This window comes from Pelodiscus sinensis, chromosome 3, assembly GCF_049634645.1.
Source record: "Pelodiscus sinensis isolate JC-2024 chromosome 3, ASM4963464v1, whole genome shotgun sequence".
Lineage (NCBI taxonomy): Eukaryota > Metazoa > Chordata > Testudines > Trionychidae > Pelodiscus > Pelodiscus sinensis.
Window position 1 is genome coordinate 185,685,413 of NC_134713.1, and position 72,089 is coordinate 185,757,501.

The 72,089-nt window shown below is 43.9% G+C and overlaps 1 protein-coding gene across 4 annotated transcripts; it reads left to right on the forward strand.

Annotated features, from left to right (window-relative positions):
• Window positions 1–22,874: 22,874 nt before the first annotated feature.
• On the forward strand, window positions 22,875–29,270 carry TMEM17 (transmembrane protein 17). 4 transcript variants are annotated; one of them, XM_006114069.4, is made up of 5 exons: window positions 22,875–23,047; window positions 25,452–25,555; window positions 25,944–26,057; window positions 26,589–26,655; window positions 28,715–28,928. In XM_006114069.4, exons 1-5 carry the CDS (start codon window positions 22,939–22,941, stop codon window positions 28,777–28,779), a joined length of 459 nt encoding a protein of 152 aa, XP_006114131.1. In that variant the 5' UTR covers window positions 22,875–22,938; the 3' UTR covers window positions 28,780–28,928. The 4 variants fall into 4 exon arrangements, with proteins under 4 accessions (XP_006114131.1, XP_006114132.1, XP_006114127.2 ...); XM_006114070.4 differs by lacking the exon at window positions 28,715–28,928 and adding an exon at window positions 28,571–28,708; XM_006114065.4 differs by lacking the exon at window positions 26,589–26,655 and having other exon boundaries at window positions 22,881–23,047; window positions 28,571–29,270.
• Window positions 29,271–72,089: the final 42,819 nt, after the last annotated feature.

Below are 72,089 nucleotides of genomic sequence, written 5' to 3' on the forward strand. Positions count from 1 at the left end.
TCTCAGGTTCTGCTGCATTTGCCTACCCCAAGACTGAAGGAGCAGCTGAAATGTGTTGGGAATCCATCAAAGACTATCCATCAAAGTTTTGACATGAAGATACACGTTCTCAGCCTAAGTTTCCCAACCTTGCTTTTCTGAATACATGCTTTGGATGAGAATACAGGGAAGCCAGTTTAATCCCCCTGCAGTTTGTATTAAAACAGATTTCTGTGCAATGGGACTCACTAGGTGCTTGTCACTGAACAAGATTTTCACCAGCACACACTTCACAGGAAACAAATTTAACCCTGTGGGAAGGCAGTAATTAATGAGGACTTGATACAATGAAGTGCTTAGGCAAACGCACAACATTAAGTGTGTCAGTTGTGTAATTGGCTTCATTAGGACTCCTTTTGCTTATGTTTTTTTTGTTGAACCAAGGCCTTAATGAATATCCATTATTTTAAAGTCCTAAACTGTAACGTAACTGTTTCATACTATTGATAAGCAACTACAGAATCCCTAAATACATAAATGATACTCATACCATATATCTCCATGGGTTTCACAGAGGTGAGCACATTAATTTTACAGCTGGACAAGCTAATGGCACAAAGCCGCTGCTCAGCCTGCAGCACACACTCCAACACCCAATACAATGCCACCAGTGTGAAAACACTGCTTTGTGTGTTCCGTTCCATTCATTCAGTATGAATAGCTGACTACAAATTAAAGATTCTGTGTGGAATCCTGGTTCCATTGAAGTCAGTTGCAAAACTCCCATTTATTTCAGTGGGTCCAGGATTTAACCCTCTTTCTTTTAAATGAACTAAAATATTCTGTTAGAGAAATTCCAGGCAGTATAAAGTAAAAATCGTAAATGAAAACTATAATAATTTGAAGCTCCACGTCAAGGGATGAGTGATTGAGCACCCCAAAATATCCTTCCACCCAATGCAAATCCAGTCCAGGTGTTCCTAATACAATGGAACATAAACTTTGGCAGATACAGTAAAAAATGGAAATTAAGAGGAAAATAGGGAGAACAAATTGCCAAACAAAAATAATTTAAAAAAATATTTGAAGAAGGTCAGAAAAAGAAACGCCTATGGAGAGTCAGTGGGCGTGCTACATTCCTGGAGAGGTGAGGGAGCAATCAAAAATAAGAAGATTGCAGCCAAGCTAAATGATTTCTTTGCAATCAGTTTTCACCATAGAGGGTGATGGAGCTTAGGATGGAGAAGAAGCATTACCTATTTTGGAAATAACTACTTGCAAGGTGGCACTGTCAGAGATACAGATATTAAAAAAAAAACACCCTAAAAGAAAAGGTGATAGAAAAAATGCAAGACATTTCATTGCACTGAATCAGCAGGGACTAGGTGACAGCTAATTCTGAAGGAGCCAAATAACAAAATAGCTGAGCTACTAAACCAAATATGCAATTTATCATTAAACAGCTTTACTGGAGAGAGATCAAAATTACACCCATCTTTTTAAAAGGAGTCAATGCAGGGTGATTCCAAGATGTATAAAGTAGCAAGCCTAGGAAAAGAGGTTGAGAAAAATCAAGTCTTGGACACGTCAGACTAAACATTACTTATAACTGGTAGCAAAGTAAATCCAAAGTAACTATTAAAATCAGTAAAGTTATTCTGCATTTATACTGGAGAAAATCTGTCTAGGATCTGGATCCTACTAGCCAAATGCTAGTGATTAGTCATTATTCAATACTCCCATTGAGTCCAATTAAGGGAACTTTGGCTAAGGAAGAACAAGGGTATTTGACCCCTTGCTGAACAGCGTGGGTTTTGAAAGCCATAAATTAGGACTTTCACATAATTCTAAGAGGTTAAAAAAAGTTTGAGTAATGAATGTTTCTAAAAAAAGTTAAAATAGAGAATGAAAAACAATGTCACTACCTAAATTGATAATACAGTCTAATGAAAAATCTGCTCAGTTATGGTCTTCTCTTCTGCTATGTCAAAAAGATAGGATATTCGTATTGAAGTTAAGTGCAACAAAAATGACCGGGGGAGTGGTCTTTAACTCTAAGGCTACGTCTAGACTGGCATGATTTTCCAGAAATGCTTTTAACGGAAAAGTTTTCCGTTAAAAGCATTTTCGGAACAGAGCATCTAGATTGGCATGGACGCTTTTCCACAAAAGCACTTTTTGCGGAAAAGCGTCCGTGCCAATCTAGACGCACTTTTCTGCAAAAAAGCCCCGATCACCATTTTTGCGATCGGGGCTTTTTTGCAGAAAACAAATGTGGGTTGTCTACACTGGCCGTTTTGCGCAAAGGGATTTTTGCCCGAACGGGAGCAGCATAGTATTTTCTGCAAAAACACTGACAATCTTACATGAGATCGTCAATGCTTTTGCGGAAATTCAAGCGGCCAGTGTAGACAGCTGGCAAGTTTTTCCGGAAAAGCGGCTTATTTTCTGGAAAAACTGGCCAGTCTAGACACAGCCTAAGATAAAGGCCTCTACCTAGTTACCTAAAAGATCAGCTCAAAGCAAACAATCAATGATGAACATGGTTGTGAAAAACTTATTTTGACACATATGATTACATACTTCAATGCATTAAATGCCAAATTCTGATCCTGACTGAAGCTAAAAGTCAACTCCCACTGACTTCAGTGAGACAGGAATTTGATCCTAAATGAGCAGTTATTCTCCACTGTATTTTTGTGCTTCTTAGACTCAACTTTGAGGATATATTTTGCTTTATATTTTTTACACTTTGAAAAACTTTCCATTAGACTCTTTGAAAGGAAGTGTGATGAAGAGTTTGCTCCCACACTAGCCTGGAAAGAATTAACGTGGCCTAGGAGGGGTTAAGCAACCTGATGAGCCACCCCAGGCAGAGTTAGGTTTGATAGGAGAGCACTGATTGAGAATGGATACCAGCTGGACAGAAGCAGGTGGGACTAGTGTGAAGGCAGGATGTTTGCAGCAGAAAGAGAGTATTAAAAAGACATGCACATGCTCTAAGAAACAGAGGGACTGACAAAGAAACACCCTTGAGTACACAGAAATTCAAAAGCTTAATGAAGAAAATTTTAAAAGAAGAATGGCAAAAAAACATTAGCTGAAAGAAAAATGAGGTAGAAGATGTTTTCTGTATTGTGCCTTTGATCTGAGGATTGCAACATAATTCAGAGCCTCGATAGGGCTAATGAAGTGCTTTTGCTTAGAGTACTAACTGACCACCATGGCTTAAACAAAATTATTGTTCAAATAAATAAAGACAGACTTTAAGTTGGAAGGAACAATTGGTTGCATTGTATGGTAAGGGCTTTGGGAGAGAAAGGGAAAAGCTTTTGAGAAATGTAAATGTCTTAAGTTAAAAATACATTATGTTATTTAGTAAAAACCTTGGGGAAACAGAGTACAGTATTATTAAAAAGGCCCTGTTACGTTCAGGGGTGCTGATAGCCTTCACAGGCCCCTGGGCAAAATGCAGGGAGCTGGCTCTGCGCTCCCGGAAGAGGCATAGCCCCAGGTGGAAGGGTCAGGGCCAGGGGCAACCAGCCCCCTGCCAGGCCTTACAGCCTCCCAGAGCATGTGGCATGGCACTCCAGCAGAAATTTAAAGGGCCCCGCTCTAGTCACTACCACACCAACAGCAGTGGCAGTTGAGAGCCTCAGGTGGCTTTGAATTGCTGAGCCCCAGAGCAACTGCTCCTTTTGCTCTGCCCCCCCCCCCTCCCGTCGGTGGGTCTGGTTATGTTACCAGAGAGACACAGGGCAGAGTGAAACAAAAGACAGGACTAGGCAGCACTTTAAATACTAACAAATTTAAGTAGGAATGACAGTTCTGAGGTTTCCCTTAACACCAGACTATTCATGTTTAAATTTGACACTTTACGAATGGGCCTTAACAGAGATGCCAACTACCTTACCCATTACAAAGATAGCTTCCCCAATTATCACCTCTAATATCATTATCTCATAGACACTAACCCCCCACCCACTCTCTGTTCTAAAATCTGATTGGTCAATTTTATATGTGTTCACTTTTTTTATTGTATCCCTTTGGTACGTATGGTCGTGCCAATTTTCTTCTACAATTTGATCTGAGGAAGTGGGTCTGGCCCACGAAAGCTCATCACTTAATAAACCATCTTGTTAGTCTTTAAAGTGCTGCACAGTCCTGTCTTTTGTTTCAGCAAGACTAGACTAACACAGCTACATCTCTATTGCAGGGCAGAGTGAGAGGGTATAAGTGGCTAAGCTCTGAGGAATTATAGTTCACAACTATAGACTATTAAATCAAGTCTGCTTCACCATAAAACAATAGAAAAATAAAGAGGGTGGCTGCAGAGTAGAAGCCTGAAGTCAGTCTCTGGTGAGACTTTGACACACTTTAAAGCAGAGATGGGGAATGTAAGGCCTGGGGGCCGTATGCAGCCCCCAGTTTGCCTGGATTTGGCCCCTGAAGCTCAGGGCTACCCCCTAGCACTGGGGGAGCTGGCGCTGGCACTCCATCCTCCTCCCATACCTCTGTGCATGGCTGGAGCACACAAAATCATCTAGCCTAGGCCGCCCCACTAAACTCTGGTGTGTGAGGGGAATGCAGGGAGTGTCTTTCTCTTCAGCCAGGAGCCACATCAGTGAGAGTTTGTTTGGGGTTTTTTTTTTTCTTCCTCACTTTGTGCAGCCCCCAACTGATTTGGGTCAGCTGCCCCCTGCCCAAAAAAATGTTCCCCACTCCTTCTTTAAAGGGAAAACTATAGTGAGCCTGGCTGTAGGGCCAAGCCACAGAGGGAGGATCCCACTCCACAAAAGGAGCACTGCAACTCCTGAAACATGACAGCACAAGTGAGACACAGAAGGAGGCATCAGAGTAGGTGTAAATATTCCTCAGACACAATCACAAGGAGGGCACAGAGAAGGCACCATAGACGTGCATATTCCCTGGTACAGCAGGAGAAGACATCCTGACATGACGTAGAAGATTGAAGTCTTTCCCTATAGTAGTAGACTGAGAAATGCTACAAACTATCAGCACTAAATGCTATTTAAGGATCTGATTTTCCCTCCGTTAAATAAACCGCAGAAAATGGGATTGAATTTGTAACAAAGCAGTTTTGAATTCTAATCACATTCTGGAATGAGAGAAAAGCACTTCTGTTTTACCCTTAAACAGTGCTTCTGTGGGTGCACTACACAACAAAACTACGTCAGTATTGCAAGATTCAGGGCCACATCCTAAACTGGTATAAATTGGCACTGTTTTATTACAGTTTGGTGCAGCTCCATTGATTGTATCAACTAAAGATATGGCCTACAACAGTTTTTTCCTACTGCCTTCCCTATCTTACCATCCTTCCTGTTTCGACAGCCTGCCAGCATGGAGCGGAGATCAAACAGGAAAGCAATGTGAATTTCCTATGTGTACACAGACCTTGGAAGATTATTTTGGATTCAATTTTATTGTTGCAATGAGCAGCATCAAAAATTACAACAAATATAATGATATGTACAATGGGGAGTAAGCAAATTAATTACAAGCAACTTATTAGCAGCAGAAGATCTGCCAAGTGTACTGCCTTTTCCTATAGACTATGGACTTTGCGACCTTTTTACAGATATACTGGGGAAAAAATGGCCAAGCTACTGTTTTTTCTCATTCCAAGCTCAGTGACATGAGAATAGTAATAGAGATGTAGCCATGTTAGTCTGGTCTTGCTGAAACAAAAGACAGGACTATGCAGGACTTTAAAGACTAACAAGATGGTTTATTAGGTGATGAGTTTTCGTGGGCCAGACCCACTTCCTCAGATCAAATAGTGGAAGAAAATTGGCATGACCATATGTACCAAAGGGATACAATCAAAAAAAGTGTTCACTTTTTTTCGTGGGTCTGGCCCATGAAAGCTCCTCACCTAATAAACCATCTTGTTAGTCTTTAAAGTGCTTCATAGTCCTGTCTTTTGCTTCAGTGAAATGAGAGAGTGATTTGTGTGCTGAGCTTTTTAATAGCAAAGTTACTGAATAGTCAACTGCTTATTTCTCTGTCTTCTCTCAATTTACATAATCAGAATCCAGATTCTTCACTCTCTCACAGAACAACTATTTCCTCGTTTGTTTTAATGCCCACATCTCTCAGATTTTCCTGTTTAATGCCTTCCTAGAAAATATCAAGCTTGGATAATTTCTTGAGTTTACTGGGAATTTCTCAGCTTGCTCCTTAGGACCAGAGACCTAACTCTGCACAAAACAAAAACACTGCAATACATTTGTGGATCCTTAACTTTCCAGTGTATAACCTTACGGTGTTATCAGTTCTTCAAACTATCTCAGCAGAGAGAATTGAATGTGGCTTGACCGTGTTGGTAGTAAGTGATAACTGAGAGCTAGATCTTAAAAACACTCCCACTGGTAAACAGTACTCAGGTGAGAAAATTCTATTGAAATCACTGGGACTGCACACACAAAAAAGCATTTGCAGGACACGGCTTCAAGTTACCCTACCCATCATTCTTTCAGGACTCCTTCCCATAAATGAAAGGAACAACTGGCAGGAATACGACATTGAAGTTTATTTATAAAAATAACCCTGCATTTTCAGATTCATGATGTTAGGCACTTAGGCATGATATTTTGGCTTCCTAATTTCAGACACCTACAAGGAGTCAGACTGTGAGAAGGCACTGATGCTCGGTACTTCCTGAAAATCTGGCCTCTGGCAAGCATGACGAGTTGGGTACCTAAAAATGAAGGCATCCAAAAATCATGAATCCCTTTTGAAAATTTACACTTATAACTTGTATGTGCAATAAGATACATGTGCAGGTGCCCAGACTGCAGATGCCTATCAGTTTGCATTTCCAAATTCATGCATGTAGCTATTTTTAAAATCAGGGTCCAAAGGCAAGTACACAACTGTGTTTTAAATGGTTATTTCCTGATCAGTGCGCTCAGTTTGTTGATTTCTTGGAAAGTTTACTTGAAAAACAAAAAACAAACACACACACCCCCAAAACCCAATAGGGAATACAAGGGATATGTGCCTAAGATATATACAAGGGATATAAATGACCAAAAGGAGATATTCCCCAACTTCTTCCTCTTCCCCTCATCCTTACACGGGTTTTCTTAGCAATGCTTGAAGTTGAGATTCTGGTCCTACTATCAAATGGTCCCACTATCAAATGGTACTGATCATTGATTTCAATGAGAGCTAAATCAATCCCTATATGCTGAGCTCTGATAATCTGTTCTCTATATACTCCAATGAATTAGTGTATCTAAAATCTGTTATGTATTTAGCCCTGATTCAGCAGTTCTTAAGTGAAGAACATGCTTAACTCTGGACATCAAAACTGGATGTCTTTCTAAGAAATATGCTCCAATTCCATTGTGCGTTACAAAACTACATGAAGAAATTAATGGGTGAAATTCATGGCTTGTGCTAGATAAGAGGTCAAGGTCCCTCTTGCACTTAAAATCTAATGATGTGCTTAGCCCATCCATCTTCAGCAAAGTGTTCAATGATGTACTGAATTGATTAAGCTGAGAATAGAAAGCATTTTTACTCTTCTGCTGTTCATTTCGATTGCAAATAAATTAGCCATGAGAAGTTAAATTCTTCTGCCTATTCCAGTAGAAACAGTAGGTGATGAATATGTTTCTTCAGTAATGTGACATTCCAAAATTAAGTTTACCCTGGCACCTTTCCTCTTAAAACGTATACTGTATAAATAGCGACAAAATATTGGTCTAACAGGAGTTCTCTTAGCAGAGAGAGTATTACAAAAGCAATGGAAATACCACAAGATAACCAACTCATTTGATCCAACAACTATAGTGGTTATGACAGATTGGTTCTATCTGTCATTATGAGGCCCTAATGTGGAGTGGGATTTTAAGATTACAGCAAGATGTGGAGAGTGCGGGATTAAATAATCCAAACTAGTTGAGCTGTGACAAGGAGGAAAAAGTGTCTTTAAGATAGGTGCTGTGTCTGAAGGCCACTTTACTTTGTGCCACATGCCAGTGGCTCCCAGGAGCTGTTCCAGCAGATGAGGATCAGCAGGATGCAGGAAAACTCCAGCTACCCCCTTTTCACCAGCCATGGTCACTGCAAAAATGCTGTAAGGAGGCAGCATAGGAACCATCTCAGCAGCTACCCCAGGATTTCCCTATGCAGAGGCAAATGTCAAGTGTTTCTCAAGCAGCTTGATGCCTTCATATAAGTGAATTCGCCTGCTTACAACAAAAGAAAACATGGCTCAGAGTGTCCACGATGCTATGTACAAATAAGGTGTGTACGCTGATGCATTTAGGAAAGCCGAAGGTATTTAAAAGAGAAAGAGCAAGAAACAAAGAGAAAAGAAATCTTACGCTCTAAATTTGAAAGGGAATGATCATTAAATAAATTATTTGAGATAGACTCCAGCCTTAAAAGGATTTTCCTTTCACTCCTTCTGAATACCTCTCTGTGCATGGCAGTGGGTTTTCTCCTATCCCTGCACTAGCACATACTGTTCCTGAGAGAAAAATACATTACTACTAGAACACTGGCCATGATTTCATAACATGTATTTATGAAGTTAATCATACTCAGGTCTCTCCAGGCCTCCATTAATCAGAGAATGGCAAGTTTCTAATTATCCTAACAGGACAGAAATATCAATCATGGATTCTAGTGCACTGCAGTAGGTTGCCATGTTTAATAGCCACGGAAAGAATAAATGACATAGACCTTTAAGCATGATCAGTGAAGGCTGCTCAGTATTGGAACCGGCAATTTACAAAGGGTACTGAAACTTTTCTAATGTATTAATCCCCTTATAATTCCCTCCCCCCCTTTTTCAGCCCACTAGAGAGTCTGTTTTTTAGAAGAGGTGGAAGTCTTAGAACTGTAGGGTCAGAGCCTTATCTGGTATAAAATTACCTGGTTCCATTAAAATCCATTTATACTACATGAGGATTTATCCCATGTGATTTAAAAACAAACAAACCAGAACTACCAAATCCACTGCATTGCTAGTATCTACTCTCCCTTTTCATTGCCTCTGAATGGTCAGGGATGTGTGGCATATATTTGACCCAAATCAAGAAAGTACCTAACACCTATGCAGACAACTTCTCTTTTACACCATTGCATTTTCAATGGAATTGCAACAGTTGAATGAAGCGAGTCTGACCCAAAGTGACTGAACTCAAATTAAAGTCAATGTACAATGCTGCTTCAATAGAGCCTTCAACTTTCCCAATGGCTTAGGGATGAAAGGTCAGAGCCATACTAAGCATCCCTTGATACAATTTTTTAATGGGCTCAGGTACTTGTCCCTGGATCTAATAACTGAGAAATCCCTCTTTCGCACTACCTTTCATGGTGGCATGGGTTGAATTCTCCAAGAATTCAGTGTGTTTTTAATGAGAGATCCATACTAGTTTACTAGTTTAAGACCCAATACACGGCTATGATCTACAGCTGCAGCTGTGTGGTTAGTAGTTCAAAAAGGCAGGCGAGATCCTGTTGATAAACTCACTGGGGGAGAGGGTTTATTTTCAGAGGCCTGCAAGAATATGCAGTGCTCTAGGTTAGGTGTTTAATCTTACCTCCATAGCCATAGGATGGAACAAAAGGGAGTGCAGACTCCAATACACTAGGTCCAGAAAATGGTCACTGTTTTTAAGCTCCATGTTCCCAGTTGAAGTGCACTTGTTCTCTTGACTTTCCCCACAATTGTCTATGGTAGCTTATGGCAGCCATCAGCACCACCTGGAGGGTGCCACACGTCCTCCAGCAAGCCCTCAGTGCTGTCTGGAGTGATTTAAAGGGCCCAGGACTGCTGCTGGGAGCTCTGGGCCCTTTTCTATTGCTGGGACCTGGGACAGTTACCCTTTCTGCTTCCCTGCCCATCAGCATGATCATGTGACAGCAGCATCAAATACCATAGTAGAGATCAAGGCCTCACAATGGACCAGCAGGAAATCCAGGCTTCAATTCCCTGCCACAGACTTCCCATGTGACCTTGAATAAGTCACTTAGCCTCTCTGAATTTCATGGTCTGCAACATGAGGACATGAGCACTCCCCTACCTCACAGGGACACTGTGCTGATAAATTATGAAGTGCTTCTAGATCTCTTGCTAGAGCTAGGTATTATGGTCCTACACACAGTGAACATATGTACTTAAGTCCATCGCCCAAGTAACTTATCATTTAAAATGAGAGAGATTGGACTAATATTCTTTGGGGAACTTAATGAGGTGTTCAGATCTTATTCTTGCTCCTTGCTGGGAATGTTGACCAAGTTTCCTTTGTATGGACACAAGGTACAATACAAGAAGGAGAAAAAGCCAAAAACAAAGAGCCAAATCCTCATTACACATGTGCAGTCCCCTTGATTTCAGTGGCATGTAACTGAGTGCAGAATTTAGCTTATCATGTTTAAATTACAAGATTTTTAAACTAGCTTTCTACTGGCATGACTCAGCCACAGACAGTGCATCTTATGAGATTGTTAGACATTCTCAAAAATCTTTACTGTAACATAAGGAGGAAGGGTAGGTCCAAGAATGAACAATAGTTAAAGAAAGCTCACTCAGTATAGACTAGTCAGCAAACAAGACACCTAACTTCATGAAGACAAAGCTTTACATAATAGAAAGAGTTTGCTATTGGTTAAGAACCTAAATTTAGGGACCCAAAACCATATTTAAGCACCTAACTGACCTGATGTTCAGAGTGCTGAAAACCTGCAACTCCCACTAAAGTCCTTGGAGTTCAGTATATTAAGCACTTTTAAATATTAAGACAATTACACAGATGCCTATCTATGGATTCATGTTTGAAAAATGTTGGGTTAATCCCATAAGTAGTTCCTTAGCTAAGTAAAACGAATAGTTTTCTCTGCCTTGTGATTTTTTTAAAACCATCAGATTACAATTGTTCTCCTGCATTATTTATTTATTTAGGATATAGGCCTGATCTTTTTGCCAGGTGTGTGCATACCACATGGTCCGTCTCCACAAATTGCAGATGCACAATCTGCTCTGCATCTGGTCTTTGCAAGATTTTAATCACACAGATGTTACCACTTTGGAGGGAAATTTTTAAACCTCGTGTATTTGGATTCTGTAATAAAACAGAACGTTCTCTCTCTCCTGGCACTGCCAATGCACAGCTCCCAAGAAGCATTCTGCATAAGAGGCTGTGCAGAACACAAGTAGACCCGCTTGATTCTTTCTACCCTGAGGGAACCATGCTGTATTGCTCCTTGGACTCATGAGATTGCTTGGTGCTGCTGTGTAAAGCACAAGTTCTATTGGGTCATACATGAGATGCATACCTACATACCCAACTTGATGTGGAGCTTAGGTCCACTACAGCTCCTTTTCTGATTTTCCCATTTTCCTCCCACCCTACTGCAGTTTAGGGTTGCAAAGTGTTTGCACACCTTGAACAGAAGCAGGGATTTCCCTATATCACCCCATCTTGAAATTCCCTATCCCCTGCCCTCAGTGGTCAAACCAACCAAGACGAAGAACGTACCAAGAATATACCAACTGTCACCTGAAGGGTCAAGCGGTGTATTCACATCTGAACATACCAAAGCACAAATATAGCTACCTACTGAAGAAACAGTGTCTCCACAACCTAAAGGCAGTGCCTGATGCTTGTTGGTCAAACATTTCCCATTTATTGAAGTTACAAAAGATGGCGACCAATGGACCTCTTGCAAAAAAAAAGTAAGAAGGAAATCTTCCCATTGCTACAACTGGTAAAACTGGAGGAGCTTGGTTTGCCAGACCAATCAATGCTGAAAAACTATGTGAAAAGTCTTCAAAACACCAAGCCTCTAGACTGCATTGACATGCAGAAAGCCTAATAAACCTAATAAAAAAAAGCCAATTTTTGAATTACAGGTTGAACCTCTCTAGTCTAGCACTCTCTGGTCCAGGAACATCCATTATCTGGCATGATTTTAGTTAGCTGGATGTCCACTTATCATGGGTGTAGCCAAGTTTCCCATGGTCTCATAAAGTTTATTTACAGCCACAAGTCCTGGCTCTCACTATTCTGTGCTGTTATTTAGTTCTAATTTACCCCTACATGTCTTCTAAGAGCTCAGTAAGCAGTGAAAGTGCTGGTAATGCAGCTAGACAGTACTGACCTTCCATGGTCCAGCAAATTTTCTGATTCGGCACCAGTTAGGTGCCGCGGGTGCTGGACTAGAGATACAGAGGCAGCAGTGTGAGGTGGCAGCGTACTCCCTGGGAGTGGGGCCAGGAATGCACTGGCTTCTAGTCCCTCCCCTGGGGGGAGCATTTAGTAACCGTGTAACAACTACGAATTTTTGTTGTTATATGATTACTAAAATAAACAATTTCTAACATCTCTAGTGGGGAACCTATGGCACAGGAGCCAGATCTAGTCTGAGAAGCTCAGGGCTCCCTTCCCCCCTCCCTCCAGCCCCTGCAGCATCGGGGAACTGACAGTGCCCCAGTCCTGCAGCCTCTCTGTGCCCCCCCCCCTCCACAGGGCTGGAGTGCCAGTGCCAGTGCCAGCTCCTTACTGGGGGGGGGGGGGAGGGAGCCCCAAGCCTCAGGGGCTAGATCCAGCCAAACCAGGGCCAGATCTGACCTATGGGCTCTGTCTGGTGCAAGAGGAAGCGGCTTTGTATGCTGCTGCTCCCACTTCCCTGCTGCTTCTGACGTGGCAATGCAGCAAAGCACTGCCTGGAGGCTTTTCCCCTGCCACTCCGATTGGCTGTATTCACAGCCAATAGGAGCAGCAGGGAGTAGTGCCTACATGTGGTGGGGGACACAGAGCCAAGTGCATCCCCAGGGAACTGTGCCAGGTACGCATCCCCCCCATCACCCAGACCTCCCCACCCCCACCCTGCTCTTGCATCCTCCCTTCTGCCCAGGTTCCCCACCCTCAGCCCACTCCTGTGCCCTACCATCCTCCCAAACCCATCCACCTCCAACCTGCTACCTCAGCCTCCCTCCCACCCAGAGCTCACACAACAGGCCCACTTTCCAGCAGCTCCCTCCCACAGACTGAACTCCTCTTGTTCGGCCCCAGCCCATATCCTAGGGAGGAGGCCTATAAAATCTACTAACCCAGACCCCCCAACACTGGAGTGTGCAAGGGGAATGTGGAGAGTGTCTTTCTGCTTCTCAGTATGGAGGGGACATCACTGAAGTTTTGTGTAACCCCCTTGACCCACAAAAAGGTTCCCAGTCTAGAAAATATGACCCGTGAGGAAAGATTGAAAGAATTGGGTCAGAGAAGACTAGGGAGGGGAGGCCTTGAGAACAGTTATCAAGTATATAAAAGATTGTTACAAAAAGGAAGGAGAAAAACAGTTCTCTTAAATGTCTGAAGATAGAACAAGAAGTACTGGGCTTATATTGCAGCAAGGGAGGTTTAGGTTGGACATTAGGAAAAACTTCCTAAGTTCTGTCAGGGAAGTTAAGCATTGGAATAAATTGCCTAGGAAGGTTGTGGAATCCCCATTTGTGATGGGTTGGGATTCCTGGAGTGTCAACTAGAGTGTTTAAGTTACCACTGAACCTCTCTTCTCAGTCAGCCTGAGCCCCCTTTTACCTGGTCTTGCTGAGCCAGGCTCTGAAGTCTCTTCTAGTAAAGTACACAGGTAGGGCCATAACCAGCTGCTGATACATACACTGAGATCAGCTCTGGGAGGACTCAGCTTATTACAGCACCCAGATGTTCACCCCTACGCCTAAATTATATGAAGTTTGCCTCCTTCCTCAATGTGAAGGAAGGTATTCATAGCCTCTCGCCCCCCATCACTGCAGTTAGAAATTAGATAACTGGACTATAAACTAGAAATAAGTTTAACAACTATGAAAAGGCTTATTTAAGTGGTTAAAAGTGGTGGTAACAGAACAAAGCAGATTACTAATAATACGAAATATGCAATCTAAGATAGATTTACTAAAAAAACGCTGGTTACAAATAATAACTTTTCATCCTAATGATTGCTTCTGGTACAGTCCTTCACAGGCCAGATAACTCTTAACCTGGGTCCTGCAGTTCTCCTTCCCCTTCAGTTACAGTCCTTTTGTTTCCAGGTGTTTTCAAATATATCTTTGGGGTGGGGAAGCAGACATAAGGCAAGCTGAAAAAAATCATTGTTTTCCTCCTGTGCCTTATGTAAAATGTCCATAAGGTGGGAAACCTTTGTTTGATTTCTCCAACCTCTCTGTGGAACAGTTCAGCAGTCCAAGAGACAACTTAGTATCAGGTGGCCAGGTCACATGATTCCATTGTTGATGAGCCAATAGCATTATGGAATGTCCATCGGAAGGACATGCCGATTCACAGTCCATTATTCTAACTGATGGACCATCAGCTATGTCTGGCTTTTCCATTGTAGTCCCTTAAGTGCTCACAGTAGAAGTAACCCAAAGCAACAAATATGAAATACAGGTACTCCTAACCTCAAATACATACATACAAATGGGATTATCAGATTAAATAAATCATAACCTATCCAATGGTACCTTACGTGAGCCATTTTGCATAAAGCTTCTCAGTTATGTCATATTCATATCAGAAGTATATTTTCATAAAGCATGTAAAATGCCACTTTACACCATCACTGGAGGTTTTTAAGAGTGGGTTAGACAATCACCTGTTAGAGATGGTCTAATAATACTTAGTTCTGCCTTGATTGGAGGGGATTGAACTAAAAGACCTCTCAAGGTCCCTTCCAGTCCCATGATTCTATGACTCTACGATCTACTCCAACTAGTTCTAGTATGAGCTGTAGGATCTTAAAAAAGCCATCTTTGTTACACTTTTTTTCAACAAGAATCCAAAAAGACTAGGAAAAAAAACAGACGATGCTCTGGGAAGTTCAAATTAGTTCAGCCTGGGATAATCCACTGGCTTTCTCATGAGTGATCTTTGACTTTTGTCTTAAAATCCTTTCCAAAGACAGTAATAAGAGTTGCAATAGATACCAAGATAGAATGGATCTAAGTGGACTGTGGAGCCAGTGGACCATTTTTGCTACTGCATTCAGAGAAGATAATTGCCATGCTCACTCTTGTAAGTCTATTGTTGGGTCAATAAAGAACGACATCCAGGCATCTGCTATAACAGTAGTAGATCTTTGTTGAGCAATAAAAGCTATACTTGGATCAGAGAGATACCCATTGAAAATATGCTGGAAGAAACAAAGACTTCAGTCCAGAAGTTGACTAATGAAGGCACTTCTATTGAATCCTTAAATGAAGAGGACAAAATGTGTTTAAGCCAGCTGAGAAAGGTACACAGATTGGTGTGTCACAAATCTACCTCAGCAACGTCTGGATTCTACTCATCCTCTATGTATCTTTTATAGATGCCTGTCTTATAAAAACACTGACAGTTGAGTGCAGTGAGGCACTATCAGCAATGGGGCTGCCTTGTGGTCAGGACAAAATGGAGAATGTCAAGATGGAGTGGTTTGTTATACAGTGAGGCTGCGTATAGACTGGCATGATTTTGCGGAAATACTTTTAACGGAAAAGTTTTTCCGTTAAGAGTATTTCTGCAAAAGCGCATCTAAATTGGCAAGTGCCTTTGCGCAAAAGATTTGCTTTTGCACAAAAGCATCCGTGTCCAGTCTAGACATGATTTTGCACAAGAAAGCCCCAATCGCCATTTTAGCCATCGGGGCTTTTTTGCGCAAAACAGTTCTTCCCTGTCTACACTGGCCCTCTTGCGCAAGTATTCTTGTGCATTACAAAGTCAGTGCTCTTGCGCAAATTCAAGTGGCCAGTGTAGACAGCTGGCAAGTTTTTGCGCAAAAGCAATTGCTTTTGCACAAAATCTTGCCAGTCTAGACGCACCCTGAATGTATGAAGATCTGATTTCAACTTCTTTTTTTTCATCCTTAGTGGCTTGACCCAATCTTTGTTCTATGATTTCTGGATGAAAGAAGTAGGAATTCATCACTTGCTACTCCCAACCACAAGAGCTACATCTGAACATTCTTTTTTGTCACTGAACAATTTTGTGTTTTGAAAGAAGTTGCTTTCTGCCTGATCATGAGAATGAACTAATGAGCATATTGACTGGAGGACTGGTACACGAGAAGCCACCAAAGATGGACATACTGCATTCAAGAAGTTCATTAACAGAGTTATGCAAAACTACAAGAAACAAAGAATGATGTAGATGTAGTGCTTCACAGAAGGCAAGTTGAATGTCCAATTTTAATTTCTGTGATGATTTTAAAACATGAATTAAATGTAACAAAGTGGCTGTGAAACAATTTTCAGATTTTCATGTGGTGCCACACAGCCCTCTTCACCCCTCAGCCCATTATAAATGTGAACATCCCCTCTAATTTCAATTTCAGGGGAAAATACTGGATAGAAGGATTCCCGCTGCATAGCCCAGTCAAAATGCAATAAGGATTTGCTTCTTTGAGAGCTGTCAATAGCCAACTGGTACAAACTGAAAAAATAAATCTGAGTCAACACGATAGCCTGGATTCTGGCCTTAGTTATAAGCAGCTGTAGAATCCTATGACAATGAGGATGCATAGGTCTAAATGAGGGCAGAATTTGTCTCTATGCATTATGAAAGCCACCTCACACAAATATACCTATGTATGTTAATACAGGTGTTGTGGTAGAGAAGCAAGACTTGAAGACAGACAGGCTACGTCTACACTGGCCCCTCTTCCGGAAGGGGCATGTAAATTTCACGAGTCGTCGTAGGGAAATCCGCGGGGGATTTAAATATCCCCCGCGGCATTTAAATAAAAATGTCCGCCGCTTTTCTCCGGCTTTTAAAAAAGCCGGAAAAGAGCGTCTAGACTGGCCCCGATCCTCCGGAAAAAGTGCCCTTTTCTGGAGGGTCTTATTCCTACTTCAAAGTCTCCTGTTCAAAGTAGGAATAAGACCCTCCGGAAAAGGGCACTTTTTCCGGAGGATCGGGGCCAGTCTAGACGCTCTTTTCCGGCTTTTTTAAAAGCCGGAAAAAAGCGGCGGACATTTTTATTTAAATGCCGCGGGGGATATTTAAATCCCCCGCGGATTTCCCTACGACGACTCGTGAAATTTACATGCCCCTTCCGGAAGAGGGGCCAGTGTAGACGTAGCCACAATGTGCCAGCAATGGCAGAAATTATCTTTTGATGTGTATTCCAAAGCCACATTTTAAAAGTTAAGGGCCTAATTCTCATTTATACAAAGGTCCATTTATACAAAGGTACGAATTTATACATGTAACGGAGCCTTAAAATGAATGCAAATGTAAAAGTTTCTGAGTATAAATAAGATTCTGGTTCAAGGTCTTTATGCTCACAATAGTTCTCTCATCCATAAGAACCTTCACTATTTCTGCAACAAGAAAGTCATTGCATGTTTTAACAGCTTCCCAACAGACTTGACAAAACTAAAAATTATTAATAATAAAGCAAGCTCTGTCTACAGTCATTGTAATTGATCTTTTGAACTTGCTCAATGTTACTGACTTCAACAGGAGCAAGATCCAGCCTTATTTGCCACCTCCTTGATGATGATTTAAGACAATAGAGATATATTTAACACCCAGCATGTGTGAGTGTAATATAAATACATTGTAGAAAAAAAGAGGGGGATGCTTCAAGCAAGCCTCATCAGTAGTAATAATTACTGTTTACCAGATCAAAAAATCCTGTGGGTGTTAAATGAGCACCAGGGACTAACTAGAGAGTTAGTGACATAGAAAAGTAGAAGTCTTACAAGCCAGGAGTACAGCTGTAAAATTGCTCTGGCAAAAGCAGTCAAGCTTATAACCTGATCTTTTCAAACATGCATATTATAGTCTTTGTGGCACTTGCAATTTGTTAAAACTCTCACCCTGTCACTTCTTTACTCCAAGAAGTGGGAAAGAGCCAACCCTTGTACTCCAGTCTTATATGTGCTCACTAACACTGTATCCATTTTACAGTCTTTATCTTAAAAAGATAGGAGTTTATTAAAGGGAAAGCTGAGATGTGAATGATATATTCTGCACAAAGCTAGGGTTATGGCCTCGCACTCAAACCTGGGATGTATTGTAAGATAAGCACCAGAAGAAAACAGTCATTAAGACTCAAATCAACACATTTTGTAGTATAGCAATAATGATTCAGGTGGAAAGGAAATCTCTGGCACCATTTAAATGAACTCTGTGTTTCTGAAATGCCAAATGAAAAAATCGGTGATATTTAAATTTTGTTAGCTATGCTGCATCTGGTGTTTATGGCTTAGTTTTGTTGCCAGACAGCCCCAGGAGCATCAGTCTGGGAGCCCAGCCAGTGTCTCCCAATTTAGTCGGACAATTGTGGATACACAGAGATCCAATATTCCTGATTTAAAGCTCACAGGCAGATTGTCAGGGACTTTTGTTTTATTTATAGTTAGCATGTGTGGAGAGAAATAAAACAGTAATTTAAAATACTGTGCAATTAAGGGTTTATTTCTTCAACGTGCAGAAGTTTCTCATTCCAGTAGCTTATTTCAAAGCATAAAGAATTGGAATCTCTAGGTAGTTGTGCCTCATCCATTAAGAGGTGGATAGACATGAAGAAATACAGGAATGGGGATTCCTTTCCATTTAAAAAAAGGAAAGAGATGAATATCCAGGACTTCTATAAAAGTTGAACATTTATGATGACCATCTGTATGAGTACCGGATCTGTTCCAGTCACGTGCAGTTTAATGGTCTTCCTTTCCTTATGGTTCACTATTATATAAAGCACTAAATTACCAGTTCAGCTGTTCCCCAGGCTCTGTTCCTTAAAAATATAACTTCCCTTTCTGCTTGAAACAAAAGAATCTGCTCACTAAAAACACACTCCATAAAATGAAGTCTCCTGTTCATTAAATTCACAATAGATGGTTGCATGAGCCCAAGGACAATTAAATTGGATTAGCTGAAAAACAGACATATTCTACCTATGGGGAATATTGTATGCATATACATGAAAATTAAATATTGAACAAAGGTATGAGGCTTTTTTTTAACTGGGGCAGGTAGGATGCTTGCCATCTGCTGAACACATTGCCCTGTCAAATATCACAGATTCATATCCTGAATGTGGAAACCAAGTGCACATAGCAAATCCATGGATTTCTTTAGTATCTGCCTTCCACTGGCTTTTCTCCTTTACTTGCAGCTCAATTTTGCCACTTCACTGATTGATAAGCTGTGCTACCTCCCACTATTTTGGGGAACTGAGAGCCCAATTTTTCAAATCTTCCTTATGTCAAGAGTACTTTATTGTGTGACAAGTCCCATTCACTGTAAAGGAAATACTCATGTGACTAGAGACTTCACACCTGACAGATTGGCGGAATTGGGCCTATAAAATTAGAAACATAGAATGAGAGATCTAAGTATCTGTGCAGAGTGACTGCATGGTGTCTAGCCAAGGAGCAGCATATCGTTTGTTATTGACAAGAAAAAAGGTCTCCCTAATTTAAGTAATCAACTGGAAAATCCCAAAGGAGTAAATTATTTTAAGATGGAACCTTGACTTACCAACACGCCATGTGGGAAGAACTTCCATGAAGATCTGACTTAATCATAAGTTCACTGCCATACTTTTACTTTATGCATACCTGCTCCTTTCATAGGGATATTCAGTGGTAAGGATTTTGAACCAATATTTTAAAATGCATTAAATTATCCAAGACCAAGGTAACGATGATGAAATGAGGTTTCAGACACTTCAATTAAAATTATATTCTAATGTCCTGAGACACACACCTTTAATGATGTTTCCTCAAATATAAAGTTAGCTTTAGAATTACTCCTTAACATTTATATTTGCTTCTGTGGGCAGTTTATTTAGTCTGTAGAGGTTTTGAGAGTCAGGATTCCTGGATTCTAGAAATGAGCGATTATCATATGTTTTTCTTTTAAAATTTCTAGTTGATATTTTATGAGGAACATGTAGATAGACTGGATTACCTTTCTTCTTATATTGAATCATTTCAACAGAAGGTTAACATCACATTTCAAAGGGTCAAACTCTAATGGCATTTTCCGTAAAATGGGTGCAACAACATTTAACTACCGTGTCAACTTTAATTAATTGATAGCAACTTCCAACCACTTTCAGTACAAATTCCAACCACTCAGGAATTACTCTAGCTTCCTCTGAACTGCCCACAAGCTCTTCCTCCCCTAAATCTCTTTTGAGCACTTCAAGGAATAAGGTCTTGCCTGCCTGTATTTATTTCCTTTATTCAAGGAAAACCTGTGAAAGAAAATTGGTGTCAACACTTTTACCAACATTAAACTATTCTGTAGAACTCTCATCTTTCGAATATTATCAAGGGAAACAGTTTGGTAGGATTTCTTTTTAAAATAGATTGACATTTATATGAATTCACTCTGCAGTTACACCAGTTAGGTTAAAACTACAATAATTCAAAAATCCTGCCAAAATTCCTAAAAACTGATCATCAACTGCAGTCCAGGGGGACAATAATTTATATTGCAGGATTCCCCACTCTCCTCCAAGAAGACTGGGCCCTGTGTATCTTGGTGAATCTCATGTATGTGGGGTTAAGGTGACCATATTTTGAAAAAAAAAATTTTTTTTAAAAGCAGGACACTTTTGTAAAAACGTTTTTAAAGGTAAGGAAATACTCATTCAAAAGTAATTTAAAAATATGTATCGGTGTCACTGCTGCTAGCTTTTCACTCAAAAGCAACACGGGGAAATATCTTAAGCGTGCAGTGCATTTTCTACTAAAGTTAGAGTGCACGTTCATGATACTTCTTCAGCTGATGGGCCTTACAGTTCAATCCACTGTGGGCTATACTCTCCACTCCTAACACCATTCATCCCATCCAATGCTCCTTCCGCTGCACTAGTGCCTTAAGCACCGGACTCCTACTCAGTACTGCAGTACTTCCTGGACCATTTGTTTTTAAAACTTTTAGGATATATAGAAAACTGGAAGGACTCAGGTGCCCTGAAAGCAGGTCTTAGGTAGGGATGTTAAATATGGGTTAATTAAATAGTCAAGTAACCTCATGAATTCTTATCAGTTAGTTGACTATTCTATAGCCCCAGGGGGTGAGGCTGGCAGCCAGTTCACTTCAGCCTTACTCCTGAGGAACCCCCTGCCACTCAGCAGCGCAGGGTGCCAGACGGAAGCTGCTCCAGTTTAAAAAACAGCTCCCCTTGTGGATCAGCTGCCTGTCACCCTGTACTGCTGCCTCTCATAAAGAGGAAGCAGTGCAGGGTGTCAGCAGCCCCTGTGTGTGGGGGGGGGGGGGGGTGGAGGGGGGTGGAGCGGGATCGGTCTGAACTCCCAGACCCAGCATGAGCCGGAACCAAGCCGGGCTGCCTGCCTGCTAGGGTTGCCAGGTGTCCGGTTTTGAACTGGACAGTCCAGTATTTAAGCTTTCTGTTTGGGGAACTAATTGAGAAAATATAAATGTCCAGTATTTTCTAAATAAGATGTAATGTAGAGTGTGATGTAATGTTAAGTGTGTCTGGTATTTTTGTTGAAACCATGTGGCACCCCTACCGCCTGCCCATCTCCTAATACACTTTAAATGCAGAGCCACAGCAGGGGTAGGTCTCAAATCCATCACAAGCCAGGACTGAGATGGGCTGCTGGTCAGCCTGCTAAAAAATTTACTGGCAAGGGGTGGAGGAGAGAAATGTGTGTAGTCTATAGCATTAACCTATTAGCTTTTGCTTATCGGTTTAAGGGTTAATCGACTGCTTTATTACATCCCTAGTCATAGAATCATAGACTCATAGGGCTGGAAGAGACCTCAGGTGGTCATCAAGTCCAGCCCCCTGCCCAAAACAGGACCAATCTGGGTCAGCAGGACATTGTGTGAAAAAAACAGGCTGTGGGATGGCCATGGTGGGTACGCCACATATTGCAACCAGCCACATGCCAGGCTCAGTTGGGCCCAGGGAATACTGGGCAGGGAGGGTGTGACGTAGTGGGGGTACCTGGCTGGTTTCTATGCTGCTGGCTCTGGGGTAACCCCCACTGGCTCCCGTGGGTACCACGACCCAGCAAAACAGGATGAGTCACTATGCAAACCAGTATGGCCAGACACCCCCCATGGAGAGGAACAAAGGAAGGTGGAATGCTGCCCTGGCTGGGGGGCAGGGCTGGAAGAGAGTTAGTTAGTTGCGGTCTGTGAGCATGGAGGAGACAGCCTAGGGAGAGGGGCTGGAGTTTAGGGGCCCAGTCTCCCCCCAACTCAAGGGGGCCTGAGGCATCCTAGCCCAGCTCTGTGACCAGATTACATCTGTGCTGTGCTGTATCCTGGAGAGGCAATAAACTTCTTCTATTCCACCGGCTGGTGCAGTCTGTTTGTGCCATTTCGGGGTGCAGGAGACGGGGGACCCCCAACGCGCCGTCACAGAGGGATGCCCTCTTGGGGGTGCCCTGCCAGAGAGCATGGGGGGAAAGGCTAGAGAGGGTTGCCAGGCGTCCCGTTTTGAACCAGACAGTCCAGTATTTTAACTTTCTGTTCAGGAAACAAATTGAGAACTATAAGTGTCCAGTATTTTCTAAATAAGATGAAATGTGGATTGTGATGTCATGTCAAGTGTGTCCAGTATTTTTGTTGAAACCATCTGGCAACCTGGCTAGACATATGATTTAATGACTAAACTTGTTTCTACATGTGTTTTGAAATCACAGGCTATATTTTTCTATGCAAATATTGGAATTTCAAAATGTAGTAGATTATAAAATGGGGAAATAAGTTCTTGTACACAATTTGTCACACTTGGCACTGGCCCCCACCCATAGGCCTGGGGCTCTGCTTTGGGGCTGGCAGCAAGCAGGAGCCCTGGGCCTGGGACAGGAGCGACCCCTCCCTTCCTGCCCTGGCTGGGGTTGGTGGGGGCACAGTCAGGGTAGCGGCTTCGCGGGTTGCTACTGCGCATGCTCGAATCGCTAGTTGCCATGGCAGCGGGTTGGCTGCCCCTCGCGCGGCCAGCATGGCGCTGCCGGATCCGGTCAGGAGGCGGCTCGGCTCCTTTAGCCGGTCTGTGTTCAGCGACAACAACCGCACCGGCCCGGAGCGCCGAGAGAGCGGCGGCAGCCTGGGTAAGGCCTGGTTGCGCTGCCCGCAACAAAGATGGCGGCGGCATCCTCAAAGGGAGAGAGGTGGGGGGGCAGAGGGTCGCTGCCAGGAACGAAGATGGCGGCGCCAACGTCGCTGTAGCGGGGCTATGGCTAGGACTGGGCGGATGGGACAGCGCGTCCCCGCGCTCAAAGGGCGGGAAGGGGGCGCGCGCTGCCTTGCGCCGGCAGCTTCCCCCCTCCCTCCGCCCCAGGGGTGGCAGCAGCCGCCGCGCGGGGCCTCCCTGCTGCGCCGTGGCTTGGGGACGTGGCTCCGCGTTGGCGTCCCCGGGGCTGCGGGTGCCAGAGCATCCCCGGGCTCGCGGGAGTGAGAGCTGCGCTAATGCATCGTCTCCGCCCTCAGCCCCCCTGTTCCTGCTCCACGGCTTGGCTTAGGTACCGCTCCCCAGGCTGTGAGCCTGCCTGCTGGGGGGCTAGACCCCAGCTTGGGAGCTAGGCTGTGCTGCCAGTCCCACCCGTTCAAAAATCCCAGGTCAGGCATCCCCCCTGGAGCTCAAGAGGCCCTCATCAAAATCCTGAGATTTAAACGAGGACTATGGGGTCTTTGCCTTTGGGTTTCGCATGATTAGGGGTTTGCTTTGGGATGGTTGTTTCTTTGGTTGTGGCAGCTTTTCTTAGCAGCCAGGAAGGATCGGAAGCTCTAAAAAATAAAAGCTGAGATTCTCACAATCCCAGGACTCTAGAAGCTGGGGCTTTAAGAAAAGCACCACAAACTATTAAACCAGTTGGGATGCCATTGGACATCAGCCCAGGGCAAAACATATTGACTGTGTCAGACTGGCAAGTTTTTCCACAAAAGCGGGTGCTTTTGCGGAAAAACTTGCCAGCTGTTTACACGGGCTGCTTGAATTTCTGCAAGAACACTGACGATCTCATGTAAGAAATCAGTGCTTCTGGCAGAAATACTATGCTGCTCCCGTTCGGGCAAAAGTCCTTTTGGGCAAAAGGGCCAGTGTAGACAGCTCAGATTTGTTTTGCGCAAAAAAACCCCGATTGCAAAAATGGCGATCAGGGCTTTTTTGCGCAAAAGCGCGTCTAGATTGGCATGGATGCTTTTCCGCAAAAAGTGCTTTTGCAGAAAAGCGTTTGTGTCAATCTAGACGCTCTTTTCCGCAAATGCTTTTAACAGAAAACTTTTCTGTTTAAAGCATTTGCGGAAAATCATGCCAGTCTAGACGTAGCCTCTGTGCCTTTCTGTGAAAATACTACCATCCCTTCACACTCAGCCAGGCACTCGGTGTAACTTGCCAGATATTTTATACCACCACCTAGCATATTTCATCTGAAAAGCACAAAGCACTCCAGGACGTAAAATAAATCAGACTCTCACTGCCACCACATGTAACTGATGGTTTGGGTGTTTGAATTGGATCTGCTGAACCAGGGACACGTAACAGGACTTACAGGTGAGGCAATCATAAGGAGGAACTTCCACATGCACAAACCCATGGTACTTGTGGATACTTCTATGGGCTGCACTTTGAGAAATGGGGGGGAACTTCCAACAGTCAGTTTACTGATAATTAATTCAAGTAGATTTAATGTGATATCAATCCATTGGACAAAGAAAGAAGGAAACTTGTCAGTTGAAACAAAACCATTCCTGATGTTCTCATTTTTAGGACTTATTTTGTATCTGGGTCTGGTTGTATATTTTTGTTTTGTTTTTGGAATTTACATGCAAACTCTAAACACTGTAGAACTTTACCTCCTACATAGTATTCCAAGGGTCAGTATTTTGTTTTTCTGAGGTTTAGCAGCTAATTTTCTTCTCTTCATAGTGTTTGATTTGTAACTCCTCATTCTGTAATGTACATTCAAATTTGCCCCTTTTTAAAAAGCATATTGGATTGACATTGCTGGAGTCTAGAATTTTCTGTGCAGAAGAAAGATTGCATGGAGACCAAGCGATGCAAGCTTCTCCATCAGCATGCTTGCGTTCTGATTTGTAGAGATCAGTTTTAATTTGAGTATAATCAAATATATATGGTCACTTAGTCCCATTAAAAAAAGGCCTAGCATTATCACATTGCTACAGTCAGGCATCAGGAATTAAGAGTACAAGTCAGTTCACCTCCACTGTCTATTGCTCTCCTTTTGAGCACCTCCTCTGCTTAACACCTTCCTTATTTCTTTGTATACTCCCATCACACTTAGATTGTTTAGAATACGGTAGGGAATTATGTAGAAAAATTCTTCCTCTGGCCACTTTGACATATGCTTAATGATGAACTTGGTTGATCTCAGAATCCAACCATTAATGAGTTGAAGTTGTTCTCTTAAAGTAGAGGCATCTTTCTCTGCTCTATGTAGGAAATATAATGTCTGATACAGACCTTGGGTGATGATGATTTCTCTCGCTCTCTAGATAATGAAATAGTTGCCAGTTTGCCATTGCAGATGTCCCTCTATTTCAACCTTTACTTTTTCCCATTTTGGTGGGTAAGCAGTGTGGTCATGCTCCAGCTGAAGGTAAGTCCTGAGGGGACTTATCCCCTACAACATCTGTGCTGCCTGTTTGAATTTTATTTCCTTACACTGTCTGCAAGAGTAATATAATACTCAGCCCATCTACTCATTTCCTTCAACCCACACATGGCAAATGTTATTTAATAGAGTGCAATAGCTTAGTGGAAATGTCTGAGTATCTGGAGGTGCAGGAATTTGTGACAGAGTTAGTGACAGGTTTGGTTGGGTGGCAGATTGAAAAATCAGGGGCAACGGCTTGTCAACTTTCAGGAATATTGACAGTGCTGCATGAATTTCCAGAATGCAAATTCCATGAGCTTCTGTAGAGCTGTATAAAATAGCAATAGCACATGCCAGCCCCATGGAATTCTTACTTTCTTCCTCTCTCTAGTACCCAGTCTTGCCAGATTACTACAAGTTCATCCTGGTCACAGTCATCGTCATAGTCTCTCTCATTGAGGCCATCCGACTGTATCTTGGATATATGGGCAATCTGCAGGAGAAGGTATGTTCTGTTGACCTCTGAACATCCGTTCAGGAGCCTTAGAGGGCTGAATATGAGGCTTTGGATTACAGACACCACACAGTTACATTCACTGATAAAGTAGAACTTATTAATTGGACTTGAAGTGGGGTTCATGGCCCTAGGTAAATTCTCTGTCATTTGTGCTAAAGGAGCTGGTCACTTTGCACAAGTGAGCAGTGGGTTCCTTTGTTTCTGAACTTCACAAAGCACAGATTCAGACCTGGCTTTTGTAAACCTGCTAGAACAAACAAGTGACCATAATTTAGTCTTTCTACATTGTGGGGGTGGAGAAACAGCACACCCCATTTTAAAATCATCTTCATATTAAATAATTTACCCCCCCTCTTTTTGGTTTTATACATTTCTCTAACCTGAGCCTCTATTCTGCCAGTTATGCTCTTTCAGTGTTTGTCTATTGCTTTCATCCCCTCATTTCAACTCTTCCTCCCTTTGTTGTTTGGGGATGCCAACCTCATTTTCCCTCTCTCTCTTCTTTGATTCGTGCTCCAGCAACCACACATCACTGAAACCATCCTCTTCAGCTTCATGCAGTTCTCTGGAAGCCTTCTTTCATATGGTGGGTCTGCTTAGAAGTATTGTAGGATAGAGTAGAAACTCTGATGGTTGGTTCAGGAAGTGAGGGACCAAACTCTATTCTATACTGATACATACTAAGGATGTTAAGAGGTGGGTAATTGGCTAATTGTGTAGTCAATACAATTTGTATTGACTACACAATTAGTCAATAAGGGAAAGCACTCAGTCCTGACTTGCACCGGGTCCGAGAGCTACCCGCACTGTAGCTCTGCATTTTAAATGTAGTTATAGTCAGGCAGCTCTCACTGCTTTTAAAATGCAGAGCCGCAGCAGGAGTAGCTTCTGGACCTGGTGTGAGCCAAGACTAAGCCGGGCTTGCTCAGTCCCTGCTTGTGCAGCATCCGGCAACCCTTATCCAAAGGAGGTCCTAGTGTATAGGGGTTGCTGCCAGAGCAGTGTGTGTTCACAGACAGTCCAGGCTGCTGTGGACAAGGGCTGTTCTGTGGGATGCAGAGCTTATGGCAAGCCTGGGCTTGCCCTGGGCAGAGACTGCCGCATGACAGCCTCCCTTCCCCCTCCACCGCACTGCTGCCTCTAGGCAGCAGTGTGTGTGTGTGGGGGGGGGGAGGGGGCGAAGGGCAAGGAGCAGTGCAAAGACAGTGCTGGGGGGGGGAACTGGCTTTTAAACTGGCTCCTGCTTCCCCCTCTTGCTGCCTGTCATACAGAGGCAGCAAGGGGCGGGGGGAAATGTGAGTGGTCAGCTTGACTAGTTGCTTACATCCCTAATATATACCGACACTGAACTTTCGGTGCAAGTCTCCTTTTCCTGTCTCTCTGTTGATTGTTTCCTTCTGGCTTATTCTCTGTTACAAGTGGAATTAAATTATCAGGCCCCTAGATGACCATGCTTCCTGCTTCAGCTCAGCACGCTGTTTTAATGGCGCTGATGGAGGGAAACTGATGTAAATCAAACTGTCCCCACTAGTTTTACTCTGCCACTGAATATCTCACTCTCCTGAGCTGCTGAATATCTTCATTGCCAAAGATGCAACTTTGTGTCCACTTATCCCTATCACTAATAGGGGTAGAGTGAATTACACTTGGCTGGCTGTTCTGATAGGAACAGTGAGAAAACCAGTAACTCTGCTTCTGCTGTTACCAGGCTGTTTTGCCCAGGTGTGCAGCAGCAGGGCTAAGACATCTTTGGAGGGGTTTTATAATTGATGGGAACATTTGGGAAGCCCATGATCTTCCATGGAATGTAACTCTGAAGTCCTGCATCTAATTGAAACAAAAATCTGTTTGGAATAGACTTCACAATAGTTGTTGTCTAGATATGTATTGGCTCTTTATTTCTTAGTTGAACTGGCTGAAAAATGGGGGGAGGGGTTCCCCTGCTGAAAATTTTGACTTTCCCATAAGAACTTAAAACCACAGCCCATCAGGAGAGTTGTGTTTCAAGTACCACATGCTCTTTTTATCCTCTATCGCTTATTGGACTGTATTATATGTGAATCAGCACTTATTTATGGGAGCTGATGCATCATGGGAATTGTTGAGCCACATTGAATAATGGGAGATGAAGCTCAGCTGGGAGCCATGCCCATAAGAATGGGTGCATGAGACAGTAGTATAACAAATTGAAATGTTTAGATTTGGGGCATTTGTTGTTTGATGAGAGAAAAGATGAACAGAAAAGATGAGGCTTTTTTGGTAAGCAATTTTATTTAGTTAAAAAAAAAGTTTTTCATTGCAAAATAAATTTAGACTGAAAATGTTCTGTCTACCAGTCTTATTTTTTTAGCAATTCTATAGAATATGCAGGCTTTGAGGGAGGGAGAATGGATTTCTATAGGATGTGGTGTTGGAATGTACTCAATGTATACACACGGCTTGCATTGTTCAGTTGCCGTGTTTTAGCAACTGTTGATATTAGATATGTCTTTATATTGTAGGTTCCTGAATTGGCTGGCTTTTGGCTCCTGAGTCTCCTCCTGCAGTTGCCCATAATCTTCTTCTTGCTCTTTAATGAAGGTCTGACGATCCAGCCACTGGAGCGAGCAGTTCACATCATTTTTGCCCTCTTCCTCGCCTTTCAGGTCATTATGGCTTTTCTTGCCTTGAAAAGAATGGTGAACCAGCTAGCAGTCCGTTTCAGCCTTAATGAATTTGACCAGCTGGACTATCAGCCCTCATCAGATTATCCGGCCTGGGAGAAGAGGAGGGTGCAGGCACCATGGAGAGAAGGACAACACTTTGAGGAAGCGCTTCCATCAAATACTGATTGGGAATCTGCACTCAGGGCCTGACAGGTTATATCTACGATAGAATCTTAGGATGAACATCTCTTGCTGCTATAGTCTTACTGTTTCCATTTCTGTGGCTCCTTCTCAACTTTGTCAGAAATGTAGTTCTGCCACAGCCACCATTAAAGAGGAGAGATTGAAACTTGACCATCACATCAGCACCATTGGTTCTGCCAGTTACACAGTTGACTTCATTTGTACATAGTTATTCACTGGACAAAATGTCTGCAGCATGGGTTTGGTAGGTTTTGTACTTTAGCAAACCTTAATTTTTTGTAAATGGTGTACAAAAGATGTTATGATTTTGAACAAGGATATTTACAATAAATTAGTATTCATTTTAATCACTCTTCATGCTCTATAGCATATTTTATCTACAGATCTGAGTACTCTCTACGGACAGACAATGAATTTAGCATCATAATAGCACACTAAGGCAAGGCAGTATACACAGACACAGAAAGAGATGCAGACACTACAGTGATGGTCAGGCTACAAGAACTCAAAAAACTTCAAGAACTTTTCAAAAGTACCATTAAATTTTGGATGACTCAATTACTGGGCGCTCCAGTCAGAGGATCTGTTAATCCAAGAAAACACTCTTTGGTTCATCTCAAATTTTGGGAACCCAGCACCTCATAGTTTAGGCCTACTTGTCTAAAGTGGAGCACCTAATAATTGAGCCAGACAAATTGCATATCTTATTTCAAATTTAGGGTGCTGTGTACATGCACCCTTAGATACAAGCGATCTGCTCAAGAGAATGCAAGAAGTCTGTCAGAGCCAGGTATATAACTCGGGTCTTCTCATTTGCAGGTCTCTGCATTAATGTCTGGACAATCCATTCTGGTAATGGCTAAAAGTTTGTTTCTCAATCTTGTGATCAAAAGTAAACTTTAATTTTCTCAAGTGGATCCCTCTGGCTATCAGCAGAGCAAGAGCAGACACATACAGGTGAAGGCCTGATACATAGACATAAGAACGGCCATACTGGGTCAGACCAATGGTCCATCCAACCCCGTATGCTGTCTGCTGACAGTGGCCAATACCAGATTCCCCAAAGAGAGGGAACACAACAGGTAATCCTCACGTGCTCCCTCTCCTGTCACCCACCTCTAGTGAAACAGAGGCTAGGGACACCATTAGACACTGGATTAGTGAAAGGAAGAGGTCATGGAATCCAATTGCATTATGAAGGAAAGATGCAATATATTTAAGGATGAGATTTTTGCAGGTCTGTTAGAATCTTAGGGTATGTTTACACTACAGCGTTATTTCGAAATAACTATTTCAAAATAACGCATCTACACACAATAGCTTTTTGCTATTTCGAAATAGCGTGTCACACTGAGTGGATGCTGAATTGCATTTAAGGCCGGCCAGAACCAGATTCAGCAGGGCATAAGGTCAGGAGTTAGCCTCAGGCAGCAGCCACACAAAGTATCTGAGGCATGTGCTTAAAGGGACTGACCCTCCGGACAGCCAGTCCTCAGGTTTCCCTGATTGCTTGCCTACCTCGATGAGGGACAGCGAAGCATTTTGTCTCTGCGTGCTCTGGTTGACTTCACTCGGGACACCACAGCACTCTGCAACATGGAGCCAGGGCTGCTCCTTGGCACTCTGGTGCTTCTCGTGGACGCATTGCTGTGAGCCTGGTTGCACTTTCTGCAGGCTGCCATCCGGGAGATCCATCGGGGGGCTGTCAGTATTCAGGAGGCCCTGTGGGAGGCCTCTAAGCACCTCCCTGGTCTGCCCTACTGGGGGCTTGTGCCTCATTCCTCCCTCATGTCCATTTACCCCTCCCTAACCCCTCTTCCTGATGTCAAATAAAATACATGTATTTTCATGAACACAAACTCTGTTCAGCAAAACTGGGGTGGGGGAATGCAACTCTGGTGAGACTGGGGAAAGGAGGCAGGAGAGGGGGAAGAAAGGGTGGGAGAAACCTGGGAGGAGGGAGCTGGAAGGGGGAAGAAGAGGGAGGGGAAGCTCAGGGTTGCAGGTCTCACCAGACCAACTTGATTTTCATGCAAACTTGCTCCTGTGTTCACATGTGGCCTTTGGTGGCCAGGCTGGCAGCTATCCTGCTATAGATGGCCGCGTTCCTCCATCTAGTGCGGAGATCATGGACGTTGGGGGCATCCCCCCCGAGCCTGAATAAGATCTGTGATCTCTACCCTGGACCAGGAAGGCACCCATCTTCTCCGGGCCCTGGTAGGCTCCTGGGAGCTGGCAGACTGCTCCTGGGGAGGGGTGGAGGGCTGGCTGCCAGTTGCTTGCTGGCTCATGTTTTGGGGCCGCTGGGTCAGGGGCAATGACTGCTGGCTCTGGGCTGGCAGGCTTGGAGCTGGCACAGGCACTGTGGCCAGAGTCAACCCCTTTAAGGGCTCCGGGGAGGGGGGAGGGAGAGAAGTGTTTTTGGTTGAGGCTGAAGTAGCCACCAGGGCACCCTGGGAAGGCTGGAGGCCCCCTATTTCCATATAAGTGTCTACACAGCACTTATTTCAAAGTAGCTATTTCAAATTTGGCATTATTCTTCATGAAATGAGGTTTACCAAATTCGAAATAAGAGCTCCGCTATTTCGAATTAATTTCGAAATAGCGGTTTGTGTAGACGCTAGTAAAGTTATTTCAAAATAATGGCTGTTTTTTCAAAATAACTTGAAGGGTATGTCTACACAGCACAGTGAAGAGGCACAGATAGTGGCCTTGTCTCATATTAAAATTGGATTTCCTCAGTGGGCAGGAGAGAGGGTTCAGTGATAGGATATTAAAATTCAAACGTAGTAGAAAAAAGTACAAGTCCACTTGCAGCAGTAGTGGCCCCATCTTACACCAGGTCTGGATTTGACATTTTACAGAAATATAACCAACTGGAAGAAATTAGTAAGCAGCAAATTACTCAGAATATCTGGAGAAATATGAAGATTTTACATTCAGGGTCTGTAAGGGAGATATCAGTGAAGTTTAAGCATGAGTTTTGTATTTAGAAGCGTTACACCATTTCAAAATCCTTTATGCAATAGTCATGGGAATTCCTTTTGAAAATAAAAAAAAAAAAAGCTTTTAACTGTTAAATCAGTACTACGGAATTATATGCCATAGCACGGATTGTCATCTTGCCACTGTATAACTACTGCAGAGCTGAGCTGAAAAACGGCTTGAGATCTCAGCTCTAGTCGCTTCAAAGAGAAACTTTTCAGAGCCAGTTAAAATAAGGACTGGGAAACTGAACAAAAGACCCTAACAGGCCAAACACATGAATCAGATCTAGTTCCTGTCTTCACTAATGAGTTAACACAAAGTATTGCTCAAGTGTTTGTTATCTATCCTACCCAAACACAAAACAAATTACACTAGCCCCCTAGTTCGAACTAGGGAGGCTAATGAGGGCGACCGAAATTGCAAATGAAGTGCGGGATTTAAATATCCTGTGCTTCATTAGCATGTTCCCGGGAAGTTGCCATTTTGGAAATTGACTAGCCCGGAGTAACTGCCCACGTCTACACACGGCAGTGAAACGGGAGTTCGAAGTAAACCCCTTAACTCGAATTAGCTGTTAAATCTCATTCCACGAGGAGTAACAGCTAATTCGAGTTACAGGTTTACTTCGAACTCCTGTTTCGCTGCCGCATGAAGACGCGGGCAGTTACTCCCGGCTAGTCAATTTCCAAAACGGCGACTGCCCAGGAACATGCTAATGAAGCACGGGATATTTAAATCCCACGCTTCATTAGCAATTTCAGTTGCCCTCATTAGCCTCCCTAGTTCAAACTACGGGGCTAGTGTAGATGGATCCCCAGTTGTGATGATCTCTGACTCAAGTCTTGCAGGGTTCACAATTTTGGGAGCAAGAATTGAACCCTACTGACCCTAATGCCAACTCTAGGCTGAGAAGCCCTAACTTTTGTAACCTGAACTCTATGCTGGAGAGCCCTGGTAATGCCCGTCAGGGAACCCTCCAGACTGCAACCAGAACCCCAGGCCAGGAGCCCTCCAAACCCCAACTTCTAGGCCAGGAAGCCCCATTGACTCAACCCTAATCTTAACTTGGGGAGCTACATACAGGCCATCCTAACTCACCGAAAGCTCAGGTAGAGCAGGCAACCCTACCCTACCTATAATACTAGGTAAAGGAGCACTTTGTAATCCTACAATAGGTCGAGGAGCCCTACTGACCTGAACCCCTAATCATAGGTCAGGGAGCTCCACTGACTCCAAACTTAACCTGAAGTTGGGGAGCTCTATTTTGGAACCCTAACCCCAAGCCATGGAGCCCTGTCCTTTGTTACCTGAACCCTAGGCCAGGGAACTTTACTGACCCCAACTCTAGACCTAGGCTGAAAAGCCTTACCTTTGTCACTCTAACCTTAGGTCAGGGAGCCCTATTGACCCCCAGCCTGGCGCTCTAGGGGGTGGGGCTCAGGGCTGGGGCAATCCCATACTCATGTGGGAGTGCACCCCCAACCGGCCCCTTTAACCTGCCTGCCTGCCGCTTAGCGGGAAGCTCCAGGAGCCCAGCTGGGAGGGCACCACATCTCCTGCAGCCAATTGCCCCAGCCAGCTGGCTCTTTCTTGCCAGAGCAGCGCACCAATTTACTCTCACCTCTGCTAACATGAAATATGGCAGAATGTGGTTAAAAACAGAGCAAGAGACATATGATTCTCCCCCAAGGAGTTCAGTCACATTAAACACATTGTTTTAAATTAATGTCACAAGCATGGAAGCATGTCCTCTGGAGTGGCAGCCAAAGCATGAAGGGGCATAAGAATGTTTAGCATATCTGCATGTCAATACTTCACAAAGCCTGCTACAAAAGTCCCATGTAAACATCTATTTTCCACTTTCAGGTGCCATTGTAAATAATCAGGCAGCATTATCTCCCATAAATGTAAACAAACTTGCTTTGCCTTAGCAATTGGCTGAACAAGAAATAGGACTGAGTGAATTTGCAAGCTCTAAAGTTTCATTGTTTTGTTTGAGTGAGTTATGTAACAAAACATCTACACTTGTAAGTTGCATTTTCACAATAAAGAGTTTGCACCACAGCACCTGTAGGAGATGAATTGAAAAATACTCTTATTTTTACCGTGCAAATATTTATATTATAAAGCGAGCACTGTGCACTTTTTACTATGATTTAATTAAAATCAGTATTATTTGAAAATGTAGAAAAACATAAAAAATATTCAATACATTTCAAGTGATATTTATTATTTGACAGTGGGGTTAAAATGGTGATTGGTCTCAACTAATTTTTTGAGTTAATCACGTGAGTTAACTATAATTAATCAGCAGCCTTAGAATAAGTTATTGGTTCAAAAACGTTAAGGGATTCAAGAGCAACCCACTATTCCACCAATTTAAAAAGTCAGCAAATACTCCCTAACGAAATATGTGCTGTTTATTATTAAAACTTCACTTCAGCTACACCAAACTTTGAAGTTATTCAGAAGTATCTGAAAATAGCTAGCTTGCCAAAGATGCATGAAACTGATATATTCTAGATAAAGAAACAGAACCGACGATACCAACCTCCATGGTGATAGGGAAATGCTATAAGTCCCAAAGTTAATAAAATAGTCGTGATTTAAAAAATAAAAAAAAAAAGGCACATCACAGCTTTTTCATGGCAACAAGCTATCATCAAAATGTCTGCTATTGAATCTTGTACCCTGGTTCTGTTTCCTCTTACCAAATGAGAATTGCATTAGTGCCCACCCTTTGATACGGGTCATTGCCTTGCCATTGGTTGGAACGAAGGTTGTGGACAGAAACTGGGTCAGGTCAGAGTTGGTTTATTTTAATGAGTTGCTGGCTCATGCTATGCCCTCTCAGTACCCCCAGAATGGACAGGCAAGTTCTCCCACAACACACTGAAATCGTTCTTAAAGGAGTGTATTTACTGTAGCACTTTGAGGCATTCTGTGCCCACTGGTGTCTTAGATCCATGCGCAAATGAACAGAGCACCGGCGTGTGTTCAGTGTTTGATAGCACACGCCACAGCAGGGCTATGTCTACACTCGTGGCTTCTTGTGCGAGTAATATGCAAATGAGGCTACGCGTGGAATATCGCCGAGCCTCATTTGCATACCTAATGAGCCACCGTTTTTTTCAGAAGAGGCTCTTGTGCAAGAATGAGCGTCTACACTGCCCCTTCTTGCTCAAGAAAAACCCTCTTGCGCAATGCCGTTACACCTATTACTTTTCAGGACGAACGGCATTGCGCAAGAGGGTTTTTCTTGAGCAAGAAGGGGCAGTGTAGACGCTCCTTCTTGCACAAGAGCCTCTTCTGAAAAAAACGGTGGCTCATTAGGGAAGGAAATGAGGCTCGGCGATATTCCACGCTTAGCCTCATTTGCATATTACTCGCGCAAGAAGCCGCGAGTGTAGACATAGCCCAGTTGATTTGTAGGACTCCCTTATGAGGGGCTAACACTGGGGAAGTCACTTGACTGTACATCACTCAAGTTAGGTCTGTAGTGCAGACACTCCCTCAACACTGGGATGAGCAAAGTTTGAAAGATTTCGTTGTAGAAGTACCCTGAAGTCTTGGATGCATTTGAATACATTTTTATTCTCCTGGGACTGATTAATGCAGGTGTACATTAAAAAATAGAAATTGCAACTTATACTGCATTTCAGGAAAGGTTTGGCTCAAGTTTTGAACCATTATTATGTACAGAGGAGTTCTCTGAAATCTTTCTGGGCTGGCTCCTTTCCCATCCTTCACTACAATCTAGACATGATCTATATGCTCTATGACCAAAGGTATGCAGTAGCGTCAGAATTTTTTTAAACATAAATATGAAAATTAATTATATCCAACAGAACTGTGCTTCTGTGGGGTTTTATTTTTAAATTAGTTCGGTTCATTTTGACAGTCACCATCCTGTTTCAAGTTTTCAATATGGCATTGATCATCATCTCTAGATTTCAGAATTAAAACATCATTAATATTAGTAGATGGAACAGTTCACACCCTGTTTATAGGCTCTTTGCAAACTCAGAAAGACATCACTGCATGCTTTTACACTGTTCAGCTCTTCAAGGTTACCAGCAAGCATCAGGACTAATTTTTTTTAATAAAAGCTGAGATCCTGGAGTAAAAGTCTCTTGAATGGGATAAATTTTGCAACAAATTCCATGCCTGCAGAACTGTGAAATAAAAACAGGACTCTGACTAATACTGTAGCTGCCATTCTGAAGTGCTACATTTCAGCACACAAACTGATGTCATGCCAATATACTTAATGCTAATGTCTCAGTCTTTTCCTCTCTTTTACCCTCCACACAGATGATTTATATTCTTTTGTCTGAAAAAACAACAAATGGTTTGGTAGCACTTTATAGACTAACAAAACATATAGATGGTATCATGAACGTTTGTGGGCACAGCCCACTTCTTCAGATGACTGGAGTGTTGGATGTCTAGGACCAAAATAATTATTTTGTCTGTTTGTGTTCCATGGACATCAGGCACTGGACAATTTACCTGGGGACACCAACTGGGGAGGGGGGGAAAGAGGGAGGGGAGAACCTTGAAAGATACAGGTTCACCAATCACAACCAGTTCAAAAGGATTCAGGTTCCTTTTTCTTTCCCCACCCTTATCCATAGATCATCCCCATCAGCTCTGGAGAATATTGAATTTGTTCTCCACCTCCAAAGAAAATGCAATACTGCCTAAAACAGATTGCTGGCATTAACTACCTGCCTTTTTGTTTCTGACTAGCTCTTAGAATGAGTGAGCATAAAGGACAGTAGTGAGTTTCCTACTAGGGAAAAAACGAAAAGCTTTGAGGATGGAATGGACAAAAATTTTTAAAAAAATGAATTACAAAAAAAAACTACTGATAAGGAGGCAGGGAAAGGATTAGCTGAGCTGGTAGCAGCCAGCAACAGTGAAATATGACACAATAAAAATCGGTCATTGAGTTGGGACAGCCCTAGGACATAAAAGACTGAAATGAAGGAAAGCTCTGGATTACTTTGTCCTTGAGTATTGAATTTTTTTTTCAGAAGCACAAAATATTACAGTGATAAACCAAGATTGGAAACACAGCCAAGAAGAAAAAAAAACCATAATCTTGAAAGGGTTGTTTAAAATGGGCTGGAAAAATAATTTGGCTTGGTCCTAAACATTCCCACAAACAATAAATTGACACAAAGATTATGCAGAGAGACTAGGCACGAAGTAATGACAAGAGAGCCCTGCTGCTTAACGTCCATATTTCATACAGGGTGCAGCATTTGATGTGGTGGGGAGCAACGTCTGAGCTTTGTGATGCATGGAGACGATTTGTAAATGTTCTCTTATTCACATTTGCAAATACAACTTATAAAGATCTGTGATGAAAGCAGATCATTTTTTACTTAGACATTTTAGCTCTCTTCAGCAGAGTACCGTATTCTGCTAGCAACGAACAGGACAAAGAAAAAGATTCCCCACCCTGCAGTTCACAATTATAGGCTGTGCATTGAACTCCACAAGGGCTGGTGAAGATGGAATTTGCACTCTGGCCAAGAGGGGTTGCTATCAGCCCTGCAATCACTACTATTCCATTTCCTTGATTAGAGAAGTAGTTGTTGCCCTTCCTCTCCTCTTGCACTATGAGTCCCAGTTATTGTATACCTGTGAGCTAGTGTCCCAAATATTCTGGGCTGCCTCATTTGGAACTGGCATAGAGCACCCTTCCTGGTAGGTAGATTGGGGTGCAACAACTCTCTCTTTCCACTCATGCCAGGCTGGGGAAAGTTGGCAGCATGTAGGAGCTTGTGTAATTGTCCTCTAGGCCTGATAGTCCCCCATACTGTAAACAAGAAATAGCTGCATTGAAGTAAACAAGGAGAAAACTTGTATACTTGGGAAGAGAGTCAGGCCCCATGTGGGAAACAATAAGTTCTGAAATAAGACAGCCCCGTAGTTTAACAGAAGCGGTGTTGACGAGTCCTGCTCTAGGTCCTTAGGTATGGCCCAAATACCCTGTTCTCTATTTGTTTATGCTAGTTTTATGCTAGAGATGCCAGCAGAGTTATAGCCAGTGAAAGACGGGTGTAAATTAGTGGAGAATCAGGCTTACAGAATACAAGTCAAGAGATGCTGTACCCCAGCACTTCAAGCTCTCCTTTGCATGTCCTGTTCTTTGGGTGAGTCAGTGCACATTTTCCTCCTTGAGCTGCATTGCTCTCACACTGCAATACTCATGAAAGACTGAAGACACATAGCCCAGTCTAGCATTCCAGAAGATTGGCCTGACCTCTATACCTCTGCCACCACCTGGGCTAGCAACCAGGAGCTGCAAAGTGCAGAGACACCCCCCCCCCCATCCTACTGAGCTACCTACCCCACCTCCAAATGCTACCTACCCCACCTCCAAAGAGTTTTACCCCATCCTGAGCCCGATTTCATCACTGGCATCCAGAAGGCAACAAGAACAAGACAGTTGGCTGCTAGGTAATTCCATAGGTAAATTATGGTAGCACTCGGGTGCAGCACCGCTCCCTTGCCAACATTTTAATTGCTAACTGGGGCGAAAACACTCTGGTTTTTAAATATGGAGTCAAATATTTACAACTTTGTTTTAGAGCTGTATTAATTTTTTAATATTGTGGATTATGTCTAGGGACACTATAGGACATAGTAATTAGAGCATGTGACTATGAATCAGGGGAACTGGATTTTATTCCCTGTTGCTATTAATAAGTCATCTAATCTTTTGTAACTCAGTTTCCCCATCTGTAAAATGATAATACCTCTTTAACCATGGCCAGATACAGTAAACTTCTGATAATCCGGCACCTTTAGGACCCAGTGGGTGCCAGATTATCAGATATGCCGGACTATCGGAAGGGGGGGCTATGCGGGGTGTGGGGGGATGCCACTCCAGACCCCTCATAGCCCCCCCTTCCGACAGCCCGGCTGTACCCCAAGCATCCCTGATTCAGCCGCTGCTGGTCAGTTTCAGCAGCGGCTGAATCGGGACGCCTGCAGCAGAGTAGCTGGAGTGCTGCAGGGTTGGTCCCGTAACGCGGACCCTTGGCGCAGTGAGACCAACCCGGCAGCATCTCAGATGCTCTTGGGGACGCTTGGAGTAGAGCAGCTGGGGTGCTGCCGGGTTGGTCCCACAGCGCCGCTCCTCTGTGCTACTGGACCAACCCGGCAGCACCCCAGCTGCTCTGCCCCAGGTGTCCTGAAGTCAGCCACTGCTGATACCGATCAGCGGCTGACTCCAGAAAGCCCGAGGCAGAGCTGCTCTGCTCCAGGGTTCCTGGAGTCAGCCGCTGGTGAGTTTCAACAGCAGCTGAATCGGGACTCCTGGAACAGAGCAGCTGGGGCGCTGCTGGGTTGGTCCCCGCAGCGCTGCCGAGGACCAACCCGGCAGCACCCCAGCTGCTCTGTCCCAGGTGCACCCAAGTCAGCCACTGCTGAAACTGATCAGGGGCTGATTCCAGGAAGCCGGGGCAGAGCAGCTCTGCCTCAGGCTTCCTGGAGTCAGCCGCTGGTCAGTTTCAGCCGCGGCTGAATCGGGGACAGCTGGGGTGCTGCCGGGTTGGTCCCGCAGCTCCGAGGAGCAGCGCTACGGGACCTACCCGGCAGCACTCCAGCTGCTCTTTCCCCGGCTTCCCCATATTCAGCCACTGGTCAGCTTTAGCAGCGGCTGAATCTGGGAAGCTGGGGGCAGAGCAGCTCCAATGGTCAGGCTGCCCGGAGCACTTCCGGGTTCCTGATGGTGCCAGACCATCAGGAGTGCCGGACCATCGGAGTTTTACTTTGAAGAAAGTTGCGGTATGAACGGGGAAGTGATTATCTGTCACATTGGCACAAGAAAGCATGAACTAATGCAATATTTGTGGACATGATACAGCTGCCTGTTAGAAATTTGGAACAGAAAGTCAGTTATTTAATCCCCCTTCGGTAAGATTGAAAGCAAAGAGGAAGGGAGTTATTCTGCAAACAATTATCCACAGAAATCTTGAAAATGTTTCCAATCTGCCATGACTTAAGCAAGGGGATCAGCTTCACTCAAAACTCAACAGGGTGGCAAACCTCACATATTTCTCTCATTTATGAAAGTGAAGTGGCCTACATTTTGAAAAGCTACCAGTGATTTTGGGTACCTGATGTCACACTGTTGAAAGGCCTGATTTCAGAAAGGACTGAGCACCCATATTCTGAAGATCAGGCCCTTTAAGGTAGTGACAGGCCACCTATGGGGCACATGTTGTCCATCAGGATTCTATATGTGGCCCTAGAGACATTTTGTTTACTGTTGCCCATGTGCAGGGTTGCCAGCTTCCACTGGTTTCCAGCCGCATAGGTTTTTTTCTTTTACTGGTGTTACTAGAGTGACCCACAGGGAAAGCAAGGGCACGTGAAGTGAGGAGCATGCTGTTTGCACCAACATTGACTATAAGAGCTGTGTGCTCTTTCTGCATTCAAAGTGTTGCGATGGGTTAATTGGTATACCCTGCAAAGTCTAGATATGCAAGTGTAGTTAGCAAAACTACCCTATCCCAGGAGTCTTGGGTTCAACAATCTTGTGGCCCACTGAAACAAAGGAGGGCCACTTATGCGGCCCACTTATTAGCCTAGGTTGCCCGTCGCTACTTTAAGGTGTTCACTTAAATATCTAACAATCAAGGCACCCCAGCTCACTAGTTATTTTTCAAACTTAATTAGGGAAAAAGGGTGTGTCCCACATTTGAGAGATCTTTGAGGAATGCAAGGTTCTGAATACCATTCCAGTGTCATTATCATGATCTATGCTTAATTGTAACAAAGCCAAGACTGAAATTTTCACCAGAGCCATGTCGACATTATGGGGACTATTGTGGCATCGCTATGCTAGCATAACCCTATAGTATAGATGCAGCCTGTTGTGACAGAAGAGGCTTTCTGTTGCTGCATAAATACCATCTCTCTGAGTGATGATGATTAGGTTGATAGAAGCAGTTTTCCAATGACCCTACTGCATCTACATTAGGGATTACGTTGCCATACTTTCAGAATTCTGAAGTGTGGATTTTTCATACCCTCAGATTCCGATGACACAATTCAAGCTAGTGGAGAAATATGTTCCCCTGTGCCCAGTAACCTTGGGGGGCCTTATGCTTTGCTGTAGTAGCTCCCATCTGGGACATCACAAACTGCCTTCCAGAATGCAAGCCACACCTTGAGTGTCTGTGTGTAACCTTAGTCTTGCAGCTAAACTCTGGCTGTCGCTAGCCTGAGTTAAACTGAAGGGTGGTCCCAATACATCCTCAATCCTGAATCTTCTCCCTGAAAAGGGTGTCCTGTATTGCCCAACCTTTTCCTGGACAGTATCAATATATTAATCTGTGATTCCTTTAAGGGAATAATATGCTAGTTGATTATTGTGAACAGTTACTCAGTCACTTCAACTTTAAATAACCCTGGATTGGATAAAACAGAAAACCAAACTTAATACAAAGAGAAATTAAGTGAGTACAGGTAATAAGACATACAGGTCAGAAATGGTTACAAGGAAAATAAATATAAAATATTTACTAGTCTCTACTTAAACTCACTTTGTTGTAAAACAAACTTGCTCACCACAAGCTCTAGCAAATTACTGACCAAATGCTCAGATCAGGATACCTTCCACAGAGTTCAAGAACTTTTTCCTTTTGTCTTCTCAACTGGAGAGCATGAAGTGAGCAGAGAGAGGTGCCTTGGGATATTGGTCTCTCCTTTTCCTAGTTTCAGTCCCCCTCTTGAAAATTACTATCAGCTGAGACCCAAGAGAGAGTCAAAATGGAAGGAAATTCTCTTGTTTTTTCACCTATTTGAACTTCCTTTGTTTTTCCTCCCTGTTTGATGACTATTTTTTGCTTACATGAAAATTAAGGCAAGCACATATTCTTTCCTTTGTTTAGGGCAGACCTGACTTTTGTCTAGACAGAGCTGTAGGTTTTGGAACATGTGTTAACAAAATTGTACAGAGGAATTCACATACAGTGCTGCCACACATTATACTGGGACAATGTGGATTAGCAAATTAGGAGTTTTCAAATTATACCGTACAAGCTGTATTTTGTACAAAGATTACTACAGCAGCATGTAAGTGTGAATAGAAGGGTGTATTGCATCATAGTGGCATAGCAACATAGACCCAAATGTTAAGTGCAGTCCAGGGATGTCATTTTTGGTCTTTTTGGAGTGTCTTTCTCCATTTATATTTTAGGAACAATTGGCAGCCTGCAAAGCTGTGTTAAGAAAACCCTGAAAGCAAGTAAAGGTTGCAGCTGCTCTGATATGTGCAAAAATTTCTTCCCTCTCCACCCCCACTTTCCTCTCATTTGTAAACTAATCTGGAGTATTGCATGGCTTGAAAAACAATTTAGAAATTAAACAAAAATAAACAGGAATAAAAAAAAACAAACAAGGATCACACACAGTTCCACTGTTAATTACCTTGGGCCAGTCTAGAAGAGAGTTCAGCAAGAGACAAAAAAAATTGCTCATATGCTCAAAGCCAGCCCAGCCACAGCTAAATAGGAGTGATTTCAAGGGCAGATTTTTAAAAGTATAACACTGAGATCATAAAAATATTTGTTCTGGTAAGAAACTTCACCTCTTCCCCTTCAGAGCAAACAAACAAAGTTAGGTCAGTGGAAAATATTTTGAACTGAAACACCCTGTCAAACAATACATTCTTTTCTTTCCTGTGTTAAGCATTTTGTATTAAGGAAAGCCTTTGAAAACCACCCTTATAGAAAAATTCTATACAACGTTTGTGAGATTGGAAAAAAAGTATACTATGGCAATTTGGTAAGGTTCTATTTAAAAAGTTACTCAATCTATAGACTTCAATAGTTTTATAAAAAAACATTTTATAGATTTCTATTAGCAGGGACAGAATTCACTGCCATATTGTATAGGGTAATTAAAAAACCTATGGAAAGGCTATTTCCACTATAAGTTGTGCCCGATTCTGAGATCTGAGCAATGGCATCAGCATTCTATTTTGATGGCAACTGGGGACGCCCAGCACCACGTTGCATCTGCACCTTTTTTTTTCTTGGCATTGACTGTAACAGAATCCCCGTTCAGCAGCAAGTGGAAGTCCAGGGGAAGATAGACAAATGTAGCCATGTCACACACTGCATGGGAGTAAAAGAGCAGTTCCTGGGATTCATGGCAGGAAATTCAGTTCTTCCAGGAAGCCAGACTCATTTTTTCTAGTCAACAAATATAGTGCCGTCTCTTTTGTTAAGAGTGTAAGAAACCTGGAATTGCTGCCTTCAGATCTACAGAAAGTGTTGCAAATCCCCATTTTTGCTTCTTCCTGAGTAATATGTCTAATATTAATGAATCAAAACAATGGACCCGAAAGCCTGTTGCATTCAAAGCTGAAAGGAACTGCTTGACATGCAGAGGCCATATCAGAACACCCCACCCTACATAAAACCCAGCAAAACAACACTGCTTTTGTAACAGTTCTGCGCTGACGGCAATGCAGCATGTTACATACGGAAACAACTTGGAAAAGGGCCCCTCTCCACATGCCAGTCCTAGGTCTACTTGTATATTGCAACAACTACACAGCAAGATGTACAGAACCCCCATTCGTGTTGGTGTTGACACCCGTTTTCACCGGTTGTCACAAAGAGCTTTTGAAAGACCTATTCCAGATACATGGGGCAGCTGGCACTTGGTGTAGTAATTTACACCTGCATATAGTGGATGTATCTGTCTAAGGGTATGTCTACACTACCACCCTAGTTCGAACTAGGGTGGTTAATGTAGTCATACGAACTTGCAAATGAAGCCCGGGATTTGAATTTCCCGGGCTTCATTTGCATATAGCTGGCTGCCACCATTTTTAAATGTCCGCTAGTGCGGACTCCGTGCCTGCAGCTACACGCGGCACGGACTAGGTAGTTTGGACTAGGCTTCCTAGTCCAAACTACCTGTACACCTCGTTCCATGAGGAGTACCAGTAGTTCGGAATAGGAAGCCTAGTCCGAACTACCTAGTTTGTGCCGCGTGTAGCCGCGGGCACGAAGTCCGCACTAGCGGGCATTTAAAAATGGCAGCGCCCGGCAACATGCAAATGAAGCCCGGGAAATTCAAATCCCGGGCTTCATTTGCAAGTTCGTATGACTACATTAACCACCCTAGTTCGAACTAGGGTGGTGGTGTAGACATACCCTTAGGTACTTACATAGCTCCCATCAATATAACATCTGAGTGCACCACCATCTATAACATACAAATTCTCACAACATCCTTGGGAGGTAGGATAAGGCTATTATCCCATTTTACAGAGGCGAGACCCCAGCCTTTGTCTACCTACCTGGCCAAAGGGCCTGATCAAATAGGTACGTTCAGAGACCACCTACCAGATCAGGGGTTCTGTTCAAAATCAGTCTGAAAAGGAGGCAGTGTCCACCTTATAACTCTTAGCTCAGTGGTTAAAGCGCTCACCTGGGAAAGGGGAGACCTGGCTTCAGTGCTCCCTGCCACCTGATGGACAGAAGAGATTTGATCAGAGATTTCCCACCTCAGAGCTATGAAATATTCTGACAGATTCCTCCAATCTCGCCTCTTAAAACTATTCAACTGTGGGTGCAGGGCCACCCTGACCCATATAGAATATGCAGCTGCATAGAGCACCTGAAAATTTGGGGCACTGCTGGGTCCTAATGTCCACCTATCCACCTTTTCTTATCCCTGCTCTGTGACTTTGCTTCCTTGTGAGAGGATCTAGTTAAAAGTCAAAAGCCTGCCAGCGCTAACGGGCAGAACTTGTGAAAGAGCAGTTCAAGTGGTAATGAAAACCACTTAACAGGCATTTGTTACTCCCACGTATATGCTGTCAGTTTCTGAATTCACCATGTTAGTCTACAGGAGCTTAGTTTAAAATATTTCATTAGTGTGTTGCTGAAGATTATAAAAGCCACATCTCTAAAAAATGTCCCCCATCTGGCTGCCATTGGGCATAGGGCACCAATTTAACAGTACTGCGTAGAGCCCCATAAACTCTAAGGACAGCCCTGTGTGGATGAATAGGATTGAATTAGCACCTCAGAATGGCTGTGCAGAATGGTGGTAAGGACACCCATTCAGGAGGTGAGAGATTGAGAATCCATGCCCCCTGCTAAAATGAATATTTATTTAAACACAGTGGAATAGTTTCAACAACTCTCCCATGTCCCAGGGTAATGCCCCAACCACTGAGCCATACTTCTTCTTTACCAATTACAAATCATAAGTAAGATTGGATTTGGCAGCACTTTGCCTCTGTTTGGCACCACTGTCAGCTGCTTGAAGCACAAGGCAGTGAAAAATCATCCCAGTTAAATGATTTGCACAAGGTTACAGAGCAAATCACCGGCAGAGCAGAGAAGAGACCTCCTAGATCCCTGGTTTAACCTTTAGATCACACTGCATTCCCTATGAGGTTGTGATGTGTTTTTGGAGCAGAAGTTGTAGGAGGAGACATCAAAATGTCTACTACCCAAGAATTCCCATTCTACATAATATCTATAATTACATTTCTGTTATAGTAATTGTACATCTCTCACAGAGCTTAGCAGATGTCATGTGATACAATAGGTACCGTGAAAAGTACTCACTTATTAGGTAATTTATAGCATAATAATTAAAAGCTAATCTCTTGAGAGTTAAGATTGTCTGGGAGCAGGCCCAGTTCACAGCATGTGCTTTCTTTTTCTGGGAAGTCTTGTTTTTTATACAGCAAATTTCACCTGTACAAACACTGATAATGATCTTACGTCTACCGCGTATAACAGTTTCTAATGAAGACATCAACCATTCTTCACACTGCATGTAACACCTGAGACTCACCACTGCAGCACCTGTTGGTCACTCTGGGAATTTGCTCTGCTCAGCACTGGTGTCCTGCCTGCTTTCCCCTGTTTTTTGTTAATGGCACTATCACCTTCCATTACGACCCATGTCCCTCCAAAACAGTGGCACCCTTCCCTCCTGGTAGTGCCCCACAGCACTGCCCCCCACACTGTGGGGTTGTCCCCCTCAAGAGACTCCCAACCCCCATGTATCCTCCTTGCCTCAGTGACCCTATTGCCAGTCATCATCTAGCCCCTTACAGCAGGGGCAAACTCCTGTCTGACATAGCCACTCATCACAGGCAATGGGAGGTGGACCTGCAGCCCTAGCAGGGGTGGCCCGTGAGGCTAGGCAGTTGCCTAGGGTGCCGCCGGCCCGGGTGCCCAATGATGACGTCATGGCCATTGACAGCCATGCAGGCGGGGCGCCAATGAGCCTTCTGCCTGGGGCACCAGCTGCCACAGCCGGCCTCAGGCCGCTCCTGAGCCCTAGTATTACTCAAGCCCCTTTCACTGGACCTCAGCTTGGGACTACTCAGGCTGGTGCTCCCCTGGCTCACCCTGACTTTCCCCAGCATAGCTCTGTCCACCTATCCTGGCTAGCAGGCAACTAGACCCTTCTCCCTCCAGGGCTGGAGTGACCAGTACTCAGTTTGGCCAGCCATCTCTCTTATACAGCCCTCCTGGGCTTTGATTGGCTGCTGCAAGGCCTCTTATGATTGGCCCCTAGCTACAGCCCTCTCCCAGGACTATTTTAACCCTTTTTATGCCTGGAGCAGGGTGACCACCCTGCTAACTGTATAATTAACTGCTAAGGAAAGGAAGAGAGAAAAGCTTTTATGTCCAGTTAAACCAGAAAACACAGGACGTCTTCACTGCATCCCTTTTTCATAAAAGGGATGCAAATTAGATGTATCGCAATTGCTAATGAAGCGGGGATTTAAATCTCCCCCACTTCATTAGCATAAAAATGGCTGCCGCTTCTTTTCAGCACGGAGCTTTGCCAGTCTAGACGCGGATCTTTCGGAAAATAAAGCCTTTTCCGAAAGATCCCTTATAGCTTATTTTAAGAGGGATAAGGGATTTTTCGGAAAAGGATTTATTTTTCGAAAGATCCGCGTCTAGACTGTCACTTTTTTCCGGCAAAGCTCCATGCCGAAAAAAAGCGGCAGCCATTTTTATGCTAATGAAGCAGGGGAGATTTAAATCCCTGCTTCATTAGCAATTGTGATACGTCTAATTTGCATCCCTTTTATGAAAAAGGGATGCAATCTAGACGTAGCCAGGGAGCATTTAAGCTAGGCAGAATAGGCTTAGTATTTGACAAGGAATATAGTATGAGAAGCAAATTTAGGCAGTGGTGCTCCTTGCCCCAAGATATCAGTGAGGTCAAGAGCAGCAGGACTGAATAAGGAATCGGTGTTTGTAGAAGAACATCCGCAATTACATTAGATCCGTGGTGTCCAACCAGTTCTATAGCGAACTAGCCACACTCAACCTGCCAAATAGCTACATGTGGCTAGTGTCTTGTGTGCTGGACACCACGGCATTAAATAGTCTATCTCCCTAAGTTATGTAATTCCCTAGCATGAAAAGAAACAACCCCTCCTGGGAAGTTAATTTGTAACTCTCTCTAAAGCAAAAGGCACTGTCTATTCCTGGAGACAGGATAGTGAACTCAAAGGAGTCTGATCTGTTATGGCTAAGTCCTGTGTTCCTGCATATATGTGCATGCTGCCTAAAAAGCCTTAGCAGAGGAGATACAGGTTGCAAAGTGATGGCTGTTGGATAAAATGTTTTATTGCTTACATAAGTATTTCAGGGTGAGTTGAAAGATCGTTCTCCATTCCTGTATAGAATAATTGGAAAATGGACACTGATTATTGTACATTAATAAGAAATGAGGAGTCCAAAAGTCACTAAAATCCACACTCCTCAGTGGCATAGTTATGCTGATGTAAGTCCCTGTGACCTGAAGAATTCTTCCATCCACCTAACTCATGTGAACCGCCCATGAGCCCTTCCCCCTTCCCCTCCCCATTATAGCCAAAAGCCCTGTGGACAAGACATTCACCTGGGACATGGGAAATCTGTTTTCAGATCCCTGCTTGGCCTGAGGGAACAGGGAAGAATTAAAGTGGCCCACATCCCAGTTGAAGGCCTGAATCACCAGCATATTGGGTGTTCTGGAGTGACGTGCTCTCAGCCTCTCCTGTTTGGAGCTGTGCCACCTTGTATAAAAAGAATTACTCATTGGGCCAGGGAGAGGGAGAGACCCCGACTCTTCAGTCCAGGGGTTAGGACCCTCACATGGGATGTACAAAAGTCACGATCAAGTCCCTGCTCAACAGAGATACACACACACACAGCCCCAAAATTCCCTGCTGTCTTTTGTGCAGGGGAGAACTGGCGCACATTCTCGGAGCTCACCAACCAGATTGTGTCCTACAGCTGAGCAGGGCAGAGGGGAAGAAAATACCTAGTTTGAGAATCCTGCTGAGGCCGAGATATAGATGAGGGCTCCCAGCCATTTGTCAGCTGCCGGGTAATGTCAGGGCTTAGCTGCATGGCTAACAGTGGAAACTTTGATGCCTAAAGAAACTTCAAATATTTACAGAGTTAAATGGCAGCTTCAGAGTAGTTTTGAGAATGTCCGTGACATCTGCATGTTGGACTGAAGTGCCTGTCTTTTGTGACTCTAGCCCTACACCTTGTAGCTGGAAACAGCAGCAGATTAAAACTTAAGCACATCCGCCACACAGGGGGGAAATGTGGGTGATATATTTCCTTTTTCAGCCTCAAACTAACCAATAATGAATGAAGTGCTGGGAAATTCTCCATAATTAACCAGCAGTGCGAGGGTTAATGGCCCCTGGACGGACCTGCAGCCATCAGCGCCTCCCAGCTGGTGATGCTGAACTAGTGCAGGGTGCTGCTGTGTCTGTGGCTTGAAATAGTAATAACAACCCCAAAACTTGGCTTCTGTCATCAGCACCCCCATTCTAAAAATCACTCCAGCCAGTCGTAAGTGCCTGGGTCGCTTCAATAAACCACCTTCTGTATTGGAAACTTTAGTCAAAACCCACGAAGATGAGTTTTTATGTTAAATTTCAAAACAGCCCAATGAAAGCAGTTGTATGTATTTGAAAGCATGGAGTGACGAAACAGCACTGAGGTCATTAAAGGAGCGGGACTGCTTCATGCAGCATTAGGAACTGGCATTTGAATTTTCTTAGGCCCTTCTTATTTACAAATAGCATTTCACTCTCATGGGTTAGACTGAACACATTTTGCGGTACAAGAGGCGTGTTGACTGCAGTTTTACATGTGCAGTATTGTCCTGGCTTATGCACTGAATGAACAGCTGTAACTGCATAAAATGGGAGCAGTTTATTGTCTTTGTGCATTGAACAAACATATGTAACTGCATAACATGGGAGCAGCCTATGTGCCAGTCTTTTAGACCCAGTGATGAGGACCCTGCAAGACGTGCATATAGAGTAGGGGGCATGGGAGGAATTGAGGACAAAGAATCATTTTGGCACTTGGCCACCTCTGAGAAGCCCCCTAACGCTTTGCATCTTCAGCAGCTTTGGGGATAAGGCTTTTAAATTAAAGGTTAATGCACTGCAGGAGAAACAGTTAAAATCTGGTGTCAGGACTGAGTCTCTTTCCCCCAGACGTTGGTGATCCTCTCGTGATCGCTCTTGCAGCAGGTAGGAAGATAAGAGAAATTTTAATTTACTTTTCATAAATCTCAGGAGTCTGGTCCATCAGCGAGGATAGAACTGTGCAAAGGCAGCAAATGGCCCTCCAGAGTATACCCTGCCAACGTCATCTCCTCGCTGCCTTGCCTACTCAGGCCTGGTGCTGTGCTCTGACATTTGTATTCCTTCTGAAGGGCTGACAGATAAGGCCAACAAACGTGGCTATTTGGAGGCCGAGGCAGGCAGTGTGAGTGTCTCCACAGATGTCTGTCAGACCGCGTCAGTGTCCAGAAGCTTCTGTTCTCTGCCCCTTGTCTCTCACAATCTGCATGTGGCACTGTAACTAAAAACATGGTCACCTGAAAACTTAACAGCCTTCAGTTTTCAGTGTAGAACATTCTTCTACAATTTCTTTCTAAAGAAAATGGAGCATGTTTCCCATTGCATACCAGATGGTGAAGACTGGACATGCAGAAGGCACCTAATTAAAGCACTAAATTTGGGCATAACACATCAGACACCGTTTTTTTTATATACCCTGAAATTTGTCAGAGATTTATTTGCAAAACCATGGTAGTAATGGCAAGTCCTCTGTCCTGCTGAACACAATTACATATTATGTAATACATGGCAGTTCTCCTCGGTTTTACATGGTCTTAATCAGTATTTCTAAGCAGATTTTATATTTTAAATGTACGCTTAAGCCTTCATAAAGTAATCATTTTAGATTACTACATGTTTAACTCACTGAAACAAAGACATTACTTTGTTTAAATTAATCAGTCAGGTTTAGTGTGTTCATAACAATGTACATTGTTTTTAGAACAAGGGAACACTAGCATGATTTTAGGCATAACAAAGGATTTTATATCTTGCTAAGGTACTGATTTTGCTGCAGGGTTCTAGTAAAAATAATTCATCAAATAGAAGTAAAGAAAGGGAAAATCACTTATCTAATTATCTGGAAGGGGTGTTGCCCCTGTATGGGCTCTCTTCAACAGGGAGAAGTGGAGGGAGAAAGATTACAGAAAAAAATTGGAAACAAGCTTTTTGTACTATAATAATTACAATTAAAATGTGTATTTTAGATAAGAGTGGTCTTTTGGAGGATTTACTGAGAAACAATATGTTTGAAGAGCCAAGCATTTTTAAGGCTAAAAATGAATACTCAGAGTGTGCATCTAAAAAAAAATCAGTGCAAGGACTTCTTAAAGCTGTAATTTTATATTCAGCAACAAACTAATGAAATATTTTAAAGATAATTTTAAACTAAGGTCCTGTAGAATAACATTCTGATTAAATATTATAGTAAACTGTTTTTGTCAGTAAACTCAGAAACTGCTGGTATATACCTGGATTTTGGCACATGCCTGTGAAATAGCTTCATTACCATGTTAGTGGCTTTTTCACAGATTCAATGTTATGCTAATAAGTCTTTCACTTTTAAGTTACGAGATCCATTCCAGAGGAAGATTCACCAGGCTAGGACAGCCTGCTATGGGAACTCACAGAAGGGTCAGAATAGGGATAGGAAGAGGTGAAAAGTTGGTCACTAAGACCCAGGGGAGACAGTGCCTTCCTTTGCCTCATACTCACTGCCCATACTTTTAAGCAAAATAAGCAGTCATGGGATGAGATGGAAGGCCTTTCTCAGCTATCGGTAATTGGGTAAAAGGCAGAAAACAAAGGCTAGAAATAACTGGTCAATTTTTAGATCAGAGAGAGGTAAATAGTGGTGTCTCTTAGGGAGCTGTAGCAGGACACCTGCTCACCAATGTAGTCATACATATGTTAGAAAGAGGGGTGAGATGGTAAAATCTGGAGAGGATACAACGTTACATCCAAAGCAGATGGTAAAGCGTTACAAAGGGATGTCACAAAAGGAACTGAGTAGGGAGAAGATCGGGAAGAGCGTAAATTACAGAAGAGAGGAAGAGTGAGAAGAAACAGAGAGTGGCATGTTACTGCATGCACATGTGGTCAGTATTTTAACAAGGGGTGCCGGAAGATTTTTCCCTTTGACTGCCTGTGTGTTCTGGGGTGGGGAAGGCCCGTGCATCTTTCTAGAGATGAGACACTATGGAATTTATTTGTTCACTTTCCCATTTAAACAAAAGTGCTTGCGCATAACCAAGGCAGGGAAGCAATACAAACTGCTATGAAGTCCATCATACAAATAATCTAGGTGACTTCAAAGGGGGAGATTACAAAAGGAGCAAATAGCAGTTAGGCCTCCGCCCTCTGATTCCTGTATACAGCCAATGGGAATTCGATGCCTAGAATCCATCTGGGCCTTTGACGATCTCCCCAAAATTATGATTATGAACTGAAATAGCTGTAGCACCTCTCTGAAACTGTAGTAACAATGGTGATTCTTTGCCACCAATTTGTGAAAACAAATTTCCCTTTTTCCAGCCCTCTGCTGGATTAAAATATCAAGCCCATGTGTGGTACTTGCTCAAAGCGGAAAATTTCTCCAAATTTCCTTCGTTGCTTTTGATTTATGGTTGAGGCACCAGCAGTAGCAACTGCATGTCAGGTGAACTGTCTGGATTTCTTTATTGCTTTTCTGGCAGTACAGACAAAAACGGATTGGACAAGGACTTTTCTTTTGTATACGGTGTGTGTCGCTCCATGTATTCTGTCTTTAGCCTGATGATTCATGCTGGATAATAGTCCTCTGCTGCTAAATGAGGCTATTACTGTCTGCTTTGAAATATAGAACCTCAAATGAACTTATAAGCATTTTGGAAACCTAAGTTGGAGAATGTATAAATCTGTATTCAGAGAATTTTCCCCTCAGCCCTCTGGATGCCTCCCAGCTTTCACCTTAATCACAAGCCTTCTGAAACCTACTCACACACTGCACTACCTCAGAGACAATGTGTGAAAGACAGGTCCCCCAGCAAAAATTGTACAGTGTGGCATATAAAGCTGCATGACACATCATCTCATAAGGCCTGAGCCTGTGAAAGAAGAGAATGCTGCCAAGCAAAGGACACATTCATTCTGGATGAGAGAAGCAGGAAAACAAATCTTCAAACAAATCTTAATAGGATTTAATGAAAAAATGAACAGATCTACAAATGCAGACGATTCACTTATGATCTAGCTCTATGTATCTAGTTCATACCATTGTGGATTAAAATGGTACCTGTAACAGCAAACAGTTCAGCCAGCGGATGCTGAAACCCTGTCACGTTTCAGGAGTATTAAGCTCTTGAACTTGGGTTCAGATCATGTGACAGGGCCAAGAAATAAAGTAATTTCTTGCCAGAACTCCTCCTTCTTACATACAGATGGGCAATGCTAGCTCTTGAGGTCCTGTCATAGTTCCAAGGGTCCTTGTATGGACCCAACATTTTGTGTCCAAGACTAGACTTTATTGTTGTAAAATAATTGTTTCTCTATAAAAAATGAGACTTCAAGTTTGACTTAGTCTGTTGGATTCTATAGCACAGAATCCAAAACATATAACTGTTAGGAAGGGCTTCAGCCCAATATGCATCTAAACCAATCCCCGAGAGTAATTTTTAATCTGAACCCTGTTACGAGTTCAAATGTTGCACATGTTGGCCTATGTTAGTAGCAGTACAACTATTCTGCTCTTGCGCAGGACTTGGCTGGTGGAAATCAGCATTACTCTGCTAAAGTACATAGGGCTACACTGATGGTTACTCAGCAAAGATCTGTCCCTAGACACGTGGGCTGTGTCTAGACTGGCAAGTTTTTCCACAAAATCAGATGATTTTGTGGAAAAACTTGCCAGCTGTCTACACTGGCCGCTTGAATTTCCGCAAAAGCACTGACGATCTCATGTAAGTTCGTCAGTGCTTTTCCGGAAATGCTATGTTGCTCCCGTTCGGGCAAAGTATTTTTCCGAAAGACTTTTGTGTGAAAGGGCCAGTGTAGACAGCATAGTACTGTTTTCTGCAAAAAAAAACCACAATCGCGAAAATGGCGATTGGGGCTTTTTTGCGGAAAACCGCGTCTAGATTGGCCACAGACGCTTTTCCGCAAAAAGTGCTTTTGCGGAAAAGCATCCTGCCAATCTAGACGTGCTTTTCCGAAAATGCTTTTAACGGAAAACTTTTCCGTTAAAAGCATTTTAGGAAATTCATGCCAGTGTAGACGTAGCCGTGCTGTTTGCAGTGTGGCCTGCAGTTTGTATGGCAGCACGGACACAGTGTATTTCAGAGCTGTTTCCTGCTGCCGTCTCAGGGAGTCTTCACTTTTATCACTGTTTTGTCGTCTCCTCATCACTGAACTGGGGCATCCTGGACAAACCTGACTAAAGTAAGTCAAACTTTATTGAAATACAGGTAGTCCCCGGGTTACATGGATCCGACTTACATCGGATCCCTACTTACAAACGGGGTGAGGCAACCCCGCACTAGCTGCTTCCCCCCAGCAGACCAGGGAGATGCGAAGCTGGCGCCCCCTTCTCCCCCCAGCAGACCAGGGAGACGCGGAGCGGCTTTTCTCAGCAGACACCTCAGCTTGAGAATAAAGGACTGAGGGAAGTGAGGTGTGGGAGAATAAAACTGAGCTCTGGAGAAATGTGTGGCTAGAGTTTCCCCTACAATATGTACCTGTTCCGACTTACATACAAATTCAACTTAAGAACAAACCTACAGTCCCTATCTTGTACGTAACCCGGGGACTGCCTGTACACTTAGAACTTTGAAGTTTGTTGTATAAACAGAGGGTACAGGGAGAAGAAAAGGGAGCAACTGCCCTGGGGTCTGGTGATGGAAAGTCACCACTGCTAGAGCAGCAGCAGCAGCAGCAGCCAGATTCCTGGGCCCTTTCAATCATCGTCGGTGCCCTGCCCAGTGCTGAGGGCTGTCTGGTCTAGCTGTGGTACATTCCGGATGGCACTGAGGGGTGCTTGGGAAGCTAGTCTCAGCTTTGTCCTTCTGTTCGGGGTGCAGAGCCAGCCCCTCCCCCGCCTTGTACAGAGGTCCGGGGTGTCTGTTGGTCCCCCTGTCACTCTATGAGGAGCTTCTCAAGGGAAAGCACCCAGATGTCCTTAGGCCGCCTGCCTAGGATTTACACAGTAAAAGCAGGAAGTGTACAACCTGGTAATAGCTTGGGGTATGTTTACACTACAAAGTTAGTTCGAACTAACTTTCATAGGCGCTACACTAGCGCTCCGTTAGTTCGAACTTAATTCGAACTAGCGGAGCGCTTAGTTCGAACTAGGTAATCCTCATTTTACGAGGATTAAGCCTAATTCGAACTAGCTAGTTCGAATTAAGGGGTGTGTAGCCCCTTAATTCGAACTAGTGGGAGGCTAGCCCTCCCCAGCTTTCCCTGGTGGCCACTCTGGCCAACACCAGGGAAACTCGTCTGCCCCCCTCCCGGCCCCGGACCCCTTAAAGGGGCACGGGCTGGCTACAGTGCCCGTGCCAGGTGCAAGCCTGCCAGCACCCAGCCAGCAGACCCTGCACCTGGCACGGATCGAGCCAGCCACCCGATGCCCCCCAGCCCTCCCCCTCTTCCCGGGACCAGGCTGGCGGCTCCCGGGAGCTTGCCCGGGACTGCAAGAGGCGGGCACCCGCCTGGGCTAGTGCGGACATCGTGGACCTCGTCCACGATCTCCGCACTAGGCACAGGAAAGTGGCTGGCTTGGGCAGGAGAGCTGCCAGCCTGGCCACCCAGGAGCAGGTGTGCATGAAAATCAAGGGGGTCCACTGAGACCCCCGACCCTGAGCCCTGAGCTTACAATGGCCGTCCTGGGTCAGACCAAAGGTCCATCTAGCCCAGTAGCCTGTCTGCCGACAGCGGCCAACCCTAGGGACCTTGGAGGGGATGGACCGAAGACAGTGACCAAGCCATTTGTCTCATGCCATCCCTCTCCAGCCTTCCACAAACCTTGGGCAGGAACACCACTCCTACCCTCTGGCTAATAGCACTCCATGGACCCAACCTCCATGACTTGATCTCACTTCCCTTCAAACTCTGTTCTAGTTCTAGCCTTCACAGCCTCCTGCAGCAAGGAGTTCCACAGGTTGACTCTTTGCTTTGTGAAGAAGAACTTTCTGTTACTAGTTTGAAGCCTGCTACCCATTCCTTTCTTTTGGTGTCCTCTAGTCCTTCTTTATGGGAACTAATGAAGAACTTTTCTGTATGCACCCTCTCCACCCAACTCCTGCTTTTAGAGACTTCTATCCTGTCCCCCCTCAGTCTCCTCTTTTCTAAGCTGAAAAGTCCCAGTCTCTTTAGCCTCTCTTCATATGGGACCTGTTCCCAACCCCTGATCATTTTAGGTGCCCTCCCCTCTCCCAGCCTCTCTCTTCCCCTCTCCCACCTCCTTTTCCCAGTCTCCCCCAGTTTTGTTCAATAAAGACAGATTCCATTTTTGAACACAATTGTCCTTTATTTGTACATCAAGAAGAGGGGCTAGGGAAGGGTAAGTGGAAGGAGGTGAGGGAGGAATGGGGTACGAGCCCCCAGTGGGGAGGACTGGGCTGGCTCTGTGGGCTTCTGGGGGTGGAAGCTCTCCTGCAGCCCCCCAATTACCCCCTCTCCTCAGATGGCAGCCTGCGGCAAGTGCAGCCGGTCTGATGGCCGAGTGGTGTAATGTGCCCAGTGTGGGCACTCCGGGCACTCCAAGCCAGGACTGGTTTGCAAGCAGGGCACCCCTGAGAACTGTCTGTCCGGGGTGGGGGTCAGGTCCCTTTAAGCGCAGCCCTCGGCTAGCCTGAGACAGCATCTCCACGCTCTAAGTCCTCCTCTGGTGCCCTGCCGGCACTGCTTCCGGCCATCCTTAAGCCCTGTTCAGGGTCCACTCAATGTGGACATGCTAGTTCGAATTAGCAAAACGCTAATTCGAACTAGTTTTTAGTTCTAGACGCGTTAGTTCGAATTAGCTTAGTTCGAATTAACTAATTCGAACTAAGTTAGTTCGAATTAGCGCTGTAGTGTAGACATACCCTTGGTCGGAAGGAAAAGGAACATGGTTTGCCACCCAGGAGCGAACATGGGCAGCTGGAAGCCTGAGAGTGGGCGCCTTTGCTGATCACTGAAGGGAAACACAAGTGAAGTCATCCTGAACTATGACGCTTTTCCTAATCTAACATTTTTTAAAAAGAATTCGGTCCGAATGTAGCCAGCTGCTCTTTGTGTATGTTAACCACGTAGCATGAGCTGCATTAGAACCACTGGTCCAAATGCCACTGAAACTTGAGGGTGTTAGAAATCCAGAGCAAGATTTCAGCTCTTTTCCAGTACAGGTTGAACCTCTCTAATCTGGTCTGCAACATCCGTGCTCTGGCATGATTTTAGTGAGCGGGATGTCCACTTTCATGGGTGTGGCCAGGTTTCCTGTGGTCCCATAGTGTTTGTTTACAGCCGCCAGTCCTCAGTGTTCTGTGCTGTTATTTAGCTCTAATTTACCCTTAAATGTCTTCTAAGAGCCCAGTAAGCAGTGGAAGTGTTGGTCATGCTGCTAGACCATAGGGACCTCCCGTGGTTCAGCAAATTCTTTGATTCAGCACCAGTAAGGTCCCAAGGGTGCCAGACTAGAGAGGTTCATCCTGCAGCAATAACTGAAGTACAAAACCTGAAGTTTTCATTGAGACGAGACTTGTATGGACATTGGTAAAGTTTACTCAGGCAAACACTTAATATTTCACCAGAATATAGAATCTATATGTCCAGTGCCCTTCACCTTGTGCAGTCGCAAGGCGTGGCTAACAATTACTCCTAACAAACTAACATTCTAAACCACTCTCAGCCTAGGATGGTTCCAAAAGCTTGGGACCCCCTTGGCCAAAGTAGGACTGTTAGCACCTCTCTAAGGGCATGTCGACACTAAGAAATTATTTTGAAATAACTACATTTAACTTAATAACTACCAATATTACAAAATCAAAATAGTGTGTCCCCAATACGGGGAAGCCTCAAAATTAGTCTGAGGCAGGCTCCGTTAATTTGGATGCACTACCTCAATTGAGAGCCCCAGGAAGAACTTGGGAGTAATTAGTTCGAATTACTCTGGGGAGCAGTTAATTCACAATAGTGGCACTGGAGAGTCCACGCTACTGTTATTTTAAAATAACTATTTCAAAATTAGCATTACTCCCCGGAAAAGCAGGAGTACAGATTTCTAAATAAGCAGCCCCTTATTTCAGAATAACGGGTTTGGTAGTGTGGATTCTCTGCTTATAAATTTGACCTAAGAGGGGTTATTTTGAAATAATGCACTAGTGTAGACCAAGGCTAACTTTTAGGAATGTGAGCTTAGACGTATTAAGATGGTTCTTGATTTGTTTTCTCTTACAGCATTCCACAGCACAATAATTAACTGTACTCAAAACATGCTCTAATTCTCATTTGCAATTGGTGCGGCGTTGCTTGCTTTATCCGCACCAGCCCTGGGAAAGCAGCTGGAGACAGCTGTCTGTGAGTTCAAATGAATGTACTCTGTGCCGTAACAAGCAATTGTTTAAGGAAATTGCAATGCCATTCACATTGCTCATTCTCGCTCTTCCTTCCTTGGACATGACAGGAAGGAAAAGTGGTATTTTGCACTTAGCAGGTCATGCAGTGTGTTGCTACTGGCAGCAACCTTCCTGTTTACACAGGCCATTTGCTGCTCTGTTTTAAATCAAGATGTGATGACACAGTGTGTCACATCCAGGATATCTGATTGCTTGTGCATAGTGTCCATCATTTTCCCCTGATTGGTCTGGAGGTTCCTGTTCTGCCTCTGTGCTAGTCATTCAATAAATATTGGATTGTTTTTAGCATTGGACATGCTGTCCCCAATACTTCCAGGGAGTGGGTTGCTCTTACGTTAGTGTAGAGTGAGCATGTAAGAGCGCATGAAATATGAGTCAGTAGCTAGATTTAACATGGATTATTTTTCTGGAAGGTTAGTAACTCCCATTGAAAGACATGCCACATTTCTCATGACATTTAAATAGTGGCAAAAACTAACCAGGATGATTATCATTGGTTAGCTCTGGTTTTAAGTTTAGAGTGTAGCTCTGCTGTTTTCCTCATCTGATTAAAAGGAGGCGTTAAGGCTGAATCCTCACATTAAAGATCCCTTTCAATATATTTTATTGGTAGCTGAGAGACTGCCTTAGATCTGCACCTACCATCGTGGCTAAAATTCTGGATCGGGCACAAAACAAGAAAGGGTCTATGTTCTTTAATCTGGTTTGCACCTGGCTGGAACCCTGTGAAAACAGCCATTCCTGGGAGATTTTCACTATTTGAGGTGATGGAAACCTCACGCCATCATGTAAGTTTATGAGACTTCTGCTATTTGGGGTGAATATCCCACAGGAGTGGATCATAATATTTTGGCATTCCATAGTCTGAGCTCATACCGTTGCCCTGATTTTGCCCGAATCCAAATCCCTACCTGTAAGGGTGCATCTACACAACACAGTTATTTTGAAATAACAATGCGAGCGTCTACCCAGCAATTCCGTTATTTCAAAATTAATTCGAAATAACGGACGGCTTATTCTGATTTCTGTAAACCTCATTCCACGAGGAATAACGCCTATTCTGAAATAGCTATTTCGAAATAACGGTAGTGTAGATGCGCCACTGCTGCTATTTCGAAATAGCTCCTCCTCAGGGTCATTCAGAGTAATTACTCCCTAGTTCTTCCTGGGGCTCTAAATCGAGGTAGCATGTGCACATTAGGGGAGCTTGCCTCGGACTAATTTTGAGGCTTCCCTGTAGTGTCGACGTACTATTTACAAATACGTTATTTTGGAGTATTTCTTCTGCAATAGCTTATTCCGAAATAAGTGTGCAGTGTAGACGTACCCTAACTGAAACCCAATGCTCCTGTAGCCCATCTCTGAGTGTGATAACGTTTAATAAAATGCACTGATGATTTCTCTTATTTCCACAGGAGATGCAATGGACCCTTTCTGCGAAGACTTGTTGAATGCCCATTTCTCCCACAGAACAGCGCTCATGATTTGGATTGGTATTAACGTCTTCTAGTTCTGTAGCCAGGGGCGGTGGCCTTAGACTAGCTGCCAGCAACTAGTGCCCTAGGCAAACCATGCAATTGGCGCCCCCACCTCCAAACCCCTCAATGATATGCACCACTATTTGGCACCCCATTTAACTTGGTGTCCTAGGCGACTGCCTAGTTCGCCTATACGGACAGGCTGCCCCTGTCTGTAGCCCCTGCTAGCCTAGGATGAGAAAGTGTTTTACAATAAACATAGTCTCCCAGCATCTCTATGCATTAGGCTAAGGATTACCATCTCCCTCTTATAGATAAGAAACAGAACCAAAGCAAATGTAAGCAGCTTGCCCAGAAACCTAGCCAAGAACAGAGCCCCTCTCAGGTTTCTGCCCTGCTGTACTTCCTCTGGTAGAAGAAGAAATGGTGGCATATTAACTTCTGTACTAGATGTATCCAGGTGGAAATGGGTGCCCAAGCAAGAACAGTCAGGTAGCTGGCATCGTCTTTGTTTTCACTTTCCTACAATACAGCAGATCTGAGCAATTCACACAGCCACTTGAGTCATTTCCAGGACCAATTTCTCTGCATGTCCTGATGGGTTTGTATTCACACAAACAGCACTCTGTTAGTAGACAGCAAAGAATCAAATTTCAAAAGGATAAGCAAATACTATTTCTTTCCTTGGGTTTGTTATCTCAGTGGCATGCTGTAAAATTGCTACGGGTATAGTTTACAGCAATAGCACTGATATGAAGATGGACAATTAAAGGGGGATAATTCCACATAGAACCGAGCAGCCAGAGGGCCCAGCTGTGTGTCTGTCTTCTATATGATCTATGTTACCGCAATCTGCTTATTAACTGCATTGCTATGGCAGAAAGGGGCCAGAAATAAACTTGCAGCATGAATCAGATTTTTAGCACTTAAAACACTTAACATCAAATATATCATAAATGCCATATGGCTTTGTCATGGACATAAATACCTTAATTTCTTATCAAAGCAGTTGTTTAAAACATGCAGAATTAGCATTTTTACACCATGGAAAAAATTTTTAAACTGGCATCCGAAATGCCTAAAGATGCTCTTCTGGCCCCAAATTGAGTGGAGTTAACCAGTGATTTGCATTCCCAGCTTTGGAGGCTATGTTTGAAAATTTGGCCTTAGCAGGGTCAAATCCTTCAGTACTTGACACTGAAAGTTCTCATTGATTTCAAGGAATGTAAGGAATGAAGGATTAGACCCTCTGGATATCACTTCATATATATTTCCAGAGTTTCTGACTTTGAAAAGATACTGCTAGTACTTCCAGTAGACGCAGTGCATTGCTATTAATTCATTATTTAATCAATAGTTGTCTCAATATACAATGACTTGCACAATGATCTTGCAAAGTCCTTCTGAAATAAAAACCTGCCTTAAAAGGGCTAGTTTTGCGATTCTCCTCTGGTTAAAAGGCAAGGCCTTCCACATACCTGGAGCCAGACAGGAAAAGAAGCAGCATTCCTCATGCCATCCCCACCCTCCAAAATCTGTGTCTCCCAAAAACTAAGAGGCTAGTAGTGGATATATGGAGCCAGTAGCTCAGTAAGGTACATGGAATCAGGTCCACTAAGGAACTGCAGAATTAAAACCATACTTTCAGGCTATGTCTACTCTACAAGGTTTTTGTGCAAAAACCGGCAGAGTGTCCACACCTCAAGCGCATTTTTGTGCAAAAAAAAAAAAAAAAAAAAAGTAAATCGAAAGGACCGGTAGAGTTATTCCTCTCCCCATAAGGAATAACTCCTTTTTGCGCTATTGCTCTTGCACAAAAAGGTGTGTGTGAACACTCCGCAGGGGTTTCTTGTGCAAAAAGAGCCTATCACAAAAAGCACAGGTGCTCTGATGGCCATTCTGTGAATGGCAATCAGAACTTTCTTGTGCAAGAGCATCCATGCAGTGTGGACGCTCTCTTGCGCAAAAGCACATCGCTTTTGCTATGTGCTTTTGAGGTGTGGACGCGCTTTTTTGCGCAAGACGTTTTTGTGGAAGATCTCTGCCACAAAAAGCTTCTTGCGCACAAACCCTGCAGTGTAGACAAAGCCTCAGTCTCAGTCTGTGTCCCTACAAAGAAATACTGTGAAGTGGACACAGGAGTAGGTGAAGTAGAAGATCATTTATCCATCATCCCCAAGCCCGGAGCTGCCTCTCTCTGGACTGCTTATGGGAGACTGACAAGCTTTTCAGAATATGAGACATTACAGCAGCCTAAAATCACTCCTCTGCGGCAAGTGGTGAAAGATTTCTTACAGGTACTGTCCTATTGCAACCAGGGCTCCTGCCAGCTCTTTAAATAGCTCCCTGCTGGCTTTTGCCGCATCTCAGCCAGCTCCTGCCAGAGCTGCACATCAGGGTGCACCCGCTTCCTTTCACCTCTGTCTGCGGCACTTAGCTACAACCAACTACATCCACACATTTAAAACTTGGCTTCGTAGGCCTCAGTCTCAGAGGCTATTTAAGAAGGTACTGGAAACTCCCAAGCTGTCCCATTCACTTCACCGTTAGTAGCTCTTCACTCATCTGCTTAAACTTAGATACTTTCTGACTGTGGTTCTGAGTGAACAAAGGAGTGAAGAGAACATTTTATAATGTCAATGGGACTTTACTGATGTCACAAAGGCAAATGTCACAGTAATCTAGCCAGCATGTGATCGACAGTGCGGAGTCACCATTCAGAGGGTAAAGCTAATTCTCGTACTTTCCGAGAGATATCAAAAACCTATTTTAATGTGGTACTGAATATGACTGTGGAGATAAGCAAACAGGGTGCACTGTGTCACCACTGGAGCTTTCAGTAAGAATACTTTCTGCTGGCGACAGAAATATCGCCATTAGATTCCCGATTAAGACTCTACTGCTGTTTTCAGTGAAGTCACTGGGAAATTTCCCATTGCCTTCCATTAAAGGCACTGTACTGTGTCCACAGCTCCTCGCACAGCCAAATCCACTTGAGTTAGTTCAAGGACTGGGCCCCCCCCAACAAAGTTACTAGCATCACTTCCTGCAGCCCCTACCATTTCCTGAAGGTTTCTAGCTGCTACTCACCAGCCACCATTATACTTCTCTTGGGAGACGTGTCCGGGCACTGCAATGGCTATGCACTGAGCAATGGATAGAACTCAGCTCTTCAGACACCTCAGGTAGGCCACATTCCTGCTATCTCAGCGGCTCCCTCTTGCTCAGCAGCCATTTTAATCGGGAAGAGGGGAATTGTTCCACCCCAGTAGGAGACTTATGAACACAGGAGAGGCAGTGCTTTCTTGGCAACTGGCCACAGCAGCGGAAGGCACTTCTACTGGAAATTTGCAAAGAGCGAGCACGAACCTCATCCGTTCAGGACCAAACACAAAGCCCAGCTCTTAGCTACATATTTCACACCATGTATTAAGAGCTTTTGTTTCCTGCATGCACACCCTCCCCAGCACCCGAGGAAGAACACAGGGCCAGAGGTAAGTCAGCTTTGATAAAACCACTCAGTTACTCAACAGTTAGAGAAAAACGCAAGGTCAGGTGTTCAGACGCTACAGTAAGCACTGCAACAGAAACCAGGCTCCCCCACAGTAACAGACATACCCATATGCATCTACTAATCAGAAAGGGCTCCTCACTTGCTAGAGTGTGGGGTTTGATTTAGGTCAGAGATTCTCCAACTATGGTCTGTAGACCACCAGGGGTCTGCGAGCTCCATTCAGGTGGCCTGTGGATAGCACCTGGTGGCTAGATGTGAAAGAATGAAGGGCTGCCCACCTAATTAGTGGCTCTCAGATGTGGCTCCACTAATTAGGTGCTTGCACATTGAACTCTCACATATAAGGTGAGGTGGTGGTCTTGGGGGGAATAGGGAGTGTGAGGAGGCAGTAGGATGAAGTGAGGGATGTAGGTAGGTGAGGGGGAAATGAGTTAGAAGAGCACGTGGGTCGGAATTTGGGACATGCAGGGCTGCAGTGGCCAGAGAAAGTGGTGACTCCAGGGCTACAGTTGCTGGGGAGAGATGGCCCACCTTCCTGACCCCAGCTTGGTGAGGGGGGAGAGACCCCTACTAATATTAAAATATGGGTTGTGTGCTTTGATTTGTAGAACATAAAGCATTATTATTTTATATAGCACTTTTATCCAAAGCGCTTTACAATAGTTAGCCAACGGTACAAACCGCACTTGGAAAAATCATTCTGGGTGTGTCTACACAGCAAAGTTATTTTGGAATAATGGCCGTTATTCCGAAATAATTATGCGAGCGTCTACACAGCAATTCCGTTATTTCGAAATAATTTTGAAACAACGGACGGCTTATTCCAACTTCTGTAAACCTCATTCTATAAAGAAGAACACATATTCCGAAATAGCCATTTCAAAATAAAGCGTGTGTAGATGCTCCACTGCTGCTATTTCAAAATAGCCCCTCGCCAGGGCCATTCTAAGTTATTCCTCCTGGGGCTCTAAATCGAGCTAGCACGTCTACATTAGGAAACCCTGCCTCAGACTCATTTTGAGGCTTTCCTGCAGTATAGATGTGCTATTTCGAAATTAGCTATTTCGGAATAACTATTCTGGAATATCTTATTCTGAAGGGCTACGTCTAGACTACATCCCTTTTTTGGAAAAGGGATGTAAATTAGACATATTGCAATTGCTAATGAAGCAGGGATTTAAATCTCCTGCGCTTCATTAGCATAAAAATGGCTGCCGCTTTTTTTCGGCACGGAGCTTTGTCGGAGAAAAGCACAGGGCCAGTCTAGATGCTGATCTTTCAAAAAATAAAGCCTTTTCCGAAAGATCCCTTATCCCTCTTGAAATAAAGGATAAGGGATCTTTCGGAAAAGGCTTTATTTTTCAAAAGATCAGCATCTAGACTGGCTCTTTTCTCCGACAAAAATCCGTGCCGAAAAAAAGCGGCAGCCATTTTTATGCTAATGAAGCGCGGGAGATTTAAATCCCCGCTTCCTTAGCAATTGCGATAAGTCTAATTTACATCGCTTTTCCGAAAAAGGGATGTAGTCTACACGTAGCCAAATAGCAGTGTAGACATACCTGAGGTAGTCCGCTGAGATCCTCAGCAATTATCAAGTGGTCCATGAGAAGAAAAAAAAGGTTGAGAACCACTTATTTAGGCTCTTCAAAGAGAAAAGCAAAAAGCCTTAGGCCAGCAGCAAATCTCATCTACTGATGAGGTGGCCCAGCTATTGCTCTGACCACCCTACAGCACAGGGCAGGATCAGAAACCAACCATCTGAAAGCCATAGTAGACTTACCCCTATCCTGCTGTCTGGGTTGAAAGCCTAGGTGTGAGCTCTCTTGTCATGCTACGATTTTTTAGACTGTACTTCAGAGGGAGGCCAACAAGAACCACCTTCAAACCAAGCTAATTGTGCCTGCCCCCTGCTGGTGAGGTGATGAAAAAACCCTGAGGTAAAAGCAGGTGTAGCAGGGCCAATTTGAGGTGTGGTGCTGTCAACAGCACACCTCCTTGCAGTCAGTAGGAATTACTAAACAGGTTGGGCTAGATAGACCAAGATCACTGCTCATGCTAGGGTGGAAAGCTTTCTTTCCCTCCCCCGCAGGAAGCTGGTGCTTGTACTTCAACCGCGTGGGGTGTGGGGGAGGCTGGAGCACCAGGCCTTTCTGCTGCTGGGGGGGGGGGGCATGGAGCAGGGAGAGGGGAAGGCAGGAAGGGAGGAGGATGCTACTCTACAGCTCCATGCTCACTGTCACCACCACGGTCCCCAGGCCGCCCGCTGGCAAGAGCGGCTTTGGCCAGAAGCAGGGGAGTCACCAGGCATGGGCTGCTGTGTGGTAGGAGGAGAGATCCTCCTCTCTGGGTTCTGGCTGTTGTTGCACTCACCCCACCTGCTTCAGGGCGCTGGGTACCTCCTGGGATGGTTTCTGTGCACTGCCGAGCAGGGGGAGGAGAGGTGGACAGTCCTGAAAGCGGGACCCCAAAGAGTCCTGGCACTGAGCAGGCTGCCCGGTGCTGTTTGTGTTGGCAGGGCAGTGGCATGAGGACACAGATGACGTCACTCTGTTGTCCCACAGGAAATTTTGTATATATATAGAGAGAGGCTAGAACTAGTGTTAAAAAGGCAGCTTAGCTTGAAGACCTCCAGTGTGGGTTTTGTTCTCATGACTGCAAAGATAAAAAAAGATACTTTTCCTAGTCTTAAAACCCCCCAATTATTTTTAAGACATCAGATGACTGTTACTCAGTAACCCCATTAGACATGGTCCCTTTGAGCATGACACGCAAGCATCACATACACAAGCATCAGCACCTTCACAAGCGGGGGTGAAATTCACAATGCGCTGACCAACCCTTCTTGCAATTCTCCATGCCTCAACTTATAAACAGCCCTCTCTGCTTGCAACAACAGCCTCTTTAAGAGCCAACAAGTTGGTGGTTAATCTGGCAGGCAGACATCCTTGTCACATGCAAGTGGAGAGAAAGCTGCTGCTTTCTCTTGAAGCTCGGCAAACCAAACAAAGGAGGATGTTGTAAGACAGGGAAAGAAAAAGCCAGACTAGGGAACAACACATTAGTAAAGCAGCAAAAGTTCTCGGCCTCACAGCATAAGTCACTGCAGCAAGTTACTTATCAGGCCAGGGTTCCTGAATACAGAATGTGCCTTTGTGCGGAGAATAAAGTAGATTTGGGAGCTGAAACACAAGTTGAGTCAGATCTGGATTGTTAATTATTAATTAATAATAATAATAATAATAATAAGCATATTGCATAGCAGTGTCTTGAGGCTCCAACTGAGGGCAAGAGCCAATTGTTTTAGGTATTGCCCAAATACACAGTAGGAAATCAGCTCCTGCCCCAAAAAGCTTACAGTCTAAGCAATAAAAGGGGGGAGAAAGGAAGGAACTGAAGTCAGTTGAAGTTAGGAGCTTTGTAGCTCTGAGCCTGAATCTCTCTGTTTCCCATTTGTAAAATGGGAACACTGCTTCTTAAGTGACTTGCCAAAGTCACATAGGAAGATGGTAGCAGAGCCAGGGATCAAACTCCCATCCCCTGAGTCCCTGCTCTTGCCTGAACCCCAAAGCTATCCTTCTAGTCACAAATTTGCTTAGGACTTTCCATGTGAAAATTAGCTCCATCACTCAACTTCTCCCTGCCTTGGTTTCTTTGTGTGTAGAGCGGGGCTAATCCCCTGCCTCGTGGAGATGGTGTGACAGGTAATATTGGTAAAGTGTGTGGAAGAGCATTGTTATGCGTAACCTACTATTAAATAGCATATTACGGGAGGTAGCTCCTGCATAGAACTAATGCAATCACAGGTTTCATTTCATTCTGGGCTCATGGTCAGACTCCTAATCTCACTCAGTTTTTCCCTATTTCACTTAGTTTTGTTTCCCTCAACACTGTCTTACCTGTGAAAGCCCAAACGTTCTCTTCCTTTACACACGCCTTATCCAGTCCTTTTTGGAGATCAAGCAGGGCTGCTGTGCACCATCATCCCACAGGAGGCTGGATAGGGACATAAGATACGTTTTCTTGGTTCCCCGGCCCCTGGAGGTTGGTGGGGTCATGGAAATAGCAATGGTGTGTATTAGCTGCATTGGCAAAGTTGCTCAAACAACAAGGAGTCCAGTGGCACTTGAAAGACTGACAAGTGCCTTAGGGCATTAGGGGAGTACCATATAGGCCTCCGGACCGCAGGAAAGGATAGAGGCACTTAGGAAGGGACTGGCTGCTGTTCTGCAGGAGAAAACACTACTGTGCTAGCCACTGGGCCAGTTATGAACTGAAATGCAGGACGATGTAGCACTTTAAAGACTAACAAGATGGTTTATTAGATGATGAGCTTTCGTGGGCCAGACCCACTTCCTCAGATCAAATAGTGGAAGAAAGTAGTCACAACCATATATACCAAAGGATACAATTAAAAAAATGAACAAATATGAAAAGGACAAATCACATTGCAGAACAGAAGGGGGATGCGGGGGGGGGGGGGGGGGTGGGAAGGGGGAGGAAGGAAGGTAAGTGTCTGTGAATTGCTGATATTAAAGGTAGGGAGAGTGGGATGTTTGTGAGTTATGAACTGGTATCCCTCGGATGAAAGGCTGCAGAGAAAGCCCAACAACTTGGCCAGACTTAGAGACTCATTTATGCTAGTTAGTGCCTTGGCTTGTAGCAGCTCCCTTAGCCTTTGCCCTGGGGCAGCAGATGAAATAGAGCTAGAGGGACCAAAAGATAAATATTTAGAAGCCTGTGACAGCCAGAGTGAAATAGTTAGGGTGAAACCACGTCATCACGCCGCATACAGGGGAATTCTCTGCAATAAGGAACAGACTCCTCATCCCTTCCCCCCACAAAGGAACCAGCAGCCACAAATGCAGCATCAAGAATGCACCAGGCTCCGCTGCCCCACAAAACCCAGTTTTGCAGCATGCCAGAATGGCAAACTTTTTTGCTTGGCCTCTCTGCTTCCTACTTCCCCTCGGCATGCGCGACAAAACAGTTGTCTAGCAGGCCCTCGAGGTTTGCATCTCAGTACACCCTTGCTGGGATGCAAACTAGGTCTGGGATAGCCAGGGTAGGAAAGGGCTCTCTATTTAATCTCTCTACCAGGTACAGCACCACTCATGGTTAGAGCTCTTTGTGACTTCAACAAGTAGTTTGTTGCATGCTGATCTTAGCCAGCAGCGCAAGACATTTCATCCAAATGGGAGCAGCAGATGCAGAGGATAAAGGCCACACTGGAGCTTCATCCCATTGTTCGCCCACTGGTGTTAGAAAGACAGCTAGTGACAAAAGGAAGCAGTAAGGGGCAAGTACTTAGATAAAGTCCTGCTCCAGGTATGGACGGGCTACAGACAGGACAAACCTTAGGATTTATGGGCACTATTCAGTACTATTAAACTAGTGCCTCTATGCCCAACAGCATCCTGGGGATAGGGGGAACAATGATTTTTTAGAGCTGTGGTTTTATAATCTTTAGCAACACACTAATGAAATATTTGAAAGCATATTGTAAGCTAAATTCCTGTAGACTAACACAGTCAATTCAAAAGACAGGATCGTGCAGCACTTTAAAGACTAACAAGATGGCAAGAAACTGTTTTTTCTTTGTGAAACTGTCTGTTAATGAAACAGTTTGTCATTTCAACCAGACTGGGCATTGTCTCAACAACCTGACTACCTGCATCCTGCTTCAAAGAGACTTTAACACAACACTTCAAAGAGAAGCCTTTGAACTGTCATTAATGCTTAAATTTGACACTTTACGAATGGGCCTTAACAAAGATGTTAATTATCTTACCCATTACAAAGGTAGCTTCCCCAATTATCAACTTTAATATCATTATCTCATAGACATTAACTGCCCCCCTTATATCCCTTCTGTTCTAAAATCTGATTTGTCTATTTTATATGTGTTCACTTTTTTTTAATTGTATCCTTTGGTATATATGGCCGTGCCGATTTTCTTCCACAATTTGATCTGAGGAAGTGGGTCTGGCCCACGACAGCTCATCACCTTATAAACCATCTTGGTAGTCTTTTAAGTGCTGCATAGTCCTATCTTTTGTTTCAGCAAGACCGGCCTAACACGGCTGCATCTCTATTACAGTAAATTCAGAAACTGGGGTCAGCAAATGCTTGTTAAATGGCTTCATTACCACTTGACTGGGTCTTTCACAGGTTCTGCCAATAGCTCTGGCAGGCTTCTTCACTTTTAAGTTAACTGGCTTCTTTCCAGAGGAGGCAGAGTCACAGAACAGGGATAGGAAGAGGCAGATAGGTGGACATTAAGACCTAGTGGTGCCCCAAATTGTTGTGTTCCCTATGCAGCTGCGTGTTCTGCGTATAGGTAAGAACAGCTCTGGCGACAAAGCTTGCATAAACACATCAGCTGTGCTCATCAGAAGATCTTTTAACGGGCAGACAGCTACGACCCAGTAACTCAAGAAGGTATTTTATGCATGGTGCCATGTAATGGCTGAACCGTACAATGCAGGCTTCGCCTTCCATTGCTACGATCAGAAGGTGAAGGATGCCCTGGATCAGGAGCCTTGGATTCCGTTTGTGAAACCTGCGAGAAGCAATGCTCTGTAAAACTGTCAGGCCTCTGGATTTCTCCCAAGACTCGTGCGATAGCCATTTAACAAAGGGCATCCATCCCGAGAACGGAGCATTACAGCAACTGGGCGGGAGAGAACATTCAGAACATCCCAAGCACAGTGGAATTAAATTAGATGAATCGGGGGTAAAAGGCAACATTTTTCCACTCCCACCCAATTATCTGGAAATTCTCTTCAGATGATCTCAGGAGTTCTTAATGAGACCAGCATGCTTCTGCAGCGAGCCTTCTGTAACGTTAATGAGCGCACAATGAGCCAAACGTCTGTGTCTATCTCCCGTCCTCGTGTAGCATCCCCTGTGCTATCATTGCTTATTTAACATAATGTCATGTGTACAGAAGACTCCGCAATTCCTCATTGTGCTTCCCCCATTGCTCTCAATGGAGTGTGGCCTCCAGCCTCTAGCCGTGACTCAGGCAAAATCATTAAGGCCAATGACTATCTCACTCGACTAATGACGCCATGCCCAGGGAGTTAATTAATCCCACATATAAAGGCATCAAAAGCATCTAGAAGCCCATTAGTTTATTGTTCTTCAAGTTCAGCATGTTACTCTATTGGAAGGTACTTTAATTTTATTTACTGTGATAGTCCATATAACCACAGAGAACACAAGCCAAGTGTAATTTCCTCATGGCAGCATAGACAGGAAGGTAGGACTGGCATCCTGAAGCAAGTGAGAGCTTGGCTAGATGGAGAGTATATCTGACACAAAGAGCAAAGTTATAAAATTTCCGCTTTTGGACAAGAAGAGAAATTCTGGGAAAAGAGTGAAAGTGTTTTTGGGAACTGTGAGAAGGGCATGTTGGAATTTATCACATTAGCAGAAGAGAAACAGCCCTCTCTGTATAGATGTTACAGCAAGCCATTAGGGTATGTCTACACTACCCTCCTATTTCGAACTAGGAGGGTAATGTAGGCATACTGCACCTGCAAATGAAGCCCGGGATTTGAATTTCCCGGGCTTCATTTGCATAAGCCGGGCGCCGCCATTTTTAAATCCCGGCTGGTTCGAACCCCGTGCCGCGCGGCTACACGCGGCACGAACTAGGTAGTTTGAACTAGGCTTCCTAGTTCGAACTACCGTTACTCCTCGTGGAATGATACCTAGTTCGTGCCGCGTGTAGGCACGGGGTTCGAACCAGCCGGGATTTAAAAATGGCGGCGCCAGGCTTATGCAAATGAAGCCCGGGAAATTCAAATCCCGGGCTTCATTTGCAAGTGTGGTATGCCTACATTACCCCGCTAGTTCGAACTAGCGGGGTAGTGTAGACATACCCTCTGAGTTAACTGTCTTAAGTGATACAGCACCTGATGATGCAGTCTTTCGATTTCATCCAATAAAAATACTTTTCTCCCTTTCCCTCATGTCTGGATTTCTCTCTCCTTCTCCCATTATTTCATATTTCACTCTTTACAGTACACATGGATGGCAAACAAAGCTAAGCTGCTAATATGGTCTTGGTCTTGAATTGCAATAGGTTTCACTTATTTTCACTTGTCTCTATTTTCTATAAGGGGCAGATGCCAGGGCATCATTTACGGGGGGTTATGAGGGTCGGTAGCCCCTGCTAAAGTTTGAACCCCTGGATTTCATACTTGAGGTCTGCTTAAAGCACATGCCCTAGCTCCAGAGGCAGCTTTTAATTGCAAAGCAGTTTGTTGTGCTGCTTCCAGCTTTGCCTTTGTGGCAGGGAGTTTGTTTATAAACAGAGGGAGGCAGGATGATTAAGATAACAAAAGGCTTGTCATATAAGTAATTGAAGGATGATTAGGTCCTGAAAACATGGGGGGGGAGGGGGAATATTCCACTTAAAAGATAAGAAGAAAAGAAATAGAAATAAATAGTGGTGTGCTCCTAGGGTTTGCATTTGGACCTCTGCTGTTCAACTTCTTCATAAATAGTCTTGAAAAAAGGGTAAGCAGTGGGGTGGCAAAATTTGCAGACGATACAAAATTTCTCAAAATAGTTATGCCCAAAGCTAATTGCAGAGAGTTGCAAAGAGCTCTCATAAAACTGGGTGACTTGACAACACAAGGCAGATGGAATTCAGTGTTGATAAATGCAAAGCACACAATATAATCCCAACTATACATACAAAAATGATGGTTCTAAAATAGCGGTTACCACTTAAAGAGATTTTGGATTCATTGTGGATAGTTCTGTGAAAACCTCTGCTCATTGTGAAATAGCAATCTAAAAAAGAAACAGAGTATTGGGAATCATTAGAAAAGGATAGATAATAAGACAGAAAATATCATATTGCCTCTATATAATGTCATGGTAGGCTCACATCTTGGTTATTGCATGCGTATCTGGTTACCCCCCTATCTAAAAAAGATATTCTGGATTTGGAAAAGGTACAGAATTGATAACAAAAGTGATCAGTGGGTAAGGTAAAGCTTCCATATAAGGAAAAATTAGAAAGACTGGGACTTTTTAGCTTGGAAAAGAAATGACTAAAAGGTGGAGGAATATGTTAGAGGTCTATAAAATCATGAATGATGTGGAAAAATTGAATAAGGAAATGTTATTTACTCCTTCACTAACA

What these genes read in the sequence shown, in the direction of transcription:
- TMEM17 (XM_006114065.4), top strand. Translation starts at nt 22,939, where the DNA reads ATGGCGCTGCCGGATCCGGTCAGGAGGCGGCTCGGCTCCTTTAGCCGG. An exon ending in TGGTCATGCTCCAGCTGAAG is followed by an intron (nt 25,556 to 25,943) that starts GTAAGTCCTGAG and finishes TCCTCTCTCTAG; the next exon opens with TACCCAGTCTTGCCAGATTA. An exon ending in TGGGCAATCTGCAGGAGAAG is followed by an intron (nt 26,058 to 28,570) that starts GTATGTTCTGTT and finishes TTTATATTGTAG; the next exon opens with GTTCCTGAATTGGCTGGCTT.